Here is a 68369-nt window from a genome sequence, read left to right as displayed (position 1 = left end):
GTGAGAGGGCGCGGGTTAGTGTCAGCGTACGGTTTAGGATTAGGGGACGGGTGAGGGTCAGGCTTCGGGGAAGGGTTAGGGTTAGGGTTCCGGCTAGGGTTAGGGTTAGGGGACGGGGACGGTTTAGGGTCCAGGTGAGGGCACGACAACGCTTTAGGGGGAGCGTACGTGTGAGGATGCGGGTAAGTGTCAGCGTACGGGTTAGCATTAGGGGACGGGTGAGGGTTAGGCTTCGGGGAAGTGTTAGGGTTAGGGTTCGGGCTAGGGTTAGGGTCAGGGGACGGGGACGGTTTAGGGTCCAGGTGAGGGTACGACAACGCTTTAGGGGGAGCGTACGTGTGAGGGCGCGGGTTAGTGTCAGCGTACGGGTTAGGATTAGGGGACGGGTGAGGATCAGGCTTCGGGGAAGTATTAGGGTTAGGGTTCGGGCTAGGGTTAGGGTTAGGGGACGGGGACGGTTTAGGGTCCAGGTGAGGGCACGACAAAGCTTTAGGGGGAGCGTACGTGTGAGGGCGTGGGTTAGTGTCAGCGTACGGGTTAGGATTAGGGGACGGGTGAGTGTCAGGCTTCGGGGAAGGGTTAGGGTTAGGGTTCAGACTAGGGTTAGGGTTAGGGGACGGGGACGGTTTAGGGTCCAGGTGAGGGTACGACAACGCTTTAGGGGGAGCGTACGTGTGAGGGCGCGGGTTAGTGTCAGCGTACGGGTTAGGATTAGGGGACGGGTGAGGGTCAGGCTTCGGGGAAGTGTTAGGGTTAGGGTTGGGGCTAGGCTTAGGGTTAGGGGACGGGGACGGTTTAGGGTCCAGGTGAGGGCACGACAAAACTTTAGGGGGAGCGTACGTGTGAGGGCGCGGGTTAGTGTCAGCGTACGGGTTAGGATTAGGGGACGGGTGAGGGTCAGGCTTCGGAGAAGGGTTAGTGTTAGGGTTCGGGCTAGGGTTAGGGTTAGGGGACGGGGACGGTTTAGGGTCCAGGTGAGGGCACGACAACGCTTTAGGGGGAGCGTACGTGTGAGGGCGCGGGCTAGTGTCAGCGTACGGGTTAGGATTAGGGGACGGGTGAGGGTCAGGCTTCGGGGAAGGGTTAGGGTTAGGGTTCGGGCTAGGGTTAGGTTTAGGGGACGGGGACGGTTTAGGGTCCAGGTGAGGGCACGACAACACTTTAGGGGGAGCGTACGTGTGAGGGCGCGGGTGAGTGTCAGCGTACGGGTTAGGATTAGGGGACGGGTGAGGGTCAGGCTTCGGGGAAGGGTTAGGGTTAGGGTTCGGGCTAGGATTAGGGTTAGGGGACGGGGAAGGTTTAGGGTCCAGGTGAGGGTACGACAACGCTTTAGGGGGAGCGTACGTGTGAGGGTGCGGGCTAGTGTCAGCGTACGGTTTAGGATTTGGGGACGGGTGAGGGTCACGCTTCGGGGAAGGGTTAGGGTTAGGGTTCCGGCTAGTGTTAGGCTTAGGGGACGGGGACGGTTTAGGGTCCAGGTGAGGGTACGACAACGCTTTAGGGGGAGCGTACGTGTGAGGGCGCGGGTTAGTGTCAGCGTACGGGTTAGCATTAGGGGACGGGTGAGGGTCAGGCTTCGGGGAAGTGTTAGGGTTAGGGTTCGGGCTAGGGTTAGGGTTAGGGGACGGGGACGGTTTAGGGTCCAAGTGAGGGCACGACAAAGCTTTAGGGGGAGCGTACGTGTGAGGGCGCGGGTTAGTGTCAGCGTACGGGTTAGGATTAGGGGACGGGTGAGTGTCAGGCTTCGGGGAAGGGTTAGGGTTAGGGTTCGGGCTAGGGTTAGGGGACGGGGACGGGGACGGTTTAGGGTCCAGGTGAGGGTACGATAACGCTTTAGGGGGAGCGTACGTGTGAGGGCGCGGGTTAGTGTCAGCGTACGGGTTAGGATTACGGGACGGGTGAGGGTCAGGCTTCGGGGAAGGGTTAGGGTTAGGGTTCGGGCTAGGGTTAGGGTTAGGGGACGGGGACGGTTTAGGGTCCAGGTGAGGGCACGACAACGCTTTAGGGGGAGCGTACGTGTGAGGGCGCGGGTTAGTGTCAGCGTACGGGTTAGCATTAGGGGACGGGTGAGGGTCAGGCTTCGGGGAAGGGTTAGGGTTAGGGTTCGGGCTAGGGTTAGGGTTAGGGGACGGGGACGGTTTAGGGTCCAGGTGAGGGCACGACAACGCTTTAGGGGGAGCGTACGTGTGAGGGCGCGGGTTAGTGTCAGCGTACGGGTTAGGATTAGGGGACGGGTGAGGGTCAGGCTTCGGGGAAGGGTTAGGGTTAGGGTTCGGGCTAGGGTTAGGGTTAGGGGACGGGGACGGTTTAGGGTCCAGGTGAGGGCACGACAACGCTTTAGGGGGAGCGTACGTGTGAGGGCGCGGGTTAGTGTCAGCGTACGGGTTAGGATTAGTGGACGGGTGAGGGTCAGGCTTCGGGGAAGGGTTAGGGTTAGGGTTCGGGCTAGGGTTAGGGTTAGGGGACGGGGACGGTTTAGGGTCCAGGTGAGGGCACGACCACGCTTTAGGGGGAGCGTACGTGTGAGGGCGCGGGTTAGTGTCAGCGTACGGTTTAGGATTAGGGGACGGGTGAGGGTCAGGCTTCGGGGAAGGGTTAGGGTTAGGGTTCCGGCTAGGGTTAGGCTTAGGGGACGGGGACGGTTTAGGGTCCAGGTGAGGGTACGACAACGCTTTAGGGGGAGCGTACGTGTGAGGGCGCGGGTTAGTGTCAGCGTACGGGTTTGCATTAGGGGACGGGTGAGGATCAGGCTTCGGGGAAGGGTTAGGGTTAGGGTTCGGGCTAGGGTTAGGGTTAGGGGACGGGGACGGTTTAGGGTCCAGGTGAGGGCACGACAACACTTTAGGGGGAGCGTACGTGTGAGGGTGCGGGTTAGTGTCAGTGTACGGGTTAGGATTAGGGGACGGGTGAGGGTCAGGCTTCGGGGAAGGGTTAGGGTTAGGGTTCGGGCTAGGGTTAGGGTTAGGGGACGGGGACGGTTTAGTGTCCAGGTGAGGGCACGACAACGCTTTAGGGGGAGCGTACGTGAGAGGGCGCGGGTTAGTGTCAGCGTACGGTTTAGTATTAGGGGACGGGTGAGGGTCAGGCTTCGGGGAAGGGTTAGGGTTAGGGTTCCGGCTAGGGTTAGGGTTAGGGGACGGGGACGGTTTAGGGTCCAGGTGAGGGTACGACAACGCTTTAGGGGGAGCGTACGTGTGAGGATGCGGGTAAGTGTCAGCGTACGGGTTAGCATTAGGGGACGGGTGAGGGTTAGGCTTCGGGGAAGTGTTAGGGTTAGGGTTCGGGCTAGGGTTAGGGTCAGGGGACGGGGACGGTTTAGGGTCCAGGTGAGGGTACGACAACGCTTTAGGGGGAGCGTACGTGTGAGGGCGCGGGTTAGTGTCAGCGTACGGGTTAGGATTAGGGGACGGGTGAGGATCAGGCTTCGGGGAAGTATTAGGGTTAGGGTTCGGGCTAGGGTTAGGGTTAGGGGACGGGGACGGTTTAGGGTCCAGGTGAGGGCACGACAAAGCTTTAGGGGGAGCGTACGTGTGAGGGCGTGGGTTAGTGTCAGCGTACGGGTTAGGATTAGGGGACGGGTGAGTGTCAGGCTTCGGGGAAGGGTTAGGGTTGGGGTTCAGACTAGGGTTAGGGTTAGGGGACGGGGACGGTTTAGGGTCCAGGTGAGGGTACGACAACGCTTTAGGGGGAGCGTACGTGTGAGGGCGCGGGTTAGTGTCAGCGTACGGGTTAGGATTAGGGGACGGGTGAGGGTCAGGCTTCGGGGAAGTGTTAGGGTTAGGGTTGGGGCTAGGCTTAGGGTTAGGGGACGGGGACGGTTTAGGGTCCAGGTGAGGGCACGACAACACTTTAGGGGGAGCGTACGTGTGAGGGCGCGGGTTAGTGTCAGCGTACGGGTTAGGATTAGGGGACGGGTGAGGGTCAGGCTTCGGAGAAGGGTTAGTGTTAGGGTTCGGGCTAGGGTTAGGGTTAGGGGACGGGGACGGTTTAGGGTCCAGGTGAGGGCACGACAACGCTTTAGGGGGAGCGTACGTGTGAGGGCGCGGGTTAGTGTCAGCGTACGGGTTAGGATTAGGGGACGGGTGAGGGTCAGGCTTCGGGGAAGGGTTAGGGTTAGGGTTCGGGCTAGGGTTAGGTTTAGGGGACGGGGACGGTTTAGGGTCCAGGTGAGGGCACGACAACACTTTAGGGGGAGCGTACGTGTGAGGGCGCGGGTGAGTGTCAGCGTACGGGTTAGGATTAGGGGACGGGTGAGGGTCAGGCTTCGGGGAAGGGTTAGGGTTAGGGTTCGGGCTAGGGTTAGGGTTAGGGGACGGGGACGGTTTAGGGTCCAGGTGAGGGCACGACAACGCTTTAGGGGGAGCGTACGTGTGAGGGCGCGGGTTAGTGTCAGCGTACGGTTTAGGATTAGGGGACGGGTGAGGGTCAGGCTTCGGGGAAGGGTTAGGGTTAGGGTTCCGGCTAGGGTTAGGCTTAGGGGACGGGGACGGTTTAGGGTCCAGGTGAGGGTACGACAACGCTTTAGGGGGAGCGTACGTGTGAGGGCGCGGGTTAGTGTCAGCGTACGGGTTTGCATTAGGGGACGGGTGAGGGTCAGGCTTCGGGGAAAGGTTAGGATTAGGATTCGGGCTAGGGTTAGGGTTAGGGGACGGCGACGGTTTAGGGTCCAGGTGAGGGTACGACAACGCTTTAGGGGGAGCGTACGTGTGAGGGTGCGGGTTAGTGTCAGCGTACGGTTTAGGATTAGGGGACGGGTGATGGTCACGCTTCGGGGAAGGGTTAGGGTTAGGGTTCCGGCTAGGGTTAGGCTTAGGGGATGGGGACGGTTTAGGGTCCAGGTGAGGGTACGACAACGCTTTAGGGGGAGCGTACGTGTGAGGGCGCGGGTTAGTGTCAGCGTACGGGTTAGCATTAGGGGACGGGTGAGGGTCAGGCTTCGGGGAAGGGTTAGGGTTAGGGTTCCGGCTAGGGTTAGGCTTAGGGGACGGGGACGGTTTAGGGTCCAGGTGAGGGTACGACAACGCTTTAGGGGGAGCGTACGTGTGAGGGCGCGGGTTAGTGTCAGCGTACGGGTTAGGATTAGGGGACGGGTGAGGGTCAGGCTTCGGAGAAGGGTTAGTGTTAGGGTTCGGGCTAGGGTTAGGGTTAGGGGACGGGGACGGTTTAGGGTCCAGGTGAGGGCACGACAACGCTTTAGGGGGAGCGTACGTGTGAGGGCGCGGGTTAGTGTCAGCGTAGGGGTTAGGATTAGGGGACGGGTGAGTGTCAGGCTTCGGGGAAGGGTTAGGGTTAGGGTTCGGGCTAGGGTTAGGGTTAGGGGACGGGGACGGTTTAGGGTCCAGGTGAGGGCACGACAACGCTTTAGGGGGAGCGTACGTGTGAGGGCGCGGGTTAGTGTCAGCGTACAGTTTAGGATTAGGGGACGGGTGAGTGTCAGGCTTCGGGGAAGGGTTAGGGTTAGGGTTAGGGTTCGGGCTAGGGTTAGGGTTAGGGGACGGGGACGGTTTAGGGTCCAGGTGAGGGTACGACAACGCTTTAGGGGGAGCGTACGTGTGAGGGCGCGGGTTAGTGTCAGCGTACGGTTTAGGATTAGGGGACGGGTGAGGGTCACGCTTCGGGGAAGGGTTAGGGTTAGGGTTCTGGCTAGGATTAGGCTTAGGGGACGGGGACGGTTTAGGGTCCAGGTGAGGGTACGACAAAGCTTTAGGGGGAGCGTACGTGTGAGGGCGCGGGTTAGTGTCAGCGTACGGGTTAGCATTAGGGGACGGGTGAGGGTCAGGCTTCGGGAAAGGGTTAGGGTTAGGGTTCGAGCTAGGGTTAGGGTTAGGGGACGGGGACGATTTAGGGTCCAGGTTAGGGCACGACAGCGCTTTAGGGGGAGCGTACGCGTGAGGGCGCGGGTTAGTGTCAGCGTACGGGTTAGGATTAGGGGACGGGTGAGTGTCAGGCTTCGGGGAAGGGTTAGGGTTAGGGTTCGGGCTAGGGTTAGGGTTAGGGGACGGGGACGGTTTAGAGTCCAGGTGAGGGTACGACAACGCTTTAGGGGGAGCGTACGTGTGAGGGCGCGGGTTAGTGTCAGCGTAAGGGTTAGGATTAGGGGACAGGTGAGGGTCAGGCTTCGGGGAAGGGTTAGGGTTAGGGTTCGGGCTAGGGTTAGGGTTAGGGGACGGGGACGGTTTAGGGTCCAGGTGAGGGCACGAGAACACTTTAGGGGGAGCGTACGTGTGAGGGCGTGGGTTAGTGTCAGCGTACGGGTTAGGATTAGGGGACGGGTGAGGGTCAGGCTTCGGGGAAGGGTTAGGTTTAGGGTTCGGGCTAGGGTTAGGTTTAGGGGACGGGGACGGTTTAGGGTCCAGCTGAGGGCACGACAACACTTTAGGGGGAGCGTACGTGTGAGGGTGCGTGTTAGTGTCAGCGTACGGGTTAGGATTAGGGGACGGGTGAGGGTCAGGCTTCGGGGAAGGGTTAGGGTTAGGGTTCGGGCTAGGGTTAGGTTTAGGGGACGGGGACGGTTTAGGGTCCAGGTGAGGGCACGACAACGCTTTAGGGGGAGCGTACGTGTGAGGGCGCGGGTTACTGTCAGCGTACGGTTTAGGATTAGGGGACGGGTGAGGGTCAGGCTTCGGGGAAGGGTTAGGGTTAGGGTTCCGGCTAGGGTTAGGCTTAGGGGACGGGGACAGTTTAGGGTCCAGGTGAGGGTACGACAACGCTTTAGGGGGAGCGTACGTGTGAGGGCGCAGGTTAGTGTCAGCGTACGGGTTTGCATTAGGGGACGGGTGAGGATCAGGCTTCGGGGAAAGGTTAGGGTTAGGATTCGGGCTAGGGTTAGGGTTAGGGGACGGCGACGGTTTAGGGTCCAGGTGAGGGTACGACAACGCTTTAGGGGGAGCGTACGTGTGAGGGTGCGGGTTAGTGTCAGCGTAAGGTTTAGGATTAGGGGACGGGTGAGGATCACGCTTCGGGGAAGGGTTAGGGTTAGGGTTCCGGCTAGGGTTAGGCTTAGGGGACGGGGACGGTTTAGGGTCCAGGTGAGGGTACGACAACGCTTTAGGGGGAGCGTACGTGTGAGGGCGCGGGTTAGTGTCAGCGTACGGGTTAGGATTAGGGGACGGGTGAGGGTCAGGCTTCGGGGAAGGGTTAGGGTTAGGGTTCGGGCTAGGGTTAGGGTTAGGGGACAGGACCGGTTTAGGGTCCAGGTGAGGGCACGACAACGCTTTAGGGGGAGCGTACGTGTGAGGGCGCGGGTTAGTGTCAGCGTACGGGTTAGGATTAGGGGACGGGTGAGGGTCAGGCTTCGGGGAAGGGTTAGGGTTAGGGTTTGGGCTAGGGTTAGGGTTAGGGGACGGGGACGGTTTAGGGTCCAGGTGAGGGCACGACAACGCTTTAGGGGGAGCGTACGTGTGAGGGCGCGGGTTAGTGTCAGCGTACGGTTTAGGATTAGGGGACGGGTGAGGGTCAGGCTTCGGGGAAGGGTTAGGGTTAGGGTTCCGGCTAGGGTTAGGGTTAGGGGACGGGGACGGTTTAGGGTCCAAGTGAGGGTACGACAACGCTTTAGGGGGAGCGTACATGTGAGGGCGCGGATTAGTGTCAGCGTACGGGTTTGCATTAGGGGCCGGGTGAGGGTCAGGCTTCGGGGAAAGGTTAGGGTTAGGGTTCGGGCTAGGGTTAGGGTTAGGGGACGGGGACGGTTTAGGGTCCAGGTGAGGGTACGACAACGCTTTAGGGGGATCGTACGTGTGAGGGTGCAGGTTAGTGTCAGCGTACGGTTTAGGATTAGGGGACGGGTGAGGGTCACGCTTCGGGGAAGTGTTAGGGTTAGGGTTCGGGCTAGGGTTAGGGTTAGGGGACGGGGACGGTTTAGGGTCCAGGTGAGGGTACGACAACGCTTTAGGGGGAGCGTACGTGTGAGGGCGCGGGTTAGTGTCAGCGTACGGGTTAGGATTAGGGGACGGGTCAGTGTCAGGCTTCGGGAAAGGGTTAGGGTTAGGGTTCGGGCTAGGGTTAGGGTTAGGGGACGGGGACGGTTTAGGGTCCAGGTGAGGGCACGACAACGCTTTAGGGGGAGCGTACGTGTGAGGGCGCGGGTTAGTGTCAGCGTATGGTTTAGGATTAGGGGATGGGTGAGGGTCAGGCTTCGGGGAAGGGTTAGGGTTAGGGTTCGGGCTAGGGTTAGGGTTAGGGGACGGGGACGGGTTAGGGTCCAGGTGAGGGTACGAGAACACTTTAGGGGGAGCGTACGTGTGAGGGCGCGGGTTAGTGTCAGAGTACGGGTTAGGATTAGGGGACGGGTGAGGGTCAGGCTTCGGGGAAGTTTTAGGGTTAGGGTTCGGGCTAAGGTTAGGGTTAGGGAACGGGGACTGTTTAGGGTCCAGGTGAGGGTACAACAACGCTTTAGGGGGAGCGTACGTGTGAGGGCGCGGCTTAGTGTCACCGTACGGGTTAGGATTAGGGGACGGGTGAGGGTCAGGCTTCGGAGAAGGGTTAGGGTTAGGGTTCGGGCTAGGGTTAGGGTTAGGGGACGGGGACGGTTTAGGGTCCAGGTGAGGGCACGACAACGCTTTAGGGGGAGCGTACGTGTGAGGGCGCGGGTTAGTGTCAGCGTACGGGTTAGGATTAGGGGACGGTTGAGGGTCAGGCTTCGGGGAAGGGTTAGTGTTAGGGTTCGGGCTAGGGTTAGGGTTAGGGGACGGGGACGGTTTAGGGTCCAGGTGAGGGCACGACAACGCTTTAGGGGGAGCGTACGTGTGAGGGCGCGGGTTAGTGTCAGCGTACGGGTTAGGATTAGGGGATGGGTGAGGGTCAGGCTTCGGGGAAGGGTTAGGGTTAGGGTTCGGGCTAGGGTTAGGGTTAGGGGACGGGGACGGGTTAGGGTCCAGGTGAGGGCACGACAACGCTTTAGGGGCAGCGTACGTGTGAGGGCGCGGGTTAGTGTCAGCGTACAGGTTAAGAATAGGGGACGGGTGAGGGTCAGGCTTCGGGGAAGGGTTAGGGTTAGGGTTCGGGCTAGGGTTAGGGTTAGGGGACGGGGACGGTTTAGGGTCCAGGTGAGGGCACGACAACGCTTTAGGGGGAGCGTACGTGTGAGGGCGCGGGTTAGTGTCAGCGTACGGGTTTGCATTAGGGGACGGGTGAGGATCAGGCTTCGGGGAAAGGTTAGGGTTAGGGTTCGGGCTAGGGTTAGTGTTAGGGGACGGCGACGGTTTAGGGTCCAGGTGAGGGTACGACAACGCTTTAGGGGGAGCGTACGTGTGAGGGTGCGGGTTAGTGTCAGCGTACGGTTTAGGATTAGGGGACGGGTGAGGGTCACGCTTCGGGGAAGGGTTAGGGTTAGGGTTCCGGCTAGGGTTAGGCTTAGGGGACGGGGACGGTTTAGGGTCCAGGTGAGGGTACGACAAAGCTTTAGGGGTAGCGTACGTGTGAGGGCGCGGGTTAGTGTCAGCGTACGGGTTAGCATTAGGGGACGGGTGAGGGTTAGGCTTCGGGGAAGGGTTAGGGTTAGGGTTCGGGCTAGGGTTAGGGTTAGGGGACGGGGACGATTTAGGGTCCAGGTGAGGGCACGACAGCGCTTTAGGGGGAGCGTACGTGTGAGGGCGCGGGTTAGTGTCAGCGTACGGGTTAGGATTAGGGGACGGGTGAGTGTCAGGCTTCGGGGAAGGGTTAGGGTTAGGGTTCGGGCTAGGGTTAGGGTTAGGGGACGGGGACGGTTTAGGGTCCAGGTGAGGGTACGACAACGCTTTAGGGGGAGCGTACGTGTGAGGGCGCGGGTTAGTGTCAGCGTACGGGTTAGTATTAGGGTACGGGTGAGGGTCAGGCTTCGGGGAAGGGTTAGGGTTAGGGTTCGGGCTAGGGTTAGGGTTAGGGGACGGGGACGGTTTAGGGTCCAGGTGAGGGCACGACAACACTTTAGGGGGAGCGTACGTGTGAGGGCGCGGGTTAGTGTCAGCGTACGGGTTAGGATTAGGGGACGGGTGAGGGTCAGGCTTCGGAGAAGGGTTAGTGTTAGGGTTCGGGCTAGGGTTAGGGTTAGGGGACGGGGACGGTATAGGGTCCAGGTGAGGGCACGACAACGCTTTAGGGGGAGCGTACGTGTGAGGGCGTGGGTTAGTGTCAGCGTACGGGTTAGGATTAGGGGACGGGTGAGGGTCAGGCTTCGGGGAAGGGTTAGGGTTAGGGTTCGGGCTAGGGTTAGGGTTAGGGGACGGGGACGGTTTAGGGTCCAGGTGAGGGCACGACAACGCTTTAGGGGGAGCGTACGTGTGAGGGTGCGGGTTAGTGTCAGCGTACGGTTTAGGATTAGGGGACGGGCGAGGGTCAGGCTTCGGGGAAGGATTAGGGTTATGGTTCCGGCTAGGGTTAGGCTTAGGGGACGGGGACGGTTTAGGGTCCAGGTGAGGGTACGACAACGCTTTAGGGGGAGCGTACGTGTGAGGGCGCGGGTTAGTGTCAGCGTACGGGTTAGGATTAGGGGACGGGTGAGGGTCAGGCTTCGGGGAAAGGTTAGGGTTAGGATTCGGGCTAGGGTTAGGGTTAGGGGACGGGGACGGTTTAGGGTCCAGGTGAGGGTATGACAACGCTTTAGGGGGAGCGTACGTGTGAGGGCGCGGGTTAGTGTCAGCGTACGGGTTAGGATTATGGGACGGGTGAGAGTCAGACTTCGGGGAAGGATTAGGATTAGGGTTCGGGCTAGGGTTAGGGTTAGGGGACGGGGAAGGTTTACGGTCCAGGTGAGGTCACGACAACGTTTTAGGGGGAGCGTACGTGTGAGGGCGCGGGTTAGTGTCATCGTACGGGTTAGGATTCGAGGACGGGTGAGTGTCAGGCTTCGGGGAAGGGTTAGGGTTAGGGTTCGGGCTAGGGTTAGCTTTAGGGGACGGGGACGGCTTAGGGTGCAGGTGAGGGTACGAGAACACTTTAGGGGTAGCGTACGTGTGAGGGCGCGGGTTAGTGTCAGCGTACGGGTTAGGATTAGGGGACGGGTGAGGGTCAGGCTTCGGGGAAGTTTTAGGGTTAGGGTTCGGGCTAGGGTTAGGTTTAGGGAAAGGGGACTGTTTAGGGTCCAGGTGAGGGTACAACAACGCTTTAGGGGGAGCGTACGTGTGAGGGCGCGGCTTAGTGTCACCGTACGGGTTAGGATTAGGGGACGGGTGAGGGTCAGGCTTCGGAGAAGGGTTAGGGTTAGGGTTCGGGCTAGGGTTAGGGTTAGGGGACAGGGACGGTTTAGGGTCCAGGTGAGGGCACGACAACGCTTTAGGGGGAGCGTACGTGTGAGGGCGCGGGTTATTGTCAGCGTACGGGTTAGGATCAGGGGACGGTTGAGGGTCAGGCTTCGGGGAAGGGTTAGTGTTAGGGTTCCGGCTAGGGTTAGGGTTAGGGGACGGTGACGGTTTAGGGTCCAGGTGAGGGTACGACAACGCTTTAGGGGGAGCATACGTGTGAGGGCGCGGGTTAGTGTCAGCGTACGGGTTAGCTTTAGGGGACGGGTGAGGGTCAGGCTTCGGGGAACGGTTAGGGTTAGCGTTCGGGCTAGGGTTAGGGTTAGGGGATGGGGACGGTTTAGGGTCCAGGTGAGGGTACGACAACGCTTTAGGGGGAGCGTACGTGTGAGGGCGCGGGTAAGTGTCAGCGTACGGGTTAGGATTAGGGGACGGGTGAGGGTTAGGCTTCGGGGAAGGGTTAGGGTTAGGGTTCGGGCTAGGGTTAGGGTTAAGGGACGGGGACGGTTTAGGGTCCAGGTGATGGTACGACAACGCTTTAAGGGGAGCGTACGTGTGAGGGTGCGGGTTAGTGTCAGTGTATGGGTTAGGATTAGGGGAGGGGTGAGGGTCAGGCTTCGGGGAAGGGTTAGGGTTAGGGTTCGGGCTAGGGTTAGGGTTAGGGTACGGGGACGGTTTAGGGTCCAGGTGAGGGCACGACAACGCTTTAGGGGGAGCGTACGTGTGAGGGCGCGGGATAGTGTCAGCCTACGGGTTAGGATTAGGGGACGGGTGAGGGTCAGGCTTCGGGGAAGGGTTAGTGTTAGGGTTCGGGCTAGGGTTAGGGTTAGGGGACGGGGACGGTTTAGGGTCCAGGTGAGGGCACGACAACGCTTTAGGGGGAGCGTAGGTGTGAGGGCGCGGGTTAGTGTCAGCGTACGGTTTAGGATTAGGGGACGGGTGACGGTCAGGCTTCGGGGAAGGGTTAGGGTTAGGGTTCCGGCTAGGGTTAGGGTTAGGGGACGGGGACGGTTTAGGGTCCAGGTGAGGGTACGACAACGCTTTAGGGGGAGCGTACGTGTGAGGACGCGGGTAAGTGTCAGCGTACGGGTTAGCATTAGGGGACGGGTGAGGGTTAGGATTCGAGGAAGTGTTAGGGTTAGGGTTCGGGCTAGGGTTAGGGTCAGGGGACGGGGACGGTTTAGGGTCCAGGTGAGGGTACGACAACGCTTTAGGGGGAGCGTACGTGTGAGGGAGCGGGTTAGTGTCAGCGTACGGGTTAGGATTAGGGGACGGGTGAGGATCAGGCTTCGGGGAAGGGTTAGGGTTAGGGTTCGGGCTAGGGTTAGGGTTAGGGGACGGGGACGGTTTAGGGTCCAGGTGAGGGTACGACAACGCTTTAGGGGGAGCGTACGTGTGAGGGCGCGGGTTAGTGTCAGCGTACGGGTTAGGATTAGGGGACGGGTGAGGGTCAGGCTTCGGGGAAGGGTTAGGGTTAGGGTTCGGGCTAGGGTTAGGGTTAGGGGACGGGGACGGTTTAGGGTCCAGGTGAGGGCACGACAACGCTTTAGGGGGAGCGTACGTGTGAGAGCGCGGGTTAGTGTCAGCGTACGGGTTAGGATTAGGGGACGGGTGAGGGTCAGGCTTCGGAGAAGGGTTAGTGTTAGGGTTCGGGCTAGGGTTAGGGTTAGGGGATGGGGACGGTTTAGGGTCCAGGTGAGGGCACGACAACGCTTTAGGGGGAGCGTACGTGTGAGGGCGCGGGTTAGTGTCAGCGTACGGGTTAGGATTAGGGGACGGGTGAGGGTCAGGCTTCGGGGAAGGGTTAGGTTTAGGGTTCGGGCTAGGGTTAGGGTTAGGGGACGGGGACGGTTTAGGGTCCAGCTGAGGGCACGACAACACTTTAGGGGGAGCGTACGTGTGAGGGTGCGGTTTAGTGTCAGCGTACGGGTTAGGATTAGGGGACGGGTGAGGGTCAGGCTTCGGGGAAGGGTTAGGGTTAGGGTTCGGGCTAGGGTTAGGTTTAGGGGACGGGGACGGTTTAGGGTCCAGGTGAGGGCACGACAACGCTTTAGGGGGAGCGTACGTGTGAGGGCGCGGGTTAGTGTCAGCGTACGGTTTAGGATTAGGGGACGGGTGAGGGTCAGGCTTCGGGGAAGGGTTAGGGTTAGGGTTCCGGCTAGGGTTAGGCTTAGGGGACGGGGACAGTTTAGGGTCCAGGTGAGGGTACGACAACGCTTTAGGGGGAGCGTACGTGTGAGGGCGCAGGTTAGTGTCAGCGTACGGGTTTGCATTAGGGGACGGGTGAGGATCAGGCTTCGGGGAAAGGTTAGGGTTAGGATTCGGGCTAGGGTTAGGGTTAGGGGACGGCGACGGTTTAGGGTCCAGGTGAGGGTACGACAACGCTTTAGGGGGAGCGTACGTGTGAGGGTGCGGGTTAGTGTCAGCGTAAGGTTTAGGATTAGGGGACGGGTGAGGATCACGCTTCGGGGAAGGGTTAGGGTTAGGGTTCCGGCTAGGGTTAGGCTTAGGGGACGGGGACGGTTTAGGGTCCAGGTGAGGGTACGACAACGCTTTAGGGGGAGCGTACGTGTGAGGGCGCGGGTTAGTGTCAGCGTACGGGTTAGGATTAGGGGACGGGTGAGGGTCAGGCTTCGGGGAAGGGTTAGGGTTAGGGTTCGGGCTAGGGTTAGGGTTAGGGGACGGGGACGGTTTAGGGTCCAGGTGAGGGCACGACAACGCTTTAGGGGGAGCGTACGTGTGAGGGCGCGGGTTAGTGTCAGCGTACGGGTTAGGATTAGGGGACGGGTGAGGGTCAGGCTTCGGGGAAGGGTTAGGGTTAGGGTTCGGGCTAAGGTTAGGGTTAGGGGACGGGGACGGTTTAGGGTCCAGGTGAGGGTACGACAACGCTTTAGAGGGAGCGTACATGTGAGGGCACGGGTTAGTGTCAGCGTACGGGTTAAGTTTAGGGGACGGGTGAGGGTCAGGCTTCGGGGAAGGGTTAGGGTTAGGGTTCGGGCTAGGGTTAGGGTTAGGGGACGGGGACGGTTTAGGGTCCAGGTGAGGGCACGACAACGCTTTAGGGGGAGCGTACGTGTGAGGGCGCGGGTTAGTATCAGCGTACGATTTAGGATTAGGGGACGGGTGACGGTCAGGCTTCGGGGAAGGGTTAGGGTTAGGGTTCCGGCTAGGGTTAGGGTCAGGGGACGGGGACGGTTTAGGGTCCAGGTGAGGGTACGACAACGCTTTAGGGGGAGCGTACGTGTGAGGGCGCAGGTTAGTGTCAGCGTACGGTTTAGGATTAGGGGACGTGTGAGGGTCAGGCTTCGGGGAAGGGTTAGGGTTAGGGTTCGGGCTAGGGTTAGGGTTAGGGGACGGGGACGGTTTAGGGTCCAGGTGAGGGCACGACAACGCTTTAGGGGGAGCATACGTGTGAGAGCGCGGGTTAGTGTCAGCGTACGGGTTAAGATTAGGGGACGGGTGAGGGTCAGGCTTCGGGGAAGGGTTAGGGTTAGGGTTCGGGCTAGGGTTAGGGTTAGGGGACGGGGACGGTTTAGGGTCCAGGTGAGGGCACGACAACGCTTTCGGGGGAGCGTACGTGTGAGGGCGCGGGTTAGTGTCAGCGTACGGGTTAGGATTAGGGGACGGGTGAGGGTCAGGCTTCGGGGAAGGGTTAGGGTTAGGGTTCGGGCTAGGGTTAGGGTTAGGGGACGGGGACGGTTTAGGGTCCAGGTGAGGGCACGACAACGCTTTAGGGGGAGCGTACGTGTGAGGGCGCGGGTTAGTGTCAGCGTACGGTTTAGGATTAGGGGACGGGTGAGGGTCAGGCTTCGGGGAAGGGTTAGGGTTAGGGTTCCGGCTAGGGTTAGGCTTAGGGGATGGGGACGGTTTAGGGTCCAGGTGAGGGTACGACAACGCTTTAGGGGAAGCGTACGTGTGAGGGCGCGGGTTAGTGTCAGCGTACGTGTTTGCATTAGGGGACGGGTGAGGATCAGGCTTCGGGGAATTGTTAGGGTTAGGGTTCGGGCTAGGGTTAGGGTTAGGGGACGGCGACGGTTTAGGGTCCAGGTGAGGGTACGACAACGCTTTAGGGGGAGCGTACGTGTGAGGGTGCGGGCTAGTGTCAGCGTACGGTTTAGGATTTGGGGACGGGTGAGGGTCACGCTTCGGGGAAGGGTTAGGGTTAGGGTTCCGGCTAGGGTTAGGCTTAGGGGACGGGGACGGTTTAGGGTCCAGGTGAGGGTACGACAACGCTTTAGGGGGAGTGTACGTGTGAGGGCGCGAGTTAGTGTCAGCGTACGGGTTAGCATTAGGGGACGGCTGAGGGTCAGGCTTCGGGGAAGGGTTAGGGTTAGGGTTCGGGCTAGGGTTAGGGTTAGGGGACGGGGACGGTTTAGGGTCCAGGTGAGGGCACGACAAAGCTTTAGGGGGAGCGTACGTGTGAGGGCGCGGGTTAGTGTCAGCGTACGGTTTAGGATTAGGGGACGGGTGAGGGTCAGGCTTCGGGGAAGGGTTAGGGTTAGGGTTCCGGCTAGGGTTAGGGTTAGGGGACGGGGACTGTTTAGGGTCCAGGTGAGGGTACGACAACGCTTTAGGGGGAGCGACGTGTGAGGACGCGGGTAAGTGTCAGCGTACGGGTTAGCATTAGGGGACGGGTGAGGGTTAGGCTTCGGGGAAGTGTTAGGGTCAGGGTTCGGGCTAGGGTTAGGGTCAGGGGACGGGGACGGTTTAGGGTCCAGGTGAGGGTACGATAACGCTTTAGGGGGAGCGTAAGTGTGAGGGCGCGGGTTAGTGTCAGCGTACGGGTTAGGATTAGGGGACGGGTGAGGGTCAGGCTTCGGAGAAGTTTTAGGGTTAGGGTTCGGGCTAGGGTTAGGGTTAGGGGACGGGGACGGTTTAGGGTCCAGGTGAGGGCACGACAACGCTTTAGGGGGAGCGTACGTGTGAGGGCGCAGGTTAGTGTCAGCGTACGGTTTAGGATTAGGGGACGGGTGACGGTCAGGCTTCGGGGAAGGATTAGGGTTAGGGTTCCGGCTAGGGTTAGGGTTAGGGGACGGGGACGGTTTAGGGTCAAGGTGAGGGTACGACAACGCTTTAGGGGGAGCGTACGTGTGAGGGCGCGGGTTAGTGTCAGCGTACGGGTTAGGATTAGGGGACGGGTGAGGGTCAGGCTTCGGGGAAGGGTTAGGGATAGGGTTCGGGCTAGGGTTAGGGTTAGGGGATGGGGACGGTTTAGGGTCCAGGTGAGGGCACGACAACGCTTTAGGGGGAGCGTACGTGTGAGAGTGCGGGTTAGTGTCAGCGTACGGGTTAGGATTAGGGGACGGGTGAGGGTCAGGCTTCGGAGAAGTGTTAGTGTTAGGGTTCGGGCTAGGGTTAGGGTTAGGGGACGGGGACGGTTTAGGGTCCAGGTGAGGGCACAACAACGCTTTAGGGGGAGCGTACGTGTGAGGGCGCGGGTTAGTGTCAGCGTACGGGTTAGGATTAGGGGACGGGTGAGTGTCAGGCTTCGGGGAAGTGTTAGGGTTAGGGTTCGGGCTAGGGTTAGGGTTAGGGGACGGGGACGGTTTAGGGTCCAGGTGAGGGCACGACAACACTTTAGGGGGAGCGTACGTGTGAGGGCGCGGGTTAGTGTCAGCGTACGGGTTAGGATTAGGGGACGGGTGAGGGTCAGGCTTCGGGGAAGGGTTAGGGTTAGGGTTCGGGCTAGGCTTAGGGTTAGGGGACGGGGACGGTTTAGGGTTCAGGTGAGGGCACGACAACGCTTTAGGGGGAGCGTACGTGTGAGGGCGCGGGTTAGTGTCAGCGAACGGTTTAGGATTAGGGGACGGGTGAGGGTCAGGCTTCGGGGAAGGGTTAGGGTTAGGGTTCCGGCTAGGGTTAGGCTTAGGGGACGGGGACGGTTTAGGGTCCAGGTGAGGGTATGACAACGCTTTAGGGGGAGCGTACGTGTGAGGGCGCGGGTTAGTGTCAGCGTACGTGTTTGCATTAGGGGACGGGTGAGGATCAGGCTTCGGGGAAAGGTTAGGGTTAGGATTCGGGCTAGGGTTAGGGATAGGGGACGGCGACGGTTAAGGGTCCAGGTGAGGGTACGACAACGCTTTAGGGGGAGCGTACGTGTGAGGGTGCGGGCTAGTGTCAGCGTACGGTTTAGGATTTGGGGACGGGTGAGGGTCACGCTTCGGGGAAGGGTTAGGGTTAGGGTTCCGGCTAGTATTAGGCTTAGGGGACGGGGACGGTTTAGGGTCCAGGTGAGGGTACGACAACGCTTTAGGGGGAGCGTACGTGTGAGGGCGCGGGTTAGTGTCAGCGTACGGGTTAGCATTAGGGGACGGGTGAGGGTCAGGCTTCGGGGAAGGGTTAGGGTTAGGGTTCGGGCTAGGGTTAGGGTTATGGGACGGGGACAGTTTAGGGTCCAGGTGAGGGCACGACAAAGCTTTAGGGGGAGCGTACGTGTGAGGGCGCGGGTTAGTGTCAGCGTACGGGTTAGGATTAGGGGACGGGTGAGTGTCAGGCTTCGGGGAAGGGTTAGGGTTAGGGTTCGGGCTAGGGTTAGGGTTAGGGGACGGGGACGGTTTAGGGTCCAGGTGAGGGTACGACAACGCTTTAGGGGGAGCGTACGTGTGAGGGCGCGGGTTAGTGTCAGCGTACGGGTTAGGATTACGGGACGGGTGAGGGTCAGGCTTCGGGGAAGGGTTAGGGTTAGGGTTCGGGCTAGGGTTAGGTTTAGGGGACGGGGACGGTTTAGGGTCCAGGTGAGGGCACGACAACACTTTAGGGGGAGCGTACGTGTGAGGGCGCGGGTTAGTGTCAGCGTACGGGTTAGGATTAGGGGACGGGTGAGGGTCAGGCTTCGGAGAAGGTTTAGTGTTAGGGTTCCGGCTATGGTTAGGGTTAGGGGACGGGTGAGGGTCAGGCTTCGGGGAAGAGTTAGGGATAGGGTTCGGGCTAGGGTTAGGGTTAGGGGACGGGGACGGTTTAGGGTCCAGGTGAGGGCACGACAACACTTTAGGGGGAGCGTACGTGTGAGGGCGCGGGTTAGTGTCAGCGTACGGGTTAGCATTAGTGGACGGGTGAGGGTCAGGCTTCGGGGAAGGGTTAGGGTTAGGGTTCGGGCTAGGGTTAGGGTTAGGGGACGGGGACGGTTTAGGGTCCAGGTGAGGGCACGACAACGCTTTAGGGGGAGCGTACGTGTGAGGGCGCGGGTTAGTGTCAGCGTACGGTTTAGGATTAGGGGACGGGTGAGGGTCAGGCTTCGGGGAAGGGTTAGGGTTAGGGTTCCGGCTAGGGTTAGGCTTAGGGGACGGGGACGGTTTAGGGTCCAGGTGAGGGTACGACAACGCTTTAGGGGGAGCGTACGTGTGAGAGCGCGGGTTAGTGTCAGCGTACGGGTTTGCATTAGGGGACGGGTGAGGATCAGGCTTCGGGGAAGGGTTAGGGTTAGGGTTCGGGCTAGGTTTCGGGTTAGGGGACGGGGACGGTTTAGGGTCCAGGTGAGGGCACGACAACACTTTAGGGGGAGCGTACGTGTGAGGGCGCGGGTTAGTGTCAGCGTACGGGTTAGCATTAGGGGACGGGTGAGGGTCAGGCTTCGGGGAAGTGTTAGGGTTAGGGTTCGGGCTAGGGTTAGGGTTAGGGGACGGGGACGGTTTAGGGTCCAGGTGAGGGCACGACAAAGCTTTAGGGGGAGCGTACGTGTGAGGGCGCGGGTTAGTGTCAGCGTACCGGTTAGGATTAGGGGACGGGTGAGGGTCAGGCTTCGGGGAAGGGTTAGGGTTAGGGTTCGGGCTAGGCTTAGGGTTAGGGGATGGGGACGGTTTAGGGTCCAGGTGAGGGCACGACAACGCTTTAGGGGGAGCGTACGTGTGAGGGCGCGGGTTAGTGTCAGCGTACGGGTTAGGATTAGGGGACGGGTGAGGGTCAGGCTTCGGAGAAGGGTTAGTGTTAGGGTTCGGGCTAGGGTTAGGGTTAGGGGACGGGGACGGTTTAGGGTCCAGGTGAGGGCACGACAACGCTTTAGGGGGAGCGTACGTGTGAGGGCGCGGGTTAGTGTCAGCGTACGGGTTAGGATTAGGGGACGGGTGAGGGTCAGGCTTCGGGGAAGAGTTAGGGTTAGGGTTCGGGCTAGGGTTAGGGTTAGGGGACGGGGACGGTTTAGGGTCCAGGTGAGGACACGACAACACTTTAGGGGGAGCGTACGTGTGAGGGCGCGGGTTAGTGTCAGCGTACGGGTTAGGATTAGGGGACGGGTGAGGGTCAGGCTTCGGGGAAGGGTTAGGGTTAGGGTTCGGGCTAGGGTTAGGGTTAGGGGACGGGGACGGTTTAGGGTCCAGGTGAGGGCACGACAACGCTTTAGGGGGAGCGTACGTGTGAGGGCGCGGGTTAGTGTCAGCGTACGGTTTAGGATTAGGGGACGGGTGAGGGTCAGGCTTCGGGGAAGGGTTAGGGTTAGGGTTCCGGCTAGGGTTAGGCTTAGGGGACGGGGACGGTTTAGGGTCCAGGTGAGGGTATGACAACGCTTTAGGGGAAGCGTACGTGTGAGGGCGCGGGTTAGTGTCAGCGTACGTGTTTGCATTAGGGGACGGGTGAGGATCAGGCTTCGGGGAAAGGTTAGGGTTAGGATTCGGGCTAGGGTTAGGCTTAGGGGACGGGGACGGTTTAGGGTCCAGGTGAGGGTACGACAACGCTTTAGGGGGAGCGTACGTGTGAGGGCGCGTGTTAGTGTCAGCGTACGGGTTAGCATTAGGGGACGGGTGAGGGTCAGGCTTCGGGGAAGGGTTAGGGTTAGGGTTCGGGCTAGGGTTAGGGTTAGGGGACGGGGACGGTTTAGGGTCCAGGTGAGGGCACGACAAAGCTTTAGAGGGAGCGTACGTGTGAGGGCGCGGGTTAGTGTCAGCGTACGGGTTAGGATTAGGGGACGGGTGAGTGTCAGGCTTCGGGGAAGGGTTAGGGTTAGGGTTCGGGCTAGGGTTAGGGTTAGGGGACGGGGACGGTTTAGGGTCCAGGTGAGGGTACGACAACGCTTTAGGGGGAGCGTACGTGTGAGGGCGCGGGTTAGTGTCAGCGTACGGGTTAGGATTACGGGACGGGTGAGGGTCAGGCTTCGGGGAAGGGTTAGGGTTAGGGTTCGGGCTAGGGTTAGGGTTAGGGGACGGGGACGGTTTAGGGTCCAGGTGAGGGCACGACAACGCTTTAGGGGGAGCGTACGTGTGAGGGCGCGGGTTAGTGTCAGCGTACGGGTTAGGATTAGGGGACGGGTGAGGGTCAGGCTTCGGAGAAGGGTTAGTGTTAGGGTTCGGGCTAGGGTTAGGGTTAGGGGACGGGGACGGTTTAGGGTCCAGGTGAGGGCACGACAACGCTTTAGGGGGAGCGTACGAGTGAGGGCGCGGGTTAGTGTCAGCGTACGGGTTAGGATTAGGGGACGGGTGAGGGTCAGGCTTCGGGGAAGGGTTAGGGTTAGGGTTCGGGCTAGGGTTAGGGTTAGGGGACGGGGACGGTTTAGGGTCCAGGTGAGGGCACGACAACGCTTTAGGGGGAGCGTACGTGTGAGGGCGCGGGTTAGTGTCAGCGTACGGGTTAGGATTAGTGGACGGGTGAGGGTCAGGCTTCGGGGAAGGGTTAGGGTTAGGGTTCGGGCTAGGGTTAGGGTTAGGGGACGGGGACGGTTTAGGGTCCAGGTGAGGGCACGACAACGCTTTAGGGGGAGCGTACGTGTGAGGGCGCGGGTTAGTGTCAGCGTACAGTTTAGGATTAGGGGACGGGTGAGGGTCAGGCTTCGGGGAAGGGTTAGGGTTAGGGTTCCGGCTAGGGTTAGGCTTAGGGGACGGGGACGGTTTAGGGTCCAGGTGAGGGTACGACAACGCTTTAGGGGGAGCGTACGTGTGAGGGCGCGGGTTAGTGTCAGCGTACGGGTTTGCATTAGGGGACGGGTGAGGATCAGGCTTCGGGGAAGGGTTAGGGTTAGGGTTCGGGCTAGGGTTAGGGTTAGGGGACGGGGACGGTTTAGGGTCCAGGTGAGGGCACGACAACACTTTAGGGGGAGCATACGTGTGAGGGCGCGGGTTAGTGTCAGTGTACGGGTTAGGATTAGGGGACGGGTGAGGGTCAGGCTTCGGGGAAGGGTTAGGGTTAGGGTTCGGGCTAGGGTTAGGGTTAGGGGACGGCGACGGTTTAGGGTCCAGGTGAGGGCACGACAACGCTTTAGGGGGAGCGTACGTGTGAGGGCGCGGGTTAGTGTCAGCATACGGTTTAGGATTAGGGGACGGGTGAGGGTCAGGCTTCGGGGAAGGGTTAGGGTTAGGGTTCGGGCTAGGGTTAGGGTTAGGGGACGGGGACGGTTTAGGGTCCAGGTGAGGGTACGACAACGCTTTAGGGGGAGCGTACGTGTGAGGACGCGGGTAAGTGTCAGCGTACGGGTTAGCATTAGGGGACGGGTGAGGGTTAGGCTTCGGGGAAGTGTTAGGGTTAGGGTTCAGGCTAGGGTTAGGGTCAGGGGACGGGGACGGTTTAGGGTCCAGGTGAGGGTACGACAACGCTTTAGGGGGAGCGTACGTGTGAGGGCGCGGGTTAGTGTCAGCGTACGGGTTTGCATTAGGGGACGGGTGAGGATCAGGCTTCGGGGAAGTGTTAGGGTTAGGGTTCGGGCTAGGTTTCGGGTTAGGGGACGGGGACGGTTTAGGGTCCAGGTGAGGGCAAGACAACACTTTAGGGGGAGCGTACGTGTGAGGGCGCGGGTTAGTGTCAGCGTACGGGTTAGGATTAGGGGACGGGTGAGGGTCAGGCTTCGGGGAAGGGTTAGGGTTAGGGTTCGGGCTAGGCTTAGGGTTAGGGGACGGGGACGGTTTAGGGTCCAGGTGAGGGCACGACAACGCTTTAGGGGGAGCGTACGTGTGAGGGCGCGGGTTAGTGTCAGCGTACGGGTTAGGATTAGGGGACGGGTGAGGGTCAGGCTTCGGAGAAGGGTTAGTGTTAGGGTTCGGGCTAGGGTTAGGGTTAGGGGACGGGGACGGTTTAGGGTCCAGGTGAGGGCACGACAACGCTTTAGGGGGAGCGTACGTGTGAGGGCGCGGGTTAGTGTCAGCGTACGGGTTAGGATTAGGGGACGGGTGAGTGTCAGGCTTCGGGGAAGAGTTAGGGTTAGGGTTCGGGCTAGGGTTAGGGTTAGGGGACGGGGACGGTTTAGGGTCCAGGTGAGGACACGACAACACTTTAGGGGGAGCGTACGTGTGAGGGCGCGGGTTAGTGTCAGCGTACGGGTTAGGATTAGGGGACGGGTGAGGGTCAGGCTTCGGGGAAGGGTTAGGGTTAGGGTTCGGGCTAGGGTTAGGGTTAGGGGACGGGGACGGTTTAGGGTCCAGGTGAGGGCACGACAACGCTTTAGGGGGAGCGTACGTGTGAGGGCGCGGGTTAGTGTCAGCGTACGGTTTAGGATTAGGGGACGGGTGAGGGTCAGGCTTCGGGGAAGGGTTAGGGTTAGGGTTCCGGCTAGGGTTAGGCTTAGGGGACGGGGACGGTTTAGGGTCCAGGTGAGGGTATGACAACGCTTTAGGGGAAGCGTACGTGTGAGGGCGCGGGTTAGTGTCAGCGTACGTGTTTGCATTAGGGGACGGGTGAGGATCAGGCTTCGGGGAAAGGTTAGGGTTAGGATTCGGGCTAGGGTTAGGGTTAGGGGACGGCGACGGTTTAGGGTCCAGGTGAGGGTACGACAACGCTTTAGGGGGAGCGTACGTGTGAGGGTGCGGGCTAGTGTCAGCGTACGGTTTAGGATTTGGGGACGGGTGAGTGTCACGCTTCGGGGAAGGGTTAGGGTTAGGGTTCCGGCTAGTGTTAGGCTTAGGGGACGGGGACGGTTTAGGGTCCAGGTGAGGGTACGACAACGCTTTAGGGGGAGCGTACGTGTGAGGGCGCGTGTTAGTGTCAGCGTACGGGTTAGCATTAGGGGACGGGTGAGGGTCAGGCTTCGGGGAAGGGTTAGGGTTAGGGTTCGGGCTAGGGTTAGGGTTAGGGGACGGGGACGGTTTAGGGTCCAGGTGAGAGCACGACAAAGCTTTAGGGGGAGCGTACGTGTGAGGGCGCGGGTTAGTGTCAGCGTACGGGTTGGGATTAGGGGACGGGTGAGTGTCAGGCTTCGGGGAAGGGTTAGGGTTAGGGTTCGGGCTAGGGTTAGGGTTAGGGGACGGGGACGGTTTAGGGTCCAGGTGAGGGTACGACAACGCTTTAGGGGGAGCGTACGTGTGAGGGCGCGGGTTAGTGTCAGCGTACGGGTTAGGATTACGGGACGGGTGAGGGTCAGGCTTCGGGGAAGGGTTAGGGTTAGGGTTCGGGCTAGGGTTAGGGTTAGGGGACGGGGACGGTTTAGGGTCCAGGTGAGGGCACGACAACGCTTTAGGGGGAGCGTACGTGTGAGGGCGCGGGTTAGTGTCAGCGTACGGGTTAGGATTAGGGGACGTGTGAGGGTCAGGCTTCGGAGAAGGGTTAGTGTTAGGGTTCGGGCTAGGGTTAGGGTTAGGGGACGGGGACGGTTTAGGGTCCAGGTGAGGGCACGACAACGCTTTAGGGGGAGCGTACGTGTGAGGGCACGGGTTAGTGTCAGCGTACGGGTTAGGATTAGGGGACGGGTGAGGGTCAGGCTTCGGGGAAGTGTTAGGGTTAGGGTTCGGGCTAGGGTTAGGGTTAGGGGACGGGGACGGTTTAGGGTCCAGGTGAGGGCACGACAACGCTTTAGGGGGAGCGTACGTGTGAGGGCGCGGGTTAGTGTCAGCGTACGGGTTAGGATTATTGGACGGGTGAGGGTCAGGCTTCGGGGAAGGGTTAGGGTTAGGGTTCGGGCTAGGGTTAGGGTTAGGGGACGGGGACGGTTTAGGGTCCAGGTGAGGGCACGACAACGCTTTAGGGGGAGCGTACGTGTGAGGGCGCAGGTTAGTGTCAGCGTACGGTTTAGGATTAGGGGACGGGTGAGGGTCAGGCATCGGGGAAGGGTTAGGGTTAGGGTTCCGGCTAGGGTTAGGCTTAGGGGACGGGGACGGTTTAGGGTCCAGGTGAGGGCACGACAACGCTTTAGGGGGAGCGTACGTGTGAGGGCGCGGGTTAGTGTCAGCGTACGGGTTAGGATTAGGGGACGGGTGAGGATCAGGCTTCGGAGAAGGTTTAGTGTTAGGGTTCGGGCTAGGGTTAGGGTTAGGGGACGGGGACGGTTTAGGGTCCATGTGAGGGTACGACAACGCTTTAGGGGGAGCGTACGTGTGAGGGCGCGGGTTAGTGTCAGCGTACGGGTTAGGATTATGGGACGGGTGAGGGTCAGGCTTCGGGGAAGGGTTAGGGTTAGGGTTCGGGCTAGGGTTAGGGTTAGGGGACGGGGACGGTTTAGGGTCCAGGTGAGGGCACGACAACGCTTTAGGGGGAGCGTACGTGTGAGGGCGCGGGTTAGTGTCAGCGTACGGGTTAGGATTAGTGGACGGGTGAGGGTCAGGCTTCGGGGAAGGGTTAGGGTTAGGGTTCGGGCTAGGGTTAGGGTTAGGGGACAGGGACGGTTTAGGGTCCAGGTGAGGGCACGACAACGCTTTAGGGGGAGCGTACGTGTGAGGGCGCGGGTTAGTGTCAGCGTACGGTTTAGGATTAGGGGACGGGTGAGGGTCAGGCTTCGGGGAAGTGTTAGGGTTAGGGTTCCGGCTAGGGTTAGGCTTAGGGGACGGGGACGGTTTAGGGTCCAGGTGAGGGCACGACAACGCTTTAGGGGGAGCGTACGTGTGAGGGCGCGGGTTAGTGTCAGCGTACGGGTTAGGATTAGGGGACGGGTGAGGATCAGGCTTCGGAGAAGGTTTAGTGTTAGGGTTCGGGCTAGGGTTAGGGTTAGGGGACGGGGACGGTTTAGGGTCCATGTGAGGGTACGACAACGCTTTAGGGGGAGCGTACGTGTGAGGGCGCGGGTTAGTGTCAGCGTACGGGTTAGGATTATGGGACGGGTGAGGGTCAGGCTTCGGGGAAGGTTTAGGGTTAGGGTTCGGGCTAGGGTTAGGGTTAGGGGACGGGGACGGTTTAGGGTCCAGGTGAGGGCACGACAACGCTTTAGGGGGAGCGTACGTGTGAGAGCGCGGGTTAGTGTCAGCGTACGGGTTAGGATTAGGGGACGGGTGAGGGTCAGGCTTCGGAGAAGGGTTAGTGTTAGGGTTCGGGCTAGGGTTAGGGTTAGGGGATGGGGACGGTTTAGGGTCCAGGTGAGGGCACGACAACGCTTTAGGGGGAGCGTACGTGTGAGGGCGCGGGTTAGTGTCAGCGTACGGGTTAGGATTAGGGGACGGGTGAGGGTCAGGCTTCGGGGAAGGGTTAGGGTTAGGGTTCGGGCTAGGGTTAGGGTTAGGGGACGGGGACGGTTTAGGGTCCAGGTGAGGGCACGACAACACTTTAGGGGAGCGTACGTGTGAGGGCGCGGGTTAGTGTCAGCGTACGGGTTAGGATTAGGGGACGGGTGAGGGTCAGGCTTCGGGGAAGCGTTAGGGTTAGGGTTCGGGCTAGGGTTAGGGTTAGGGGACGGGGACGGTTTAGGGTCCATGTGAGGGTACGACAACGCTTTAGGGGGAGCGTACGTGTGAGGGCGCGGGTTAGTGTCAGCGTACGGGTTAGGATTAGGGGACGGGTGAGGGTCAGGCTTCGGGGAAGGGTTAGGGTTACGGTTCGGGCTAGGGTTAGGGTTAGGGGACGGGGACGGTTTAGGGTCCAGGTGAGGGCACGACAACGCTTTAGGGGGAGCGTACGTGTGAGGGCGTGGGTTAGTGTCAGCGTACGGTTTAGGATTAGGGGACGGGTGAGGGTCAGGCTTCGGGGAAGGGTTAGGTTTAGGGTTCCGGCTAGGGTTAGGCAAAGGGGATGGGGACGGTTTAGGGTCCAGGTGAGGGTACGACAACGCTTTAGGGGAAGCGTACGTGTGAGGGCGCGGGTTAGTGTCAGGGTACGTGTTTGCATTAGGGGACGGGTGAGGATCAGGCTTCGGGGAAGGGTTAGGGTTAGGGTTCGGGCTAGGGTTAGGGTTAGGGGACGGCGACGGTTTAGGGTCCAGGTGAGGGTACGACAACGCTTTAGGGGGAGCGTACGTGTGAGGGAGCGGGTTAGTGTCAGCGTACGGGTTAGGATTAGGGGACGGGTGAGTGTCAGGCTTCGGGGAAGTGTTAGGGTTAGGGTTCGGGCTAGGGTTAGGGTTAGGGGACGGGGACGGTTTAGGGTCCAGGTGAGGGCACGACAACACTTTAGGGGGAGCGTACGTGTGAGGGCGCGGGTTAGTGTCAGCGTACGGGTTAGGATTAGGGGACGGGTGAGGGTCAGGCTTCGGGGAAGGGTTAGGGTTAGGGTTCGGGCTAGGCTTAGGGTTAGGGGACGGGGACGGTTTAGGGTTCAGGTGAGGGCACGACAACGCTTTAGGGGGAGCGTACGTGTGAGGGCGCGGGTTAGTGTCAGCGTACGGTTTAGGATTAGGGGACGGGTGAGGGTCAGGCTTCGGGGAAGGGTTAGGGTTAGGGTTCCGGCTAGGGTTAGGCTTAGGGGACGGGGACGGTTTAGGGTCCAGGTGAGGGTATGAGAACGCTTTAGGGGGAGCGTACGTGTGAGGGCGCGGGTTAGTGTCAGCGTACGTGTTTGCATTAGGGGACGGGTGAGGATCAGGCTTCGGGGAAAGGTTAGGGTTAGGATTCGGGCTAGGGTTAGGGTTAGGGGACGGCGACGGTTAAGGGTCCAGGTGAGGGTACGACAACGCTTTAGGGGGAGCGTACGTGTGAGGGCGCGGGTTAGTGTCAGCGTACGTGTTTGCATTAGGGGACGGGTGAGGATCAGGCTTCGGGGAAAGGTTAGGGTTAGGATTCGGGCTAGGGTTAGGGTTAGGGGACGGCGACGGTTAAGGGTCCAGGTGAGGGTACGACAACGCTTTAGGGGGAGCGTACGTGTGAGGGCGCGGGTTAGTGTCAGCGTACGGGTTAGGATTAGGGGACGGGTGAGGGTCAGGCTTCGGGGAAGGGTTAGGGTTAGGGTTCGGGCTAGGGTTAGGGTTAGGGGACGGGGACGGTTTAGGGTCCAGGTGAGGGCACGACAACGCTTTAGGGGGAGCGTACGTGTGAGGGCGCGGGTTAGTGTCAGCGTACGGTTTAGGATTAGGGGACGGGTGAGGGTCAGGCTTCGGGGAAGGGTTAGGTTTAGGGTTCCGGCTAGGGTTAGGGTTAGGGGACGGGGACGGTTTAGGGTCCAGGTGAGGGTACGACAACGCTTTAGGGGGAGCGAACGTGTGAGGACGCGGGTAAGTGTCAGCGTACGGGTTAGCATTAGCGGACGGGTGAGGGTTAGGCTTCGGGGAAGTGTTAGGGTTAGGGTTCGGGCTAGGGTTAGGGTAAGGGGACGGGGACGGTTTAGGGTCCAGGTGAGGGTACGATAACGCTTTAGGGGGAGCGTAAGTGTGAGGGCGCGGGTTAGTGTCAGCGTACGGGTTAGGATTATGCGACGGGTGAGGGTCAGGCTTCGGAGAAGTGTTAGGGTTAGGGTTCGGGCTAGGGTTAGGGTTAGGGGACGGGGACGGTTTAGGGTCCAGGTGAGGGCACGACAACGCTTTAGGGGGAGCGTACGTGTGAGGGCGCGGGTTAGTGTCAGCGTACGGGTTAGGATTAGGGGACGGGTGAGGGTCAGGCTTCGGGGAAGGGTTAGGGATAGGGTTCCGGCTAGTGTTAGGGTTAGGGGATGGGGACGGTTTAGGGTCCAGGTGAGGGCACGACAACGCTTTAGGGCGAGCGTACGTGTGAGAGTGCGGGTTAGTGTCAGCGTACGGGTTAGGATTAGGGGACCGGTGAGGGTCAGGCTTCGGAGAAGGGTTAGTGTTAGGGTTCGGGCTAGGGTTAGGGTTAGGGGACGGGGACGGTTTAGGGTCCAGGTGAGGGCACGACAACGCTTTAGGGGGAGCGTACGTGTGAGGGCGCGGGTTAGTATCAGCGTACGGGTTAGGATTAGGGGACGGGTGAGGGTCAGGCTTCGGGGAAGGGTTAGGGTTAGGGTTCGGGCTAGGGTTAGGGTTAGGCGACGGGGACGGTTTAGGGTCCAGGTGAGGGCACGACAACACTTTAGGGGGAGCGTACGTGTGAGGGCGTGGGTTAGTGTCAGCGTACGGGTTAGGATTAGGGGACGGGTGAGGGTCAGGCTTCGGGGAAGGGTTAGGGTTAGGGTTCGGGCTAGGGTTAGGGTTAGGGGACGGGGACGGTTTAGGGTTCAGGTGAGGGCACGACAACGCTTTAGGGGGAGCGTACGTGTGAGGGCGCGGGTTAGTGTCAGCGTACGGGTTAGGATTAGGGGACGGGTGAGGGTCAGGCTTCGGGGAAGGGTTAGGGTTAGGGTTCGGGCTAGGCTTAGGGTTAGGGGACGGGGACGGTTTAGGGTCCAGGTGAGGGCACGACAACGCTTTAGGGGGAGCGTACGTGTGAGGGCGCGGGTTAGTGTCAGCGTACGGGTTAGGATTAGGGGACGGGTGAGGGTCAGGCTTCGGAGAAGGGTTAGTGTTAGGGTTCGGGCTAGGGTTAGGGTTAGGGGACGGGGACGGTTTAGGGTCCAGGTGAGGGCACGACAACGCTTTAGGGGGAGCGTACGTGTGAGGGCGCGGGTTAGTGTCAGCGTACGGGTTAGGATTAGGGGACGGGTGAGGGTCAGGCTTCGGGGAAGAGTTAGGGTTAGGGTTCGGGCTAGGGTTAGGGTTAGGGGACGGGGACGGTTTAGGGTCCAGGTGAGGACACGACAACACTTTAGGGGGAGCGTACGTGTGAGGGCGCGGGTTAGTGTCAGCGTACGGGTTAGGAATAGGGGACGGGTGAGGGTCAGGCTTCGGGGAAGGGTTAGGGTTAGGGTTCGGGCTAGGGTTAGGGTTAGGGGACGGGGACGGTTTAGGGTCCAGGTGAGGGCACGACAACGCTTTAGGGGGAGCGTACGTGTGAGGGCGCGGGTTAGTGTCAGCGTACGGTTTAGGATTAGGGGACGGGTGAGGGTCAGGCTTCGGGGAAGGGTTAGGGTTAGGGTTCCGGCTAGGGTTAGGCTTAGGGGACGGGGACGGTTTAGGGTCCAGGTGAGGGTATGACAACGCTTTAGGGGAAGCGTACGTGTGAGGGCGCGGGTTAGTGTCAGCGTACGTGTTTGCATTAGGGGATGGGTGAGGATCAGGCTTCAGGGAAAGGTTAGGGTTAGGATTCGGGCTAGGGTTAGGGTTAGGGGACGGCGACGGTTTAGGGTCCAGGTGAGGGTACGACAACGCTTTAGGGGGAGCGTACGTGTGAGGGTGCGGGCTAGTGTCAGCGTACGGTTTAGGATTTGGGGACGGGTGAGTGTCAGGCTTCGGGGAAGGGTTAGGGTTAGGGTTCGGGCTAGGGTTAGGGTTAGGGGACGGGGACGGTTTAGGGTCCAGGTGAGGGTACGACAACGCTTTAGGGGGAGCGTATGTGTGAGGGCGCGGGTTAGTGTCAGCGTACGGGTTAGGATTACGGGACGGGTGAGGGTCAGGCTTCGGGGAAGGGTTAGGGTTAGGGTTCGGGCTAGGGTTAGGGTTAGGGGACGGGGACGGTTTAGGGTCCAGGTGAGGGCACGACAACGCTTTAGGGGGAGCGTACGTGTGAGGGCGCGGGTTAGTGTCAGCGTACGGGTTAGGATTAGGGGACGGGTGAGGGTCAGGCTTCGGAGAAGGGTTAGTGTTAGGGTTCGGGCTAGGGTTAGGGTTAGGGGACGGGGACGGTTTAGGGTCCAGGTGAGGGCACGACAACGCTTTAGGGGGAGCGTACGTGTGAGGGCGCGGGTTAGTGTCAGCGTACGGGTTAGGATTAGGGGACGGGTGAGGGTCAGGCTTCGGGGAAGGGTTAGGGTTCGGGCTAGGGTTAGGGTTAGGGGACGGGGACGGTTTAGGGTCCAGGTGAGGGCACGACAACGCTTTAGGGGGAGCGTACGTGTGAGGGCGCGGGTTAGTGTCAGCGTACGGGTTAGGATTAGGGGACGGGTGAGGGTCAGGCTTCGGGGAAGGGTTAGGGTTAGGGTTCCGGCTAGGGTTAGGCTTAGGGGATGGGGACGGTTTAGGGTCCAGGTGAGGGTACGACAACGCTTTAGGGGAAGCGTACGTGTGAGGGCGCGGGTTAGTGTCAGCGTACGTGTTTGCATTAGGGGACGGGTGAGGATCAGGCTTCGGGGAAGGGTTAGGGTTAGGGTTCGGGCTAGGGTTAGGGTTAGGGGACGGCGACGGTTTAGGGTCCAGGTGAGGGCACGACAACGCTTTAGGGGGAGCGTACGTGTGTGGGCGCAGGTTAGTGTCAGTGTACGGTTTAGGATTAGGGGACGGGTGAGTGTCAGGCTTCGGGGAAGGGTTAGGGTTAGGGTTCCGGCTAGGGTTAGGCTTAGGGGACGGGGACGGTTTAGGGTCCAGGTGAGTGTACGACAACGCTTTAGGGGGAGCGTACGTGTGAGGGCGCGGGTTAGTGTCAGCGTACGGGTTTGCATTAGGGGACGGGTGAGGATCAGGCTTCGGGGAAGGGTTAGGGTTAGGGTTCGGGCTAGGTTTCGGGTTAGGGGACGGGGACGGTTTAGGGTCCAGGTGAGGGCACGACAACACTTTAGGGGGAGCGTACGTGTGAGGGCGCGGGTTAGTGTCAGCGTACGGGTTAGGATTAGGGGATGGGTGAGGGTCAGGCTTCGGGGAAGGGTTAGGGTTAGGGTTCCGGCTAGGGTTAGGGTTAGGGGACGGGGACGGTTTAGGGTCCAGGTGAGGGTACGACAACGCTTTAGGGGGAGCGAACGTGTGAGGACGCGGGTAAGTGTCAGCGTACGGGTTAGCATTAGGGGACGGGTGAGGGTTAGGCTTCGGGGAAGTGTTAGGGTTAGGGTTCGGGCTAGGGTTAGGGTCAGGGGACGGGGACGGTTTAGGGTCCAGGTGAGGGTACGATAACGCTTTAGGGGGAGCGTAAGTGTGAGGGCGCGGGTTAGTGTCAGCGTACGGGTTAGGATTATGCGACGGGTGAGGGTCAGGCTTCGGAGAAGTGTTAGGGTTAGGGTTCGGGCTAGGGTTAGGGTTAGGGGACGGGGACGGTTTAGGGTCCAGGTGAGGGCACGACAACGCTTTAGGGGGAGCGTACGTGTGAGGGCGCGGGTTAGTGTCAGCGTACGGTTTAGGATTAGGGGACGGGTGACGGTCAGGCTTCGGGGAAGGATTAGGGTTAGGGTTCCTGCTAGGGTTAGGGTTAGCGGACGGGGACGGTTTAGGGTCCAGGTGAGGGTACGACAACGCTTTAGGGGGAGTGTACGTGTGAGGGCGCGGGTTAGTGTCAGCGTACGGGTTAGGATTAGGGGACGGGTGAGGGTCAGGCTTCGGGGAAGGGTTAGGGATAGGGTTCCGGCTAGTGTTAGGGTTAGGGGATGGGGACGGTTTAGGGTCCAGGTGAGGGCACGACAACGCTTTAGGGCGAGCGTACGTGTGAGAGTGCGGGTTAGTGTCAGCGTACGGGTTAGGATTAGGGGACGGGTGAGGGTCAGGCTTCGGAGAAGGGTTAGTGTTAGGGTTCGGGCTAGGGTTAGGGTTAGGGGACGGGGACGGTTTAGGGTCCAGGTGAGGGCACGACAACGCTTTAGGGGGAGCGTACGTGTGAGGGCGCGGGTTAGTGTCAGCGTACGGGTTAGGATTAGGGGACGGGTGAGGGTCAGGCTTCGGGGAAGGGTTAGGGTTAGGGTTCGGGCTAGGGTTAGGGTTAGGCGACGGGGACGGTTTAGGGTCCAGGTGAGGGCACGACAACACTTTAGGGGGAGCGTACGTGTGAGGGCGCGGGTTAGTGTCAGCGTACGGGTTAGGATTAGGGGACGGGTGAGGGTCAGGCTTCGGGGAAGGGTTAGGGTTAGGGTTCGGGCTAGGGTTAGGGTTAGGGGACGGGGACGGTTTAGGTTCCAGGTGAGGGCACGACAACGCTTTAGGGGGAGCGTACGTGTGAGGGCGCGGGTTAGTGTCAGCGTACGGGTTAGGATTAGGGGACGGGTGAGGGTCAGGCTTCGGGGAAGGGTTAGGGTTAGGGTTCGGGCTAGGCTTAGGGTTAGGGGACGGGGACGGTTTAGGGTCCAGGTGAGGGCACGACAACGCTTTAGGGGGAGCGTACGTGTGAGGGCGCGGGTTAGTGTCAGCGTACGGGTTAGGATTAGGGGACGGTTGAGGGTCAGGCTTCGGAGAAGGGTTAGTGTTAGGGTTCGGGCTAGGGTTAGGGTTAGGGGACGGGGACGGTTTAGGGTCCAGGTGAGGGCACGACAACGCTTTAGGGGGAGCGTACATGTGAGGGCGCGGGTTAGTGTCAGCGTACGGGTTAGGATTAGGGGACGGGTGAGGGTCAGGCTTCGGGGAAGAGTTAGGGTTAGGGTTCGGGCTAGGGTTAGGGTTAGGGGACGGGGACGGTTTAGGGTCCAGGTGAGGACACGACAACACTTTAGGGGAAGCGGACGTGTGAGGGCGCGGGTTAGTGTCAGCGTACGGGTTAGGATTAGGGGACGGGTGAGGGTCAGGCTTCGGGGAAGGGTTAGGGTTAGGGTTCGGGCTAGGGTTAGGGTTAGGGGACGGGGACGGTTTAGGGTCCAGGTGAGGGCACGACAACGCTTTAGGGGGAGCGTACGTGTGAGGGCGCGGGTTAGTGTCAGCGTACGGTTTAGGATTAGGGGACGGGTGAGGGTCAGGCTTCGGGGAAGGGTTAGGGTTAGGGTTCCGGCTAGGGTTAGGCTTAGGGGACGGGGACGGTTTAGGGTCCAGGTGAGGGTATGACAACGCTTTAGGGGAAGCATACATGTGAGGGCGCGGGTTAGTGTCTGCGTACGTGTTTGCATTAGGGGATGGGTGAGGATCAGGCTTCGGGGAAAGGTTAGGGTTAGGATTCGGGCTAGGGTTAGGGTTAGGGGACGGCGACGGTTTAGGGTCCAGGTGAGGGTACGACAACGCTTTAGGGGGAGCGTACGTGTGAGGGTGCGGGCTAGTGTCAGCGTACGGTTTAGGATTTGGGGACGGGTGAGGGTCAGGCTTCGGGGAAGGGTTAGGGTTAGGGTTCGGGCTAGGGTTAGGGTTAGGGGACGGGGACGGTTTAGGGTCCAGGTGAGGGTACGACAACGCTTTAGGGGGAGCGTACGTGTGAGGGCGCGGGTTAGTGTCAGCGTACGGGTTAGGATTACGGGACGGGTGAGGGTCAGGCTTCGGGGAAGGGTTAGGGTTAGGGTTCGGGCTAGGGTTAGGGTTAGGGGATGGGGACGGTTTAGGGTCCAGGTGAGGGCACGACAACGCTTTAGGGGGAGCGTACGTGTGAGGGCGCGGGTTAGTGTCAGCGTACGGTTTAGGATTAGGGGACGGGTGAGGGTCAGGCTTCGGGGAAGGGTTAGGGTTAGGGTTCCGGCTAGGGTTAGGCTTAGGGGACGGGGACGGTTTAGGGTCCAGGTGAGGGTACGACAACGCTTTAGGGGGAGCGTACGTGTGAGGGCGCGGGTTAGTGTCAGCGTACGGGTTTGCATTAGGGGACGGGTGAGGATCAGGCTTCGGGGAAGGGTTAGGGTTAGGGTTCGGGCTAGGGTTAGGGTTAGGGGACGGGGACGGTTTAGGGTCCAGGTGAGGGCACGACAACACTTTAGGGGGAGCGTACGTGTGAGGGCGCGGGTTAGTGTCAGTGTACGGGTTAGGATTAGGGGACGGGTGTGGGTCAGGCTTCGGGGAAGGGTTAGGGTTAGGGTTCGGGCTAGGGTTAGGGTTAGGGGACGGGGACGTTTTAGGGTCCAGGTGAGGGCACGACAACGCTTTAGGGGGAGCGTACGTGTGAGGGCGCGGGTTAGTGTCAGCGTACGGTTTAGGATTAGGGGACGGGTGAGTGTCAGGCTTCGGGGAAGGGTTAGGGTTAGGGTTCCGGCTAGGGTTAGGGTTACGGGACGGGGACGGTTTAGGGTCCAGGTGAGGGTACGACAACGCTTTAGGGGGAACTTACGTGTGAGGACGCGGGTAAGTGTCAGCGTACGTGTTAGCATTAGGGGACGGGTGAGGGTTAGGCTTCGGGGAAGTGTTAGGGTTAGGGTTCGGGCTAGGGTTAGGGTCAGGGGACGGGGACGGTTTAGGGTCCAGGTGAGGGTACGACAACGCTTTAGGGGGAGCGTACGTGTGAGGGCGCGGGTTAGTGTCAGCGTACGGGTTTGCATTAGGGGACGGGTGAGGATCAGGCTTCGGGGAAGGGTTAGGGTTAGGGTTCGGGCTAGGTTTCGGGTTAGGGGACGGGGACGGTTTAGGGTCCAGGTGAGGGCACGACAACACTTTAGGAGGAGCGTACGTGTGAGGACGCGGGTTAGTGTCAGCGTACGGGTTAGCATTAGGGGACGGGTGAGGGTCAGGCTTCGGGGAAGTGTTAGGGTTAGGGTTCGGGCTAGGGTTAGGGTTAGGGGACGGGGACGGTTTAGGGTCCAGGTGAGGGCACGACAAAGCTTTAGGGGGAGCGTACGTGTGAGGACGCGGGTAAGTGTCAGCGTACGGGTTAGCATTAGGGGACGGGTGAGTGTCAGGCTTCGGGGAAGTGTTAGGGTTAGGGTTCGGGCTAGGGTTAGGGTCAGGGGACGGGGACGGTTTAGGGTCCAGGTGAGGGTACGACAACGCTTTAGGGGGAGCGTACGTGTGAGGGCGCGGGTTAGTGTCAGCGTACGGGTTAGGATTAGGGGACGGGTGAGGGTCAGGCTTCGGGGAAGGGTTAGGGTTAGGGTTCGGGCTAGGCTTAGGGTTAGGGGACGGGGACGGTTTAGGGTCCAGGTGAGGGCACGACAACGCTTTAGGGGGAGCGTACGTGTGAGGGCGCGGGTTAGTGTCAGCGTACGGGTTAGGATTAGGGGACGGGTGAGGGTCAGGCTTCGGAGAAGGGTTAGTGTTAGGGTTCGGGCTAGGGTTAGGGTTAGGGGACGGGGACGGTTTAGGGTCCAGGTGAGGGCACGACAACGCTTTAGGGGGAGCGTACGTGTGAGGGCGCGGGTTAGTGTCAGCGTACGGGTTAGGATTAGGGGACGGGTGAGGGTCAGGCTTCGGGGAAGAGTTAGGGTTAGGGTTCGGGCTAGGGTTAGGGTTAGGGGACGGGGACGGTTTAGGGTCCAGGTGAGGACACGACAACACTTTAGGGGGAGCGTACGTGTGAGGGCGCGGGTTAGTGTCAGCGTACGGGTTAGGATTAGGGGACGGGTGAGGGTCAGGCTTCGGGGAAGGGTTAGGGTTAGGGTTCGGGCTAGGGTTAGGGTTAGGGGACGGGGACGGTTTAGGGTCCAGGTGAGGGCACGACAACGCTTTAGGGGGAGCGTACGTGTGAGGGCGCGGGTTAGTGTCAGCGTACGGTTTAGGATTAGGGGACGGGTGAGGGTCAGGCTTCGGGGAAGGGTTAGGGTTAGGGTTCCGGCTAGGGTTAGGCTTAGGGGACGGGGACGGTTTAGGGTCCAGGTGAGGGTACGACAACGCTTTAGGGGGAGCGTACGTGTGAGGGCGCGGGTTATTGTCAGCGTACGGGTTTGCATTAGGGGACGGGTGAGGATCAGGCTTCGGGGAAGAGTTAGGGTTAGGGTTCGGGCTAGGGTTAGGGTTAGGGGACGGGGACGGTTTAGTGTCCAGGTGAGGGCACGACAACACTTTAGGGGGAGCGTACGTGTGAGGGCGCGGGTTAGTGTCAGTGTACGGGTTAGGATTAGGGGACGGGTGAGGGTCAGGCTTCGGGGAAGGGTTAGGGTTAGGGTTCGGGCTAGGGTTAGGGTTAGGGGACGGGGACGGTTTAGGGTCCAGGTGAGGGCACGACAACGCTTTAGGGGGAGCGTACGTGTGAGGGCGCGGGTTAGTGTCAGCGTACGGTTTAGGATTAGGGGACGGGTGAGTGTCAGGCTTCGGGGAAGGGTTAGGGTTAGGGTTCCGGCTAGGGTTAGGGTTACGGCACGGGGACGGTTTAGGGTCCAGGTGAGGGTACGACAACGCTTTAGGGGGAGCGTACGTGTGAGGACGCGGGTAAGTGTCAGCGTACGTGTTAGCATTAGGGGACGGGTGAGGGTTAGGCTTCGGGGAAGTGTTAGGGTTAGGGTTCGGGCTAGGGTTAGGGTCAGGGGACGGGGACGGTTTAGGGTCCAGGTGAGGGTACGACAACGCTTTAGGGGGAGCGTACGTGTGAGGGCGCGGGTTAGTGTCAGCGTACGGGTTAGGATTAGGGGACGGGTGAGTGTCAGGCTTCGGGGAAGGGTTAGGGTTAGGGTTCAGACTAGGGTTAGGGTTAGGGGACGGGGACGGTTTAGGGTCAAGGTGAGGGTACGACAACGCTTTAGGGGGAGCGTACGTGTGAGGGCGCGGGTTAGTGTCAGCGTACGGGTTAGGATTAGGGGACGGGTGAGGGTCAGGCTTCGGGGAAGGGTTAGGGTTAGGGTTCGGGCTAGGCTTAGGGTTAGGGGACGGGGACGGTTTAGGGTCCAGGTGAGGGCACGACAACACTTTAGGGGGAGCGTACGTGGGAGGGCGCGGGTTAGTGTCAGCGTACGGGTTAGGATTAGGGGACGGGTGAGGGTCAGGCTTCGGAGAAGGGTTAGTGTTAGGGTTCGGGCTAGGGTTAGGGTTAGGGGACGGGGACGGTTTAGGGTCCAGGTGAGGGCACGACAACGCTTTAGGGGGAGCGTACGTGTGAGGGCGCGGGTTAGTGTCAGCGTACGGGTTAGGATTAGGGGACGGGTGAGGGTCAGGCTTCGGGGAAGAGTTAGGGTTAGGGTTCGGGCTAGGGTTAGGTTTAGGGGACGGGGACGGTTTAGGGTCCAGGTGAGGGCACGACAACACTTTAGGGGGAGCGTACGTGTGAGGGCGCGGGTTAGTGTCAGCGTACGGGTTAGGATTAGGGGACGGGTGAGGGTCAGGCTTCGGGGAAGGGTTAGGGTTAGGGTTCGGGCTAGGGTTAGGGTTAGGGGACGGGGACGGTTTAGGGTCCAGGTGAGGGCACGACAACGCTTTAGGGGGAGCGTACGTGTGAGGGCGCGGGTTAGTGTCAGCGTACGGTTTAGGATTAGGGGACGGGTGAGGGTCAGGCTTCGGGGAAGGGTTAGGGTTAGGGTTCCGGCTAGGGTTAGGCTTAGGGGACGGGGACGGTTTAGGGTCCAGGTGAGGGTACGACAACGTTTTAGGGGGAGCGTACGTGTGAGGGCGCGGGTTAGTGTCAGCGTACGGGTTTGCATTAGGGGACGGGTGAGGGTCAGGCTTCGGGGAAATGTTAGGGTTAGGATTCGGGCTAGGGTTAGGGTTAGGGGACGGCGACGGTTTAGGGTCCAGGTGAGGGTACGACAACGCTTTAGGGGGAGCGTACGTGTGAGGGTGCGGGTTAGTGTCAGCGTACGGTTTAGGATTAGGGGACGGGTGAGGGTCACGCTTCGGGGAAGGGTTAGGGTTAGGGTTCCGGCTAGGGTTAGGCTTAGGGGATGGGGACGGTTTAGGGTCCAGGTGAGGGTACGACAACGCTTTAGGGGGAGCGTACGTGTGAGGGCGCGGGTTAGTGTCAGCGTACGGGTTAGCATTAGGGGACGGGTGAGGGTCAGGCTTCGGGGAAGGGTTAGGGTTAGGGTTCCGGCTAGGGTTAGGCTTAGGGGACGGGGACGGTTTAGGGTCCAGGTGAGGGTACGACAACGCTTTAGGGGGAGCGTACGTGTGAGGGCGCGGGTTAGTGTCAGCGTACGGGTTAGGATTAGGGGACGGGTGAGGGTCAGGCTTCGGGGAATGGTTAGGGTTAGGGTTCGGGCTAGGGTTAGGGTTAGGGGACGGGGACGGTTTGGGGTCCAGGTGAGGGCACGACAACGCTTTAGGGGGAGCGTACGTGTGAGGGCGCGGGTTAGTGTCAGCGTACGGGTTAGGATTAGGTGACGGGTGAGGGTCAGGCTTCGGAGAAGGGTTAGTGTTAGGGTTCGGGCTAGGGTTAGGGTTAGGGGACGGGGACGGTTTAGGGTCCAGGTGAGGGCACGACAACGCTTTAGGGGGAGCGTACGTGTGAGGGCGCGGGTTAGTGTCAGCGTAGGGGTTAGGATTAGGGTACGGGTGAGTGTCAGGCTTCGGGGAATGGTTAGGGTTAGGGTTCGGGCTAGGGTTAGGGTTAGGGGACGGGGACGGTTTAGGGTCCAGGTGAGGGCACGACAACGCTTTAGGGGGAGCGTACGTGTGAGGGCGCGGGTTAGTGTCAGCGTACAGTTTAGGATTAGGGGACGGGTGAGTGTCAGGCTTCGGGGAAGGGTTAGGGTTAGGGTTAGGGTTCGGGCTAGTGTTAGGGTTAGGGGACGGGGACGGTTTAGGGTCCAGGTGAGGGTACGATAACGCTTTAGGGGGAGCGTAAGTGTGAGGGCGCGGGTTAGTGTCAGCGTACGGGTTAGGATTATGGGAAGGGTGAGGGTCAGGCTTCGGAGAAGTGTTAGGGTTAGGGTTCGGGCTAAGGTTAGGGTTAGGGGACGGGGACGGTTTAGGGTCCAGGTGAGGGCACGACAACGCTTTAGGGGGAGCGTACGTGTGAGGGCGCGGGTTAGTGTCAGCGTACGGTTTAGGATTAGGGGACGGGTGACGGTCAGGCTTCGGGGAAGGATTAGGGTTAGGGTTCCTGCTAGGGTTAGGGTTAGCGGACGGGGACGGTTTAGGGTCCAGGTGAGGGTACGACAACGCTTTAGGGGGAGCGTACGTGTGAGGGCGTGGGTTAGTGTCAGCGTACGGGTTAGGATTAGGGGACGGGTGAGGGTCAGGCTTCGGGGAAGGGTTAGGGATAGGGTTCCGGCTAGGGTTAGGGTTAGGGGATGGGGACGGTTTAGGGTCCAGGTGAGGGCACGACAACGCTTTAGGGGGAGCGTACGTGTGAGAGTGCGGGTTAGTGTCAGCGTACGGGTTAGGATTAGGGGACGGGTGAGGGTCAGGCTTCGGAGAAGGGTTAGTGTTAGGGTTCGGGCTAGGGTTAGGGTTAGGGGACGGGGACGGTTTAGGGTCCAGGTGAGGGCACGACAACGCTTTAGGGGGAGCGTACGTGTGAGGGCGCGGGTTAGTGTCAGCGTACGGGTTAGGATTAGGGGACGGGTGAGGGTCAGGCTTCGGGGAAGGGTTAGGGTTAGGGTTCGGGCTAGGGTTAGGGTTAGGGGACGGGGACGGTTTAGGGTCCAGGTGAGGGCACGACAACACTTTAGGGGGAGCGTACGTGTGAGGGCGCGGGTTAGTGTCAGCGTACGGGTTAGGATTAGGGGACGGGTGAGGGTCAGGCTTCGGGGAAGTGTTAGGGTTAGGGTTCGGGCTAGGGTTAGGGTTAGGGGACGGGGACGGTTTAGGGTCCAGGTGAGGGCACGACAACGCTTTAGGGGGAGCGTACGTGTGAGGGCACGGGTTAGTGTCAGCGTACGGTTTAGGATTAGGGGACGGGTGAGGGTCAGGCTTCGAGGAAGGGTTAGGGTTAGGGTTCCGGCTAGGGTTAGGCTTAGGGGACGGGGACGGTTTAGGGTCCAGGTGAGGGCACGACAACACTTTAGGGGGAGCGTACGTGTGAGGGCGCGGGTTAGTGTCAGCGTACGGGTTAGGATTAGGGGACGGGTGAGGGTCAGGCTTCGGAGAATGTTTAGTGTTAGGGTTCGGGCTAGGGTTAGGGTTAGGGGACGGGGACGGTTTAGGGTCCAGGTGAGGGTACGACAACGCTTTAGGGGGAGCGTACGTGTGAGGGCGCGGGTTAGTGTCAGCGTACGGGTTAGGATTAGGGGACGGGTGAGGGTCAGGCTTCAGGGAAGAGTTAGGGTTAGGGTTCGGGCTAGGGTTAGGGTTAGGGGACGGGGACGGTTTAGGGTCCAGGTGAGGGCACGACAACACTTTAGGGGGAGCGTACGTGTGAGGGCGCGGGTTAGTGTCAGCGTACGGGTTAGGATTAGTGGACGGGTGAGGTTCAGGCTTCGGGGAAGGGTTAGGGTTAGGGTTCGGGCTAGGGTTAGGGTTATGGGACGGGGACGGTTTAGGGTCCAGGTGAGGGCACGACAGCGCTTTAGGGGGAGCGTACGTGTGAGGGTGCAGGTTAGTGTCAGCGTACGGGTTAGGATTAGGGGACGGGTGAGTGTCAGGCTTCGGGGAAGGGTTAGGGTTAGGGTTCGGGCTAGGGTTAGGGTTAGGGGACGGGGACGGTTTAGGGTCCAGGTGAGGGTACGACAACGCTTTAGGGGGAGCGTACGTGTGAGGGCGCGGGTTAGTGTCAGCGTACGGGTTAGGATTAGGGTACGGGTGAGGGTCAGGCTTCGGGGAAGGGTTAGGGTTAGTGTTCGGGCTAAGGTTAGGGTTAGGGGACGGGGACGGTTTAGGGTCCAGGTGAGGGCACGACAACACTTTAGGGGGAGCGTACGTGTGAGGGCGTGGGTTAGTGTCAGCGTACGGGTTAGGATTAGGGGACGGGTGAGGGTCAGGCTTCGGAGAAGGGTTAGTGTTAGGGTTCGGGCTAGGGTTAGGGTTAGGGGACGGGGACGGTTTAGGGTCCAGGTGAGGGCACGACAACGATTTAGGGGGAGCGTACGTGTGAGGGCGTGGGTTAGTGTCAGCGTACGGGTTAGGATTAGGGGACGGGTGAGGGTCAGGTTTCGGGGAAGGGTTAGGGTTAGGGTTCGGGCTAGGGTTAGGGTTAGGGGACGGGGACGGTTTAGGGTCCAGGTGAGGGCACGACAACACTTTAAGGGGAGCGTACGTGTGAGGGCGCGGGTTAGTGTCAGCGTACGGGTTAGGATTAGGGGACGGGTGAGTGTCAGGCTTCGGGGAATGGTTAGGGTTAGGGTTCGGGCTAGGGTTAGGGTTAGGGGACGGGGACGGTTTAGGGTCCAGGTGAGGGCACGACAACGCTTTAGGGGGAGCGTACGTGTGAGGGTTCGGGTTAGTGTCAGCGTACGGTTTAGGATTAGGGGACGGGCGAGGGTCAGGCTTCGGGGAAGGATTAGGGTTAGGGTTCCGGCTAGGGTTAGGCTTAGGGGACGGGGACGGTTTAGGGTCCAGGTGAGGGTACGACAACGCTTTAGGGGGAGCGTATGTGTGAGGGCGCGGGTTAGTGTCAGCGTACGGGTTTGCATTAGGTGACGGGTGAGGATCAGGCTTCGGGGAAAGGTTAGGGTTAGGATTCGGGCTAGGGTTAGGGTTAGGGGACGGGGATGGTTTAGGGTCCAGGTGAGGGTACGACAACGCTTTAGGGGGAGCGTACGTGTGAGGGCGCGGGTTAGTGTCAGCGTACGGGTTAGGATTATGGGACGGGTGAGAGTCAGACTTCGGGGAAGGATTAGGATTAGGGTTCGGGCTAAGGTTAGGGTTAGGGGACGGGGAAGGTTTAGGGTCCAGGTGAGGGCACGACAACGTTTTAGGGGGAGCGTACGTGTGAGGGCGCGGGTTAGTGTCATCGTACGGGTTAGGATTCGGGGACGGGTGAGTGTCAGGCTTCTGGGAAGGGTTAGGGTTAGGGTTCGGGCTAGGGTTAGCTTTAGGGGACGGGGACGGCTTAGGGTGCAGGTGAGGGTACGAGAACACTTTAGGGGTAGCGTACGTGTGAGGGCGCGGGTTAGTGTCAGCGTACGGGTTAGGATTAGGGGACGGGTGAGGGTCAGGCTTCGGGGAAGTTTTAGGGTTAGGGTTCGGGCTACGGTTAGGTTTAGGGAACGGGGACTGTTTAGGGTCCAGGTGAGGGTACAACAACGCTTTAGGGGGAGCGTACGTGTGAGGGCGTGGCTTAGTGTCACCGTACGGGTTAGGATTAGGGGACGGGTGAGGGTCAGGCTTCGGAGAAGGGTTAGGGTTAGGGTTCGGGCTAGGGTTAGGGTTAGGGGACAGGGACGGTTTAGGGTCCAGGTGAGGGCACGACAACGCTTTAGGGGGAGCGTACGTGTGAGGGCGCGGGTTAGTGTCAGCGTACGGGTTAGGATTAGGGGACGGGTGAGGGTCAGGCTTCGGGGAAGGGTTAGTGTTAGGGTTCGGGCTAGGGTTAGGGTTAGGGGACGGGGACGGTTTAGGGTCCAGGTGAGGGCACGACAACGCTTTAGGGGGAGCGAACGTGTGAGGGCGCGGGTTAGTGTCAGCGTACGGGTTAGGATTAGGGGACGGTTGAGGGTCAGGCTTCGGGGAAGGGTTAGTGTTAGGGTTCCGGCTAGGGTTAGGGTTAGGGGACGGTGACGGTTTAGGGTCCAGGTGAGGGTACGACAACGCTTTAGGGGGAGCATACGTGTGAGGGCGCGGGTTAGTGTCAGCGTACGGGTTAGCATTAGGGGACGGGTGAGGGTCAGGCTTCGGGGAACGGTTAGGGTTAGCGTTCGGGCTAGGGTTAGGGTTAGGGGATGGGGACGGTTTAGGGTCCAGGTGAGGGTACGACAACGCTTTAGGGGGAGCGTACGTGTGAGGGCGCGGGTAAGTGTCAGCGTACGGTTTAGGATTAGGGGACGGGTGAGGGTTAGGCTTCGGGGAAGGGTTAGGGTTAGGGTTCGGGCTAGGGTTAGGGTTAAGGGACGGGGACGGTTTAGGGTCCAGGTGATGGTACGACAACGCTTTAAGGGGAGCGTACGTGTGAGGGTGCGGGTTAGTGTCAGTGTATGGGTTAGGATTAGGGGAGGGGTGAGGGTCAGGCTTTGGGGAAGGGTTAGGGTTAGGGTTCGGGCTAGGGTTAGGGTTAGGGTACGGGGACGGTTTAGAGTCCAGGTGAGGGCACGACAACGCTTTAGGGGGAGCGTACGTGTGAGGGCGCGGGATAGTGTCAGCCTACGGGTTAGGATTAGGGGACGGGTGAGGGTCAGGCTTCGGGGAAGGACTAGGATTAGGGTTCGGGCTAGGGTTAGGGTTAGGGGACGGGGACGGTTTAGGGTCCAGGTGAGGGCACGACAACGCTTTAGGGGGAGCGTACGTGTGAGGGCGCGGGTTAGTGTCAGCGTACGGGTTAGGATTAGGGGACGGGTGAGGGTCAGGCTTCGGGGAAGGGTTAGGGTTAGGGTTTGGGCTAGGGTTAGGGTTAGGGGATGGTGACGGTTTAGGGTCCAGGTGAGGGTACGACAACGCTTTAGGGGGAGCATACGTGTGAGGGCGCGGGTTAGTGTCAGGGTACGGGTTAGGATTAGGGGACGGGTGAGGGTCAGGCTTCGGGGAAGGGTTAGGGATAGGGTTCGGGCTAGGGTTAGGGTTAGGGGATGGGGACGGTTTAGGGTCCAGGTGAGGGTACGACAACGCTTTAGGGGGAGCGTACGTGTGACGGTGCGGGTTAGTGTCAGCGTACGGGTTAGGATAAGGGGACGGGTGAGGGTCAGGCTTCGGGGAAGGGTTAGGGTTAGGGTTCGGGCTAGGGTTAGGGTTAGGGGATGGGGACGGTTTAGGGTACAGGTGAGGGTACGACAACGCTTTAGGGGGAGCGTACGTGTGAGGGCGCGGGTTAGTGTCAGCGTACGGGTTAGGATTAGGGGACGGGTGAGGGTCAGGCTTCGGGGAAGGGTTAGGGTTAGGGTTCGGGCTAGGGTTAGGGTTAGGGTACGGGGTCGGTTTAGGGTCCAGGTGAGGGCACGACAACACTTTAGGGGGAGCGTACGTGTGAGGGCGCGGGTTAGTGTCAGCGTACGGGTTAGGCTTAGGGGACGGGTGAGGGTCAGGCTTCGGGGAAGGGTTAGGGTTAGGGTTCGGGCTAGGGTTAGGGTTAGGGGAGGGGGACGGTTTAGGGTCCAGGTGAAGGTACGACAACGCTTTAGGGGGAGCGTACGTGTGAGGACGCGGGTAAGTGTCAGCGTACGGGTTAGCATTAGGGGACGGGTGAGGGTTAGGCTTCGGGGAAGTGTTAGGGTTAGGGTTCGGGCTAGGGTTAGGGTCAGGGGACGGGGACGGTTTAGGGTCCAGGTGAGGGTACGACAACGCTTTAGGGGGAGCATACGTGTGAGGGCGCGGGTTAGTGTCAGCGTACGGGTTAGGATTAGGGGACGGGTGAGGATCAGGCTTCGGGGAAGGGTTAGGGTTAGGGTTCGGACTAGGATTAGGGTTAGGGGACGGGGACGGTTTAGGGTCCAGGTGAGGGCACGACAACGCTTTAGGGGGAGCGTACGTGTGAGGGCGCGGGTTAGTGTCAGCGTACGGGTTAGCATTAGGGGACGGGTGAGGGTCAGGCTTCGGGGAAGGGTTAGGGTTAGGGTTCGGGCTAGGGTTAGGGTTAGGGGACGGGGACGGTTTAGGGTCCAGGTGAGGGCACGACAAAGCTTTAGGGGGAGCGTACGTGTGAGGGCGCGGGTTAGTGTCAGCGTACGGGTTAGGATTAGGGGACGGGTGAGTGTCAGGCTTCGGGGAAGTGTTAGGGTTAGGGTTCGGGCTAGGGTTAGGGTTATGGGACGGGGACGGTTTAGGGTCCAGGTGAGGGTACGACAACGCTTTAGGGGGAGCGTACGTGTGAGGGCGCGGGTTAGTGTCAGCGTACGGGTTAGGATTAGGGGACGGGTGAGGGTCAGGCTTCGGGGAAGGGTTAGGGTTAGGGTTCGGGCTAGGGTTAGGGTTAGGGGACGGGGACGGTTTAGGGTCCAGGTGAGGGCACGACAACACTTTAGGGGCAGCGTACGTGTGAGGGCGCGGGTTAGTGTCAGCGTACGGGTTAGGATTAGGGGACGGGTGAGGGTCAGGCTTCGGGGAAGGGTTAGTGTTAGGGTTCGGGCTAGGGTTAGGGTTAGGGGACGGGGACGGTTTAGGGTCCAGGTGAGGGCACGACAACGCTTTAGGGGGAGCGTACGTGTGAGGGCGCGGGTTAGTGTCAGCGTACGGGTTAGGATTAGGGGACGGGTGAGGGTCAGGCTTCGGGGAAGGGTTAGGGTTAGGGTTCGGGCTAGGGTTAGGGTTAGGGGACGGGGACGGTTTAGGGTCCAGGTGAGGGCACGACAACACTTTAGGGGGAGCGTACGTGTGAGGGCACGGGTTAGTGTCAGCGTACGGGTTAGGATTAGGGGACGGGTGAGGGTCAGGCTTTGGGGAAGGGTTAGGGTTAGGGTTCAGGCTAGGGTTAGGGTTAGGGGACGGGGACGGTTTAGGGTCCAGGTGAGGGCACGACAACGCTTTAGGGGGAGCGTACGTGTGAGGGTGCGGGTTAGTGTCAGCGTACGGTTTAGGATTAGGGGACGGGTGAGGGTCACGCTTCGGGGAAGTGTTAGGGTTAGGGTTCCGGCTAGGGTTAGGCTTAGGGGATGGGGACGGTTTAGGGTCCAGGTGAGGGTACGACAACGCTTTAGGGGGAGCGTACGTGTGAGGGCGCGGGTTAGTGTCAGCGTACGGGTTAGCATTAGGGGACGGGTGAGGGTCAGGCTTCGGGGAAGGGTTAGGGTTAGGGTTCCGGCTAGGGTTAGGCTTAGGGGACGGGGACGGTTTAGGGTCCATGTGAGGGTACGACAACGCTTTAGGGGGAGCGTACGTGTGAGGGCGCGGGTTAGTGTCAGCGTACGGGTTAGGATTAGGGGACGGGTGAGGGTCAGGCTTCGGGGAAGGTTTAGGGTTAGGGTTCGGGCTAGGGTTAGGGTTAGGGGACGGGGACGGTTTAGGGTCCAGGTGAGGGCACGACAACGCTTTAGGGGGAGCGTACGTGTGAGGGCGCGGGTTAGTGTCAGCGTACGGGTTAGGATTAGGGGACGGGTGAGGGTCAGGCTTCGGGGAAGGGTTAGGGTTAGGGTTCGGGCTAGGGTTAGGGTTAGGGGACGGGGACGGTTTAGGGTCCAGGTGAGGGCACGACAACGCTTTAGGGGGAGCGTACGTGTGAGGGCGCGGGTTAGTGTCAGCGTACGGGTTAGGATTAGGGGACGGGTGAGTGTCAGGCTTCCGGGAAGGGTTAGGGTTAGGGTTAGGGTTCGGGCTAGGGTTAGGGTTAGGGGACGGGGACGGTTTAGGGTCCAGGTGAGGGTACGACAACGCTTTAGGGGGAGCGTACGTGTGAGGGCGCGGGTTAGTGTCAGCGTACGGTTTAGGATTAGGGGACGGGTGAGGGTCACGGTTCGGGGAAGGGTTAGGGTTAGGGTTCCGGCTAGGGTTAGGCTTAGGGGACGGGGACGGTTTAGGGTCCAGGTGAGGGTACGACAAAGCGTTAGGGGGAGCGTACGTGTGAGGGCGCGGGTTAGTGTCAGCGTACGGGTTAGCATTAGGGGACGGGTGAGGGTCAGGCTTCGGAGAAGGGTTAGTGTTAGTGTTCGGGCTAGGGTTAGGGTTAGGGGACGGGGACGGTTTAGGGTCCAGGTGAGGGCACGACAACGCTTTAAGGGGAGCGTACGTGTGAGGGCACGGGTTAGTGTCAGCGTACGGGTTAGGATTAGGGGACGGGTGAGGGTCAGGCTTCGGGGAAGGGTTAGGGTTAGGGTTCGGGCTAGGGTTAGGGTTAGGGGACGGGGACGGTTTAGGGTCCAGGTGAGGGCACGACAACACTTTAGGGGGAGCGTACGTGTGAGGGCGCGGGTTAGTGTCAGCGTACGGGTTAGGATTAGGGGACGGGTGAGGGTCAGGCTTCGGGGAAGGGTTAGGGTTAGGGTTCGGGCTAGGGTTAGGTTTAGGGGACAGGGACGGTTTAGGGTCCAGGTGAGGGCACGACAACGCTTTAGGGGGAGCGTACGTGTGAGGGCGCGGGTTAGTGTCAGCGTACGGTTTAGGATTAGGGGACGGGTGAGGGTCAGGCTTCGGGGAAGGGTTAGGGATAGGGTTCTGGCTAGGGTTAGGCTTAGGGGACGGGGACGGTTTAGGGTCCAGGTGAGGGTACGACAACGCTTTAGGGGGAGCGTACGTGTGAGGGCGCGGGTTAGTGTCAGCGTACGGGTTTGCATTAGGGGACGGGTGAGGATCAGGCTTCGGGGAAAGGTTAGGGTTAGGATTCGGGCTAGGGTTAGGGTTAGGGGACGGCGACGGTTTAGGGTCCAGGTGAGGGTACGACAACGCTTTAGGGGGAGCGTACGTGTGAGGGTGCGGGTTAGTGTCAGCGTACGGTTTAGGATTAGGGGACGGGTGAGGGTCACGCTTCGGGGAAGGGTTAGGGTTAGGGTTCCGGCTAGGGTTAGGCTTAGGGGACGGGGACGGTTTAGGGTCCAGGTGAGGGTACGACAACGCTTTAGGGGGAGCGTACGTGTGAGGGCGCGGGTTAGTGTCAGCGTACGGGTTAGGATTAGGGGACGGGTGAGGGTCAGGCTTCGGGGAAGGGTTAGGGTTAGGGTTCTGGCTAGGGTTAGGGTTAGGGGACAGGAACGGTTTAGGGTCCAGGTGAGGGCACGACAACGCTTTAGGGGGAGCGTACGTGTGAGGGCGCGGGTTAGTGTCAGCGTACGTGTTAGGATTAGGGGACGGGTGAGGGTCAGGCTTCGGGGAAGGGTTAGGATTAGGGTTTGGGCTAGGGTTAGGGTTAGGGGACGGGGACGGTTTAGGGTCCAGGTGAGGGCACGACAACGCTTTAGGGGGAGCGTACGTGTGAGGGCGCGGGTTAGTGTCAGCGTACGGTTTAGGATTAGGGGACGGGTGAGGGTCAGGCTTCGGGGAAGGGTTAGGGTTAGGGTTCCGGCTAGGGTTAGGGTTAGGTGACGGGGACGGTTTAGGGTCCAGGTGAGGGTACGACAACGCTTTAGGGGGAGCGTACGTGTGAGGGCGCGAGTTAGTGTCAGCGTACGGGTTTGCATTAGGGGCCGGGTGAGGATCAGGCTTCGGGGAAAGGTTAGGGTTAGGGTTCGGGCTAGGGTTAGGGTTAGGGGACGGGGACGGTTTAGGGTCCAGGTGAGGGCACGACAACGCTTTAGGGGGAGAGTACGTGTGAGGGCGCGGGATAGTGTCAGCGTACGGGTTAGGATTAGGGGACGGGTGAGGGTCAGGCTTCGGGGAAGGATTAGGATTAGGGTTCGGGCTAGGGTTAGGGTTAGGGGACGGGGACGGTTTAGGGTCCAGGTGAGGGCACGACAACGCTTTAGGGGGAGCGTACGTGTGAGGGCGCGGGTTAGTGTCAGCGTACGGGTTAGGATTAGGGGACGGGTGAGGGTCAGACTTCGGGGAAGGATTAGGATTAGGGTTCGGGCTTGTGTTAGGGTTAGGGAACGGGGACTGTTTAGGGTCCAGGTGAGGGTACAACAACGCTTTAGGGGGAGCGTACGTGTGAGGGTGCGGGTTAGTGTCAGCGTACGGGTTAGCATTAGGGGACGGGTGAGGGTCAGGCTTTGGGGAAGGGTTAGGGTTAGGGTTCGGGCTAGGGTTAGGGTTAGGGGACGGGGACGGTTTAGGGTCCAGGTGAGGGCACGACAACGCTTTAGGGGGAGCGTACGTGTGAGGGCGCGGGTTAGTGTCAGCGTACGGGTTAGCATTAGGGGACGGGTGAGGGTCAGGCTTCGGGGAAGGGTTAGGGTTAGGGTTCGGGCTAGGGCTAGGGTTAGGGGACGGGGACGGTTTAGGGTCCTGGTGAGGGCACGACAAAGCTTTAGGGGGAGCGTACGTGTGAGGGCGCGGGTTAGTGTCAGCGTACGGGTTAGATTAGGGGACGGGTGAGTGTCAGGCTTCGGGGAAGGGTTAGGGTTAGGGTTCGGGCTAGGGTTAGGGTTAGGGGACGGGGACGGTTTAGGGTCCAGGTGAGGGTACGACAACGCTTTAGGGGGAGCGTACGTGTGAGGGCGCGGGTTAGTGTCAGCGTACGGGTTAGGATTAGGGGACGGGTGAGGGTCAGGCTTCGGGGAAGGGTTAGGGTTAGGGTTCGGGCTAGGGTTAGGGTTAGGGGACGGGGACGGTTTAGGGTCCAGGTGAGGGCACGACAACACTTTAGGGGCAGCGTACGTGTGAGGGCGCGGGTTAGTGTCAGCGTACGGGTTAGGATTAGGGGACGGGTGAGGGTCAGGCTTTGGAGAAGGGTTAGTGTTAGGGTTCGGGCTAGGGTTAGGGTTAGGGGACGGGGAGGGTTTAGGGTCCAGGTGAGGGCACGACAACGCTTTAGGGGGAGCGTACGTGTGAGGGCGCGGGTTAGTGTCAGCGTACGGGTTAGGAGTAGGGGACGGGTGAGGGTCAGGCTTCGGGGAAGAGTTAGGGTTAGGGTTCGGGCTAGGGTTAGGGTTAGGGGACGGGGATGGTTTAGGGTCCAGGTGAGGGCACGACAACACTTTAGGGGGAGCGTACGTGTGAGGGCGCGGGTTAGTGTCAGCGTACGGGTTAGGATTAGGGGACGGGTGAGGGTCAGGCTTTGGGGAAGGGTTAGGGTTAGGGTTCAGGCTAGGGTTCGGGTTAGGGGACGGGGACGGTTTAGGGTCCAGGTGAGGGCACGACAACGCTTTAGGGGGAGCGTACGTGTGAGGGCGCGGGTTAGTGTCAGCGTACGGTTTAGGATTAGGGGACGGGTGAGGGTCAGGCTTCGGGGAAGTGTTAGGGTTAGGGTTCCGGTTAGGGTTAGGCTTAGGGGACGGGGACGGTTTAGGGTCCAGGTGAGTGTACGACAATGCTTTAGGGGGAGCGTACGTGTGAGGGCGCGGGTTAGTGTCAGCGTACGGGTTTGCATTAGGGGACGGGTGAGGGTCAGGCTTCGGGGAAGGGTTAGGGTTAGGGTTCGGGCTAGGGTTAGGGTTAGGGGACGGGCACGGTTTAGGGTCCAGGTGAGGGCACGACAACGCTTTAGGGGGAGCGTACGTGTGAGGGCACGGGTTAGTGTCAGCGTACGGGTTAGGATTAGGGGACGGGTGAGAGTCAGGCTTCCGGGAAGGGTTAGGGTTAGGGTTAGGGTTCGGGCTAGGGTTAGGGTTAGGGGACGGGGACGGTTTAGGGTCCAGGTGAGGGTACGACAACGCTTTAGGGGGAGCGTACGTGTGAGGGCGCGGGTTAGTGTCAGCGTACGGGTTAGGATTAGGGGACGGGTGAGGGTCACGCTTCGGGGAAGGGTTAGGGTTAGGGTTCCGGCTAGGGTTAGGCTTAGGGGACAGGGACGGTTTAGGGTCCAGGTGAGGGTACGACAAAGCTTTAGGGGGAGCGTACGTGTGAGGGCGCGGGTTAGTGTCAGCGTACGGGTTAGCATTAGGGGACGGGTGAGGGTCAGGCTTCGGAGAAGGGTTAGTGTTAGGGTTCGGGCTAGGGTTAGGGTTAGGGGACGGGGACGGTTTAGGGTCCAGGTGAGGGCACGACAACGCTTTAGGGGGAGCGTACGTGTGAGGGCGCGGGTTAGTGTCAGCGTACGGGTTAGGATTAGGGGACGGGTGAGGGTCAGGCTTCGGGGAAGGGTTAGGGTTAGGGTTCGGGCTAGGGTTAGGGTTAGGGGACGGGGACGGTTTAGGGTCCAGGTGAGGGCACGACAACACTTTAGGGGGAGCGTACGTGTGAGGGCGCGGGTTAGTGTCAGCGTACGGGTTAGGATTAGGGGACGGGTGAGGGTCAGGCTTCGGGGAAGGGTTAGGGTTAGGGTTCGGGCTAGGGTTAGGTTTAGGGGACGGGGACGGTTTAGGGTCCAGGTGAGGGCACGACAACGCTTTAGGGGGAGCGTACGTGTGAGGGTGCGGGTTAGTGTCAGCGTACGGTTTAGGATTAGGGGACGGGTGAGGGTCACGCTTCGGGGAAGGGTTAGGGTTAGGGTTCCGGCTAGGGTTAGGCTTAGGGGACGGGGACGGTTTAGGGTCCAGGTGAGGGTACGACAACGCTTTAGGGGGAGCGTACGTGTGAGGGCGCGGGTCAGTGTCAGCGTACGGGTTTGCATTAGGGGACGGGTGAGGATCAGGCTTCGGGGAAAGGTTAGGGTTAGGATTCGGGCTAGGGTTAGGTTTAGGGGACGGCGACGGTTTAGGGTTCAGGTGAGGGTACGACAACGCTTTAGGGGGAGCGTACGTGTGAGGGTGCGGGTTAGTGTCAGCGTACGGTTTAGGATTAGGGGACGGGTGAGGGTCACGCTTCGGGGAAGTGTTTGGGTTAGGGTTCCGGCTAGGGTTAGGCTTAGGGGACGGGGACGGTTTAGGGTCCAGGTGAGGGTACGACAACGCTTTAGGGGGAGCGTACGTGTGAGGGCGCGGGTTAGTGTCAGCGTACGGGTTAGGATTAGGGGACGGGTGAGGGTCAGGCTTCGGGGAAGGGTTAGAGTTAGGGTTCGGGCTAGGGTTAGGGTTAGGGGACAGGAACGGTTTAGGGTCCAGGTGAGGGCACGACAACGCTTTAGGGGGAGCGTACGTGTGAGGGCGCGGGTTAGTGTCAGCGTACGTGTTAGGATTAGGGGACGGGTGAGGGTCAGGCTTCGGGGAAGGGTTAGGATTAGGGTTTGGGCTAGGGTTAGGGTTAGGGGACGGGGACGGTTTAGGGTCCAGGTGAGGGCACGACAACGCTTTAGGGGGAGCGTACGTGTGAGGGCGCGGGTTAGTGTCAGCGTACGGTTTAGGATTAGGGGACGGGTGAGGGTCAGGCTTCGGGGAAGGGTTAGGGTTAGGGTTCCGGCTAGGGTTAGGGTTAGGTGACGGGGACGGTTTAGGGTCCAGGTGAGGGTACGACAACGCTTTAGGGGGAGCGTACGTGTGAGGGCGAGGGTTAGTGTCAGCGTACGGGTTTGCATTAGGGGCCGGGTGAGGATCAGGCTTCGGGGAAAGGTTAGGGTTAGGGTTCGGGCTAGGGTTAGGGTTAGGGGACGGGGACGGTTTAGGGTCCAGGTGAGGGTACGACAACGCTTTAGGGGGAGCGTACGTGTGAGGGTGCAGGTTAGTGTCAGCGTACGGTTTAGGATTAGGGGACGGGTGAGGGTCACGCTTCGGGGAAGGGTTAGGGTTAGGGTTCGGGCTAGGGTTAGGGTTAGGGGACGGGGACGGTTTAGGGTCCAGGTGAGGGCACGACAACGCTTTAGGGGGAGCGTACGTGTGAGGGCGCGGGATAGTGTCAGCGTACGGTTTAGGATTAGGGGACGGGTGAGGGTCAGGCTTCGGGGAAGGATTAGGATTAGGGTTCGGGCTAGGGTTAGGGTTAGGGGACGGGGACGGTTTAGGGTTCAGGTGAGGGCACGACAACGCTTTAGGGGGAGCGTACGTGTGAGGGCGCGGGTTAGTGTCAGCGTACGGGTTAGGATTAGGGGACGGGTGAGGGTCAGACTTCGGGGAAGGATTAGGATTAGGGTTCGGGCTAGTGTTAAGGTTAGGGAACGGGGACTGTTTAGGGTACAGGCGAGGGTACAACAACGCTTTAGGGGGAGCGTACGTGTGAGGGCGCGTCTTAGTGTCACCGTACGGGTTAGGATTAGGGGACGGGTGAGGGTCAGGCTTCGGAGAAGGGTTAGGGTTAGGGTTCGGGCTAGGGTTAGGGTTAGGGGACGGGGACGGTTTAGGGTCCAGGTGAGGCCACGACAACGCTTTAGGGGGATCGTACGTGTGAGGGCGCGGGTTAGTGTCAGCGTACGGGTTAGGATTAGGGGACGGGTGAGGGCCAGGCTTCGGGGAAGGGTTAGTGTTAGGGTTCGGGCTAGGGTTAGTGTTAGGGGACGGGGACGGTTTAGGGTCCAGGTGAGGGCACGACAACGCTTTAGGGGGAGCGTACGTGTGAGGGCGCGGGTTAGTGTCAGCGTACGGGTTAGGATTAGGGGACGGGTGAGGGTCAGGCTTCGGGGAAGGGTTAGGGTTAGGGTTCGGGCTAGGGTTAGGGTTAGGGGACGGGGACGGTTTAGGGTCCAGGTGAGGGCACGACAACGCTTTAGGGGGAGCGTACGTGTGAGGGCGCGGGTTAGTGTCAGCGTACGGGTTAGGATTAGGGGACGGCTGAGGGTCAGGCTTCGGAGAAGTTTTAGGGTTAGGGTTCGGGCTAGGGTTAGGGTTAGGGGACGGGGACGGTTTAGGGTCCAGGTGAGGGCACGACAACGCTTTAGGGGGAGCGTACGTGTGAGGGCACGGGTTAGTGTCAGCGTACGGGTTAGGATTAGGGGACGGGTGAGGGTCAGGCTTCGGGGAAGGGTTAGGGTTAGGGTTCGGGCTAGGGTTAGGGTTAGGGGACGGGGACGGTTTAGGGTCCAGGTGAGGGCACGACAACGCTTTAGGGGGAGCGTACGTGTGAGGGCGCGGGTAAGTGTCAGCGTACGGGTTAGCATTAGGGGACGGGTGAGCGTTAGGCTTCGGGGAAGTGTTAGGGTTAGGGTTCGGGCTTGGGTTAGGGTCAGGGGATGGGGCCGGTTTAGGGTCCAGGTGAGGGTACGACAACGCTTTAGGGGGAGCGTACGTGTGAGGGCGCGGGTTAGTGTCAGCGTACGGGTTAGGATTAGGGGACGGGTGAGGATCAGGCTTCGGGGAAAGGTTAGGGTTAGGGTTCGGGCTAGGATTAGGGTTAGGGGACGGGGACGGTTTAGGGTCCAGGTGAGGGCACGACAACGCTTTAGGGGGAGCGTACGTGTGAGGGCGCGGGTTAGTGTCAGCGTACGGGTTAGCATTAGGGGACGGGTGAGAGTCAGGCTTCGTGGAAGGGTTAGGGTTAGGGTTCGGGCTAGGGTTAGGGTTAGGGGACGGGGACAGTTTAGGTTCCAGTTGAGGGCACGACAAAGCTTTAGGGGGAGCGTACGTGTGAGGGCGCGGGTTAGTGTCAGCGTACGGGTTAGGATTAGGGGACGGGTGAGGGTCAGGCTTCCGGGAAGGGTTAGGGTTAGGGTTAGGGTTCGGGCTAGGGTTAGGGTTAGGGGACGGGGACGGTTTAGGGTCCAGGTGAGGGTACGACAACGCTTTAGGGGGAGCGTACGTGTGAGGGCGCGGGTTAGTGTCAGCGTACGGTTTAGGATTAGGGGACGGGTGAGGGTCACGCTTCGGGGAAGGGTTAGGGTTAGGGTTCCGGCTAGGGTTAGGGTTAGGGAACGGGGACTGTTTAGGGTCCAGGTGAGGGTACAACAACGCTTTAGGGGGAGCGTACGTGTGAGGGCGCGGCTTAGTGTCACCGTACGGGTTAGGATTAGGGGACGGGTGAGGGTCAGGCTTCGGAGAAGGGTTAGGGATAAGGTTCGGGCTAGGGTTAGGGTTAGGGGACGGGGACGGTTTAGGGTCCAGGTGAGGGCACGACAACACTTTAGGGGGAGCGTACGTGTGAGGGCGCGGGTTAGTGTCAGCGTACGGGTTAGGATTAGGGGACGGGTGAGTGTCAGGCTTCCGGGAAGGGTTAGGGTTAGGGTTAGGGTTCGGGCTAGGGTTACGGTTAGGGGACGGGGACGGTTTAGAGTCCAGGTGAGGGTACGACAACGCTTTAGGGGGAGCGTACGTGTGAGGGCGCGGGTTAGTGTCAGCGTACGGGTTAGGATTAGGGGACGGGTGAGGGTCAGGCTTCGGGGAAGGGTTAGGGTTAGGGTTCGGGCTAGGGTTAGGGTTAGGGGACGGGGACGGTTTAGGGTCCAGGTGAGGGCACGACAACACTTTAGGGGGAGCGTACGTGTGACGGCGCGGGTTATTGTCAGCGTACGGGTTAGGATTAGGGGACGGGTGAGGGTCAGGCTTCGGGGAAGGGTTAGGGTTAGGGTTCGGGCTAGGGTTAGGTTTAGGGGACGGGGACGGTTTAGGGTCCAGGTGAGGGTACGACAACGCTTTAGGGGGAGCGTACGTGTGAGGGTGCGGGTTAGTGTCAGCGTACGGTTTAGGATTAGGGGACGGGTGAGGGTCACGCTTCGGGGAAGGGTTAGGGTTAGGGTTCCGGCTAGTGTTAGGCTTAGGGGACGGGGACGGTTTAGGGTCCAGGTGAGGGTACGACAACGCTTTAGGGGGAGCGTACGTGTGAGGGCGCGGGTTAGTGTCAGCGTACGGGTTAGGATTAGGGGACGGGTGAGGGTCAGGCTTCGGGGAAGGGTTAGGGTTAGGGTTCGGGCTAGGGTTAGGGTTAGGGGACAGGAACGGTTTAGGGTCCAGGTGAGGGCACGACAACGCTTTAGGGGGAGCGTACGTGTGAGGGCGCGGGTTAGTGTCAGCGTACGTGTTAGGATTAGGGGACGGGTGAGGGTCAGGCTTCGGGGAAGGGTTAGGATTAGGGTTTGGGCTAGGGTTAGGGTTAGGGGACGGGGACGGTTTAGGGTCCAGGTGAGGGCACGACAACGCTTTAGGGGGAGCGTACGTGTGAGGGCGTGGGTTAGTGTCAGCGTACGGTTTAGGATTAGGGGACGGGTGAGGGTCAGGGTTCGGGGAAGGGTTAGGTTTAGGGTTCCGGCTAGGGTTAGGGTTAGGTGACGGGGACGGTTTAGGGTCCAGGTGAGGGTACGACAACGCTTTAGGGGGAGCGTACGTGTGAGGGCGCGGGTTAGTGTCAGCGTACGGGTTTGCATTAGGGGCCGGGTGAGGATCAGGCTTCGGGGAAAGGTTAGGGTTAGGGTTCGGGCTAGGGTTAGGGTTAGGGGACGGGGACGGTTTAGGGTCCAGGTGAGGGTACGACAACGCTTTAGGGGGAGCGTACGTGTGAGGGTGCAGGTTAGTGTCAGCGTACGGTTTAGGATTAGGGGACGGGTGAGGGTCACGCTTCGGGGAAGGGTTAGGGTTAGGGTACGGGCTAGGGTTAGGGTTAGGGGACGGGGACGGTTTAGGGTCCAGGTGAGGGCACGACAACACTTTAGGGGGAGCGTACGTGTGAGGGCGCGGGATAGTGTCAGCGTACGGGTTAGGATTAGGGGACGGGTGAGGGTCAGGCTTCGGGGAAGGATTAGGATTAGGGTTCGGGCTAGGGTTAGGGTTAGGGGACGGGGACGGTTTAGGGTCCAGGTGAGGGCACGACAACGCTTTAGGGGGAGCGTACGTGTGAGGGCGCGGGTTAGTGTCAGCGTACGGGTTAGGATTAGGGGACAGGTGAGGGTCAGACTTCGGGGAAGGATTAGGATTAGGGTTCGGGCTAGTGTTAGGGTTAGGGAACGGGGACTGTTTAGGGTCCAGGTGAGGGTACAACAACGCTTTAGGGGGAGCGTACGTGTGAGGGCGCGTCTTAGTGTCACCGTACGGCTTAGGATTAGGGGACGGGTGAGGGTCAGGCTTCGGAGAAGGGTTAGGGTTAGGGTTCGGGCTAGGGTTAGGGTTAGGGGACGGGGACGGTTTAGGGTCCAGGTGAGGCCACGACAACGCTTTAGGGGGAGCGTACGTGTGAGGGCGCGGGTTAGTGTCAGCGTACGGGTTAGGATTAGGGGACGGGTGAGGGCCAGGCTTCGGGGAAGGGTTAGTGTTAGGGTTCGGGCTAGGGTTAGTGTTAGGGGACGGGGACGGTTTAGGGTCCAGGTGAGGGCACGACAACGCTTTAGGGGGAGCGTACGTGTGAGGGCGGGGGTTAGTGTCAGCGTACGGGTTAGGATTAGGGGACGGGTGAGGGTCAGGCTTCGGGGAAGGGTTAGGGTTAGGGTTCGGGCTAGGGTTAGGGTTAGGGGACGGGGACGGTTTAGGGTCCAGGTGAGGGCACGACAACGCTTTAGGGGGAGCGTACGTGTGAGGGCGCGGGTTAGTGTCAGCGTACGGGTTAGCATTAGGGGACGGGTGAGAGTCAGGCTTCGGGGAAGGGTTAGGGTTAGGGTTCGGGCTAGGGTTAGGGTTAGGGGACGGGGACAGTTTAGGTTCCAGGTGAGGGCACGACAAAGCTTTAGGGGGAGCGTACGTGTGAGGGCGCGGGTTAGTGTCAGCGTACGGGTTAGGATTAGGGGACGGGTGAGTGTCAGGCTTCCGGGAAGGGTTAGGGTTAGGGTTAGGGTTCGGGCTAGGGTTAGGGTTAGGGGACGGGGACGGTTTAGGGTCCAGGTGAGGGTACGACAACGCTTTAGGGGGAGCGTACGTGTGAGGGCGCGGGTTAGTGTCAGCGTACGGTTTAGGATTAGGGGACGGGTGAGGGTCACGCTTCGGGGAAGGGTTAGGGTTAGGGTTCCGGCTAGGGTTAGGGTTAGGGAACGGGGACTGTTTAGGGTCCAGGTGAGGGTACAACAACGCTTTAGGGGGAGCGTACGTGTGAGGGCGCGGCTTAGTGTCACCGTACGGGTTAGGATTAGGGGACGGGTGAGGGTCAGGCTTCGGAGAAGGGTTAGGGATAGGGTTCGGGCTAGGGTTAGGGTTAGGGGACGGGGACGGTTTAGGGTCCAGGTGAGGGCACGACAACGCTTTAGGGGGAGCGTACGTGTGAGGGCGCGGGTTAGTGTCAGCGTACGGGTTAGGATTAGGGGACGGGTGAGTGTCAGGCTTCCGGGAAGTGTTAGGGTAAGGGTTAGGGTTCGGGCTAGTGTTACGGTTAGGGGACGGGGACGGTTTAGGGTCCAGGTGAGGGTACAACAACGCTTTAGGGGGAGCGTACGTGTGAGGGCGCGGGTTAGTGTCAGCGTACGGTTTAGGATTAGGGGACGGGTGAGGGTCACGCTTCGGGGAAGGGTTAGGGTTAGGGTTCCGGCTAGGGTTAGGCTTAGGGGACGGGGACGGTTTAGGGTCCAGGTGAGGGTACGACAAAGCTTTAGGGGGAGCGTACGTGTGAGGGCGCGGGTTAGTGTCAGCGTACGGGTTAGCATTAGGGGACGGGTGAGGGTCAGGCTTCGGAGAAGGGTTAGTGTTAGGGTTCGGGCTAGGGTTAGGGTTAGGGGACGGGGACGGTTTAGGGTCCAGGTGAGGGCATGACAACGCTTTAGGGGGAGCGTACGTGTGAGGGCGCGGGTTAGTGTCAGCGTACGGGTTAGGATTAGGGGACGGGTGAGGGTCAGGCTTCGGGGAAGGGTTAGGGTTAGGGTTCGGGCTAGGGTTAGGGTTAGGGGACGGGGACGGTTTAGGGTCCAGGTGAGGGCACGACAACACTTTAGGGGGAGCGTACGTGTGAGGGCGCGGGTTAGTGTCAGCGTACGGGTTAGGATTAGGGGACGGGTGAGGGTCAGGCTTCGGGGAAGGGTTAGGGTTAGGGTTCGGGCTAGGGTTAGGGTTAGGGGACGGGGACGGTTTAGGGTCCCGGTGAGGGCACGACAACGCTTTAGGGGGAGCGTACGTGTGAGGGCGCGGGTTAGTGTCAGCGTACGGTTTAGGATTAGGGGACGGGTGAGTGTCAGGCTTCGGGGAAGGATTAGGGTTAGGGTTCCGGCTAGGGTTAGGCTTAGGGGACGGGGACGGTTTAGGGTCCAGGTGAGGGTACGACAACGCTTTAGGGGGAGCGTACGTGTGAGGGCGCGGGTTAGTGTCAGCGTACGGGTTTGCATTAGGGGACGGGTGAGGATCAGGCTTCGGGGAAAGGTTAGGGTTAGGATTCGGGCTAGGGTTAGGGTTAGGGGACGGCGACGGTTTAGGGTCCAGGTGAGGGTACGACAACGCTTTAGGGGGAGCGTACGTGTGAGGGTGCGGGTTAGTGTCAGCGTACGGTTTAGGATTAGGGGACGGGTGAGGGTCACGCTTCGGGGAAGGGTTAGGGTTAGGGTTCCGGCTAGGGTTAGGCTTAGGGGACGGGGACGGTTTAGGGTCCAGGTGAGGGTACGACAACGATTTAGGGGGAGCGTACGTGTGAGGGCGCGGGTTAGTGTCAGCGTACGGGTTAGGATTAGGGGACGGGTGAGGGTCAGGCTTCGGGGAATGGTTAGGGTTAGGGTTCGGGCTAGGGTTAGGGTTAGGGGACAGGAACGGTTTAGGGTCCAGGTGAGGGCACGACAACGCTTTAGGGGGAGCGTACGTGTGAAGGCGCGGGTTAGTGTCAGCGTACGGGTTAGCATTAGGGGACGGGTGAGGGTCAGGCTTCGGGGAAGGGTTAGGATTAGGGTTTGGGCTAGGGTTAGGGTTAGGGGACGGGGACGGTTTAGGGTCCAGGTGAGGGCACGACAACGCTTTAGGGGGAGCGTACGTGTGAGGGTGCAGGTTAGTGTCAGCGTACGGTTTAGGATTAGGGGACGGGTGAGGGTCACGCTTCGGGGAAGGGTTAGGGTTAGGGTTCGGGCTAGGGTTAGGGTTAGGGGACGGGGACGGTTTAGGGCCCAGGTGAGGGCACGACAACGCTTTAGGGGGAGCGTACGTGTGAGGGCGCGGGATAGTGTCAGCGTACGGGTTAGGATTAGGGGACGGGTGAGGGTCAGGCTTCGGGGAAGGATTAGGATTAGGGTTCGGGCTAGGGTTAGGGTTAGGGGACGGGGACGGTTTAGGGTCCAGGTGAGGGCACGACAACGCTTTAGGCGGAGCGTACGTGTGAGGGCGCGGGTTAGTGTCAGCGTACGGGTTAGGATTAGGGGACGGGTGAGGGTCAGACTTCGGGGAAGGATTAGGATTAGGGTTCGGGCTAGTGTTAGGGTTAGGGGACGGGGAAGGTTTAGGGTCCAGGTGAGGGCACGACAACATTTTAGGGGGAGCGTACGTGTGAGGCCGCGGGTTAGTGTCAGCGTACGGGTTAGGATTAGGGGACGGGTGAGTGTCAGGCTTCGGGGAAGGGTTAGGGTTAGGGTTCGGGCTAGGGTTAGCTTTAGGGGACGTGGACGGCTTAGGGTGCAGGTGAGGGTACGAGAACACTTTAGGGGGAGCGTACGTGTGAGGGCGCGGGTTAGTGTCAGCGTACGGGTTAGGATTAGGGGACGGGTGAGGGTCAGGCTTCGGGGAAGTTTTAGGGTTAGGGTTCGGGCTAGGGTTAGGGTTAGGGAACGGGGACGGTTTAGGGTCCAGGTGAGGGCACGACAACGCTTTAGGGGGAGCGTACGTGTGAGGGCGCGGGTTAGTGTCAGCGTACGGGTTAGGATTAGGGGACGGGTGAGGGTCAGGCTTCGGGGAAGGGTTAGGGTTAGGGTTCGGGCTAGGGTTAGGGTTAGGGGACGGGGACAGTTTAGGGTCCAGGTGAGGGCACGACAACGCTTTAGGGGGAGCGTACGTGTGAGGGCGCGGGTTAGTGTCAGCGTACGATTTAGGATTAGGGGACGGGTGAGGGTCAGGCTTCGGGGAAGGGTTAGGGTTAGGGTTCCGGCTAGGGTTAGGCTTAGGGGACGGGGAAGGTTTAGGGTCCAGGTGAGGGTACGACAACGCTTTAGGGGGAGCGTACGTGTGAGGGCGCGGGTTAGTGTCAGTGTACGGGTTTGCATTAGGGGACGGGTGAGGATCAGGCTTCGGGGAAAGGTTAGGGTTAGGGTTCGGGCTAGGGTTAGGGTTAGGGGACGGGGACGGTTTAGGGTCCAGGTGAGGCCACGACAACGCTTTAGGGGGAGCGTACGTGTGAGGGTGCAGGTTAGTGTCAGCGTACGGTTTAGGATTAGGGGACGGGTGAGGGTCACGCTTCGGGGAAGGGTTAGGGCTAGGGTTCCGGCTAGGGTTAGGGTTAGGGGACGGGGACGGTTTAGGGTCCAGGTGAGGGTACGACAACGCTTTAGGGGGAGCGTACGTGTGAGGACGCGGGTAAGTGTCAGCGTACGGGTTAGCATTAGGGGACGGGTGAGGGTTAGGCTTCGGGGAAGTGTTAGGGTTAGGGTTCGGGCTAGGGTTAGGGTCAGGGCACGGGGACGGTTTAGGGTCCATGTGAGGGTACGACAACGCTTTAGGGGGAGCGTACGTGTGAGGGCGCGGGTTAGTGTCAGCGTACGGGTTAGGATTAGGGGACGGGTGAGGATCAGGCTTCGGGGAAGGGTTAGGGTTATGGTTCGGGCTAGGGTTAGGGTTAGGGGACGGGGACGGTTTAGGGTCCAGGTGAGGGCACGACAACGCTTTAGGGGGAGCGTACGTGTGAAGGCGCGGGTTAGTGTCAGCGTACGTGTTAGGATTAGGGGACGGGTGAGGGTCAGGCTTCGGAGAAGGGTTAGTGTTAGTGTTCGCGCTAGGGTTAGGGTTAGGGGACGGGGACGGTTTAGGGTCCAGGTGAGGGCACGACAACGCTTTAGGGGGAGCGTACGTGTGAGGGCGGGGGTTAGTGTCAGCGTACGGTTTAGGATTAGGGGACGGGTGAGGGTCAGGCTTCGGGGAAGGGTTAGGGTTAGGGTTCCGGCTAGGGTTAGGCTTAGGGGACGGGGACGGTTTAGGGTCCAGGTGAGGGTACGACAACGCTTTAGGGGGAGCGTACGTGTGAGGGCGCGGGTTAGTGTCAGCGTACGGGTTAGGATTAGGAGACGGTTGAGGGTCAGGCTTCGGGGAAGGGTTAGTGTTAGGGTTCCGGCTAGGATTAGGTTTAGGGGACGGTGACGGTTTAGGGTCCAGGTGAGGGTACGACAACGCTTTAGGGGGAGCATACGTGTGAGGGCGCGGGTTAGTGTCAGCGTACGGGTTAGCATTAGGGGACGGGTGAGGGTCAGGCTTCGGGGAAGGGTTAGGGTTAGGGTTCGGGCTAGGGTTAGGGTTAGGGGATGGGGACGGTTTAGGGTCCAGGTGAGGGTACGACAACGCTTTAGGGGGAGCGTACGTGTGAGGGTGCGGGTTAGTGTCAGCGTACGGGTTAGGATTAGGGGACGGGTGAGGGTCAGGCTTCGGGGAAGGGTTAGGGTTAGGGTTCGGGCTAGGGTTAGGGTTAGGGGAAGGGGACGGTTTAGGGTCCAGGTGAGGGCACGACAACACTTTAGGGGGAGCGTACGTGTGAGGGCGCGGGTTAGTGTCAGCGTACGGGTTAGGATTAGGGGACGGGTGAGGGTCAGGCTTCGGGGAAGGGTTAGGGTTAGGGTTCGGGCTAGGGTTAGGGTTAGGGGACGGGGACGGTTTAGGGTCCAGGTGAGGGCACGACAACGCTTTAGGGGGAGCGTACGTGTGAGGGCGCGGGTTAGTGTCAGCGTACGGGTTAGGATTAGGGGACGGGAGAGGGTCAGGCTTTGGGGAAGTGTTAGGGTTAGGGTTCGGGCTAGGATTAGGGTTAGGGGACGGGGACAGTTTAGGGTCCAGGTGAGGGTACGACAACGCTTTAGGGGGAGCGTACGTGTGAGGGCGCGGGTTAGTGTCAGCGTACGGGTTAGGATTAGGGGACGGGTGAGGGTCAGGCTTCGGGGAAGTGTTAGGGTTAGGTTTCGGGAGAGGGTTAGGGTTAGGGGACGGGGACGGTTTAGGGTCCAGGTGAGGGCACGACAACGCTTTAGGGGGAGCGTACGTGTGAGGGCGCGGGTTAGTGTCAGCGTACGGGTTAGGATTAGGGGACGGGTGAGGGTCAGGCTTCGGGGAAGGGTTAGGGTTAGGGTTCCGGCTAGGGTTACGGTTAGGGGACGGCGACGGTTTAGGGTCCAGGTGAGGGTACGACAACGCTTTAGGGGGAGCGTACGTGTGAGGGCGTGGGTTAGTGTCAGCGTACGGGTTAGGATTAGGGGACGGGTAAGGGTCACGCTTCGGGGAAGGGTTAGGGTTAGGGTTCGGGCTAGGGTTAGGGTTAGGGGATGGGGACGGTTTAGGGTGCAGGTGAGGGCACGACAACGCTTTAGGGGGAGCGTACGTGTGAGGGCGCGGGTTAGTGTCAGCGTAAGGGTTAGCATTAGGGGACGGGTGAGGGTCAGGCTTCGGGGAAGGGTTAGGGTTAGGGTTCGGGCTAGGGTTAGGGTTAGGGGATGGGGACGGTTTAGGGTCCAGGTGAGGGTACGACAACGCTTTAGGGGGAGCGTACGTGTGAGGGCGCGGGTTAGTGTCAGCGTACGTGTTAGGATTAGGGGACGGGTGAGGGTCAGGCTTCGGGGAAGGGTTAGGATTAGGGTTTGGGCTAGGGTTAGGGTTAGGGGACGGGGACGGTTTAGGGTCCAGGTGAGGGCACGACAACGCTTTAGGGGGAGCGTACGTGTGAGGGCGCGGGTTAGTGTCAGCGTACGGTTTAGGATTAGGGGACGGGTGAGGGTCAGGCTTCGGGGAAGGGTTAGGGTTAGGGTTCCGGCTAGGGTTAGGGTTAGGTGACGGGGACGGTTTAGGGTCCAGGTGAGGGTACGACAACGCTTTAGGGGGAGCGTACGTGTGAGGGCGAGGGTTAGTGTCAGCGTACGGGTTTGCATTAGGGGCCGGGTGAGGATCAGGCTTCGGGGAAAGGTTAGGGTTAGGGTTCGGGCTAGGGTTAGGGTTAGGGGACGGGGACGGTTTAGGGTCCAGGTGAGGGTACGACAACGCTTTAGGGGGAGCGTACGTGTGAGGGTGCAGGTTAGTGTCAGCGTACGGTTTAGGATTAGGGGACGGGTGAGGGTCACGCTTCGGGGAAGGGTTAGGGTTAGGGTTCGGGCTAGGGTTAGGGTTAGGGGACGGGGACGGTTTAGGGTCCAGGTGAGGGCACGACAACGCTTTAGGGGGAGCGTACGTGTGAGGGCGCGGGATAGTGTCAGCGTACGGTTTAGGATTAGGGGACGGGTGAGGGTCAGGCTTCGGGGAAGGATTAGGATTAGGGTTCGGGCTAGGGTTAGGGTTAGGGGACGGGGACGGTTTAGGGTTCAGGTGAGGGCACGACAACGCTTTAGGGGGAGCGTACGTGTGAGGGCGCGGGTTAGTGTCAGCGTACGGGTTAGGATTAGGGGACGGGTGAGGGTCAGACTTCGGGGAAGGATTAGGATTAGGGTTCGGGCTAGTGTTAAGGTTAGGGAACGGGGACTGTTTAGGGTACAGGCGAGGGTACAACAACGCTTTAGGGGGAGCGTACGTGTGAGGGCGCGTCTTAGTGTCACCGTACGGGTTAGGATTAGGGGACGGGTGAGGGTCAGGCTTCGGAGAAGGGTTAGGGTTAGGGTTCGGGCTAGGGTTAGGGTTAGGGGACGGGGACGGTTTAGGGTCCAGGTGAGGCCACGACAACGCTTTAGGGGGAGCGTACGTGTGAGGGCGCGGGTTAGTGTCAGCGTACGGGTTAGGATTAGGGGACGGGTGAGGGCCAGGCTTCGGGGAAGGGTTAGTGTTAGGGTTCGGGCTAGGGTTAGTGTTAGGGGACGGGGACGGTTTAGGGTCCAGGTGAGGGCACGACAACGCTTTAGGGGGAGCGTACGTGTGAGGGCGCGGGTTAGTGTCAGCGTACGGGTTAGGATTAGGGGACGGGTGAGGGTCAGGCTTCGGGGAAGGGTTAGGGTTAGGGTTCGGGCTAGGGTTAGGGTTAGGGGACGGGGACGGTTTAGGGTCCAGGTGAGGGCACGACAACGCTTTAGGGGGAGCGTACGTGTGAGGGCGCGGGTTAGTGTCAGCGTACGGGTTAGGATTAGGGGACGGCTGAGGGTCAGGCTTCGGAGAAGTTTTAGGGTTAGGGTTCGGGCTAGGGTTAGGGTTAGGGGACGGGGACGGTTTAGGGTCCAGGTGAGGGCACGACAACGCTTTAGGGGGAGCGTACGTGTGAGGGCACGGGTTAGTGTCAGCGTACGGGTTAGGATTAGGGGACGGGTGAGGGTCAGGCTTCGGGGAAGGGTTAGGGTTAGGGTTCGGGCTAGGGTTAGGGTTAGGGGACGGGGACGGTTTAGGGTCCAGGTGAGGGCACGACAACGCTTTAGGGGGAGCGTACGTGTGAGGGCGCGGGTAAGTGTCAGCGTACGGGTTAGCATTAGGGGACGGGTGAGCGTTAGGCTTCGGGGAAGTGTTAGGGTTAGGGTTCGGGCTTGGGTTAGGGTCAGGGGATGGGGCCGGTTTAGGGTCCAGGTGAGGGTACGACAACGCTTTAGGGGGAGCGTACGTGTGAGGGCGCGGGTTAGTGTCAGCGTACGGGTTAGGATTAGGGGACGGGTGAGGATCAGGCTTCGGGGAAAGGTTAGGGTTAGGGTTCGGGCTAGGATTAGGGTTAGGGGACGGGGACGGTTTAGGGTCCAGGTGAGGGCACGACAACGCTTTAGGGGGAGCGTACGTGTGAGGGCGCGGGTTAGTGTCAGCGTACGGGTTAGCATTAGGGGACGGGTGAGAGTCAGGCTTCGTGGAAGGGTTAGGGTTAGGGTTCGGGCTAGGGTTAGGGTTAGGGGACGGGGACAGTTTAGGTTCCAGTTGAGGGCACGACAAAGCTTTAGGGGGAGCGTACGTGTGAGGGCGCGGGTTAGTGTCAGCGTACGGGTTAGGATTAGGGGACGGGTGAGGGTCAGGCTTCCGGGAAGGGTTAGGGTTAGGGTTAGGGTTCGGGCTAGGGTTAGGGTTAGGGGACGGGGACGGTTTAGGGTCCAGGTGAGGGTACGACAACGCTTTAGGGGGAGCGTACGTGTGAGGGCGCGGGTTAGTGTCAGCGTACGGTTTAGGATTAGGGGACGGGTGAGGGTCACGCTTCGGGGAAGGGTTAGGGTTAGGGTTCCGGCTAGGGTTAGGGTTAGGGAACGGGGACTGTTTAGGGTCCAGGTGAGGGTACAACAACGCTTTAGGGGGAGCGTACGTGTGAGGGCGCGGCTTAGTGTCACCGTACGGGTTAGGATTAGGGGACGGGTGAGGGTCAGGCTTCGGAGAAGGGTTAGGGATAAGGTTCGGGCTAGGGTTAGGGTTAGGGGACGGGGACGGTTTAGGGTCCAGGTGAGGGCACGACAACACTTTAGGGGGAGCGTACGTGTGAGGGCGCGGGTTAGTGTCAGCGTACGGGTTAGGATTAGGGGACGGGTGAGTGTCAGGCTTCCGGGAAGGGTTAGGGTTAGGGTTAGGGTTCGGGCTAGGGTTACGGTTAGGGGACGGGGACGGTTTAGAGTCCAGGTGAGGGTACGACAACGCTTTAGGGGGAGCGTACGTGTGAGGGCGCGGGTTAGTGTCAGCGTACGGGTTAGGATTAGGGGACGGGTGAGGGTCAGGCTTCGGGGAAGGGTTAGGGTTAGGGTTCGGGCTAGGGTTAGGGTTAGGGGACGGGGACGGTTTAGGGTCCAGGTGAGGGCACGACAACACTTTAGGGGGAGCGTACGTGTGACGGCGCGGGTTATTGTCAGCGTACGGGTTAGGATTAGGGGACGGGTGAGGGTCAGGCTTCGGGGAAGGGTTAGGGTTAGGGTTCGGGCTAGGGTTAGGTTTAGGGGACGGGGACGGTTTAGGGTCCAGGTGAGGGTACGACAACGCTTTAGGGGGAGCGTACGTGTGAGGGTGCGGGTTAGTGTCAGCGTACGGTTTAGGATTAGGGGACGGGTGAGGGTCACGCTTCGGGGAAGGGTTAGGGTTAGGGTTCCGGCTAGTGTTAGGCTTAGGGGACGGGGACGGTTTAGGGTCCAGGTGAGGGTACGACAACGCTTTAGGGGGAGCGTACGTGTGAGGGCGCGGGTTAGTGTCAGCGTACGGGTTAGGATTAGGGGACGGGTGAGGGTCAGGCTTCGGGGAAGGGTTAGGGTTAGGGTTCGGGCTAGGGTTAGGGTTAGGGGACAGGAACGGTTTAGGGTCCAGGTGAGGGCACGACAACGCTTTAGGGGGAGCGTACGTGTGAGGGCGCGGGTTAGTGTCAGCGTACGTGTTAGGATTAGGGGACGGGTGAGGGTCAGGCTTCGGGGAAGGGTTAGGATTAGGGTTTGGGCTAGGGTTAGGGTTAGGGGACGGGGACGGTTTAGGGTCCAGGTGAGGGCACGACAACGCTTTAGGGGGAGCGTACGTGTGAGGGCGTGGGTTAGTGTCAGCGTACGGTTTAGGATTAGGGGACGGGTGAGGGTCAGGGTTCGGGGAAGGGTTAGGTTTAGGGTTCCGGCTAGGGTTAGGGTTAGGTGACGGGGACGGTTTAGGGTCCAGGTGAGGGTACGACAACGCTTTAGGGGGAGCGTACGTGTGAGGGCGCGGGTTAGTGTCAGCGTACGGGTTTGCATTAGGGGCCGGGTGAGGATCAGGCTTCGGGGAAAGGTTAGGGTTAGGGTTCGGGCTAGGGTTAGGGTTAGGGGACGGGGACGGTTTAGGGTCCAGGTGAGGGTACGACAACGCTTTAGGGGGAGCGTACGTGTGAGGGTGCAGGTTAGTGTCAGCGTACGGTTTAGGATTAGGGGACGGGTGAGGGTCACGCTTCGGGGAAGGGTTAGGGTTAGGGTACGGGCTAGGGTTAGGGTTAGGGGACGGGGACGGTTTAGGGTCCAGGTGAGGGCACGACAACACTTTAGGGGGAGCGTACGTGTGAGGGCGCGGGATAGTGTCAGCGTACGGGTTAGGATTAGGGGACGGGTGAGGGTCAGGCTTCGGGGAAGGATTAGGATTAGGGTTCGGGCTAGGGTTAGGGTTAGGGGACGGGGACGGTTTAGGGTCCAGGTGAGGGCACGACAACGCTTTAGGGGGAGCGTACGTGTGAGGGCGCGGGTTAGTGTCAGCGTACGGGTTAGGATTAGGGGACAGGTGAGGGTCAGACTTCGGGGAAGGATTAGGATTAGGGTTCGGGCTAGTGTTAGGGTTAGGGAACGGGGACTGTTTAGGGTCCAGGTGAGGGTACAACAACGCTTTAGGGGGAGCGTACGTGTGAGGGCGCGTCTTAGTGTCACCGTACGGCTTAGGATTAGGGGACGGGTGAGGGTCAGGCTTCGGAGAAGGGTTAGGGTTAGGGTTCGGGCTAGGGTTAGGGTTAGGGGACGGGGACGGTTTAGGGTCCAGGTGAGGCCACGACAACGCTTTAGGGGGAGCGTACGTGTGAGGGCGCGGGTTAGTGTCAGCGTACGGGTTAGGATTAGGGGACGGGTGAGGGCCAGGCTTCGGGGAAGGGTTAGTGTTAGGGTTCGGGCTAGGGTTAGTGTTAGGGGACGGGGACGGTTTAGGGTCCAGGTGAGGGCACGACAACGCTTTAGGGGGAGCGTACGTGTGAGGGCGCGGGTTAGTGTCAGCGTACGGGTTAGGATTAGGGGACGGGTGAGGGTCAGGCTTCGGGGAAGGGTTAGGGTTAGGGTTCGGGCTAGGGTTAGGGTTAGGGGACGGGGACGGTTTAGGGTCCAGGTGAGGGCACGACAACGCTTTAGGGGGAGCGTACGTGTGAGGGCGCGGGTTAGTGTCAGCGTACGGGTTAGCATTAGGGGACGGGTGAGAGTCAGGCTTCGGGGAAGGGTTAGGGTTAGGGTTCGGGCTAGGGTTAGGGTTAGGGGACGGGGACAGTTTAGGTTCCAGGTGAGGGCACGACAAAGCTTTAGGGGGAGCGTACGTGTGAGGGCGCGGGTTAGTGTCAGCGTACGGGTTAGGATTAGGGGACGGGTGAGTGTCAGGCTTCCGGGAAGGGTTAGGGTTAGGGTTAGGGTTCGGGCTAGGGTTAGGGTTAGGGGACGGGGACGGTTTAGGGTCCAGGTGAGGGTACGACAACGCTTTAGGGGGAGCGTACGTGTGAGGGCGCGGGTTAGTGTCAGCGTACGGTTTAGGATTAGGGGACGGGTGAGGGTCACGCTTCGGGGAAGGGTTAGGGTTAGGGTTCCGGCTAGGGTTAGGGTTAGGGAACGGGGACTGTTTAGGGTCCAGGTGAGGGTACAACAACGCTTTAGGGGGAGCGTACGTGTGAGGGCGCGGCTTAGTGTCACCGTACGGGTTAGG

This window comes from Grampus griseus (assembly GCF_964374135.1).
Source record: "Grampus griseus genome assembly, chromosome: 12".
Lineage (NCBI taxonomy): Eukaryota > Metazoa > Chordata > Mammalia > Artiodactyla > Delphinidae > Grampus > Grampus griseus.
Note: the sequence above shows the minus strand (reverse complement) of the source record.